The sequence below is a fragment of the Hylobates moloch genome, unplaced genomic scaffold, assembly GCF_009828535.3.
Source record: "Hylobates moloch isolate HMO894 unplaced genomic scaffold, HMol_V3 SCAFFOLD_20, whole genome shotgun sequence".
Classification (NCBI taxonomy): domain Eukaryota; kingdom Metazoa; phylum Chordata; class Mammalia; order Primates; family Hylobatidae; genus Hylobates; species Hylobates moloch.
Window position 1 is genome coordinate 43,951,083 of NW_026652295.1, and position 71,367 is coordinate 44,022,449.

General features: G+C 45.3%; 1 protein-coding gene and 1 non-coding gene across 2 annotated transcripts; both read left to right on the forward strand.

Annotated features, from left to right (window-relative positions):
* Positions 1 to 10,417: 10,417 nt before the first annotated feature.
* LOC116459802 (uncharacterized) lies at positions 10,418 to 44,529 on the forward strand. Its single transcript, XM_058432250.1, has 6 exons — positions 10,418 to 10,493; positions 11,661 to 11,722; positions 12,176 to 12,305; positions 12,546 to 12,620; positions 40,907 to 41,947; positions 44,155 to 44,529. Exons 1-5 carry the CDS (start codon positions 10,418 to 10,420, stop codon positions 41,512 to 41,514), a joined length of 951 nt encoding a protein of 316 aa, XP_058288233.1. The 3' UTR covers positions 41,515 to 41,947; positions 44,155 to 44,529.
* Positions 23,496 to 23,602, forward strand: LOC116460577 (U6 spliceosomal RNA). Its single transcript, XR_004245864.1, has one exon. It is a non-coding gene; the product is annotated as a U6 spliceosomal RNA (small nuclear RNA).
* Positions 44,530 to 71,367: the final 26,838 nt, after the last annotated feature.

Below are 71,367 nucleotides of genomic sequence, written 5' to 3' on the forward strand. Positions count from 1 at the left end.
AATTTAAAATGTCCCCAATGAGCACTCAGTACTAAATGCTATGTGGTACTAAGTGCATCAACACGTAAGGTGGTAGTAAGTGCTATTATTAGCATGTAAGGTGGTACTAAGTGCTATGTGGTACTAAGTGCATCAGGATGTAAGGTGGTACTAAAGTGCCATTATTAGCATGTAAGTGCTATTATTAGAGTTTCAGATGGTACTATGTGCTATGAAGAAAATAAAACAGGGTAAGAGGAAAAGATTGTTAGGGTTTTCTTGTGAATAGTATGGTTAGGAAGGGTTCTCAGATGAGGTGACATTTGGACAGAGACCTAAATGAAGTGAAAGGGCAAGCCATGTGGATATCTGGGGAGAACTTTCTGGAAACAGGATAAGGCAAGTTAAAGAGAGAGTGAGCTTGGCAGTGATTGAGGAGGAGCAGGGGAAGAGTGTCGGGAGATGAGGTCGCAGAAGGGGTTAGATCATATAGAACATTGAAGCCATTGTAAGGACTTCGGATTTTTAAAAATTAGTTCTTCAGAAAAGAACTCTATGGAATAATTCAAAAAACATGTTTTGTTAGATCATTTTTCTTTCACACAAACTTCTTTAAGCCCTAGTAGTTTAGTAAGTTGCCCTAGCTGAGAGCCCCCATCATTATCATTGTGATAAGAATCTCAAGTTATGGCTTAAGAAGAAAACCCACCCACTCAGCCCATCCTCCATCCTCATTAATTCCCTCTGAGCATAGCTGTATCCTCAGGCTTCAGCTGACCTTATTCTAGATGATATTTTAACTTTGATCTTTGATCTATCTGTTCTTTTTTTTTTCTTTCTTTCTTTCTTTTTTTGAGATGGAATCTTGCTCTGTTGCTCAGGCTAGAGTGCAGTGGCGCCATCTGGCTCACTGCAACCTCCACCTCCCAGGTGCAAGCGATTCTCCTGCCTCAGCCTCCCCAGTAGCTGGGATTGAAGGTGCCCAACACTTCACCTGGCTAATTTTTGTATTTTTAGTAGAGATGGGGTTTCACCATGTTGGCCAGGCTGGTCTCGAACTCCTGACCTCAAGTGATGCACCCACCTCAGCCTCCCAAAGTGCTGGGATTACCGGCGTGAGCCACCATGCCCCGCCTATCCATTCTTAACTAAAAATTACCATTGGCGATGAACCATCAAATTTTAAAATGCGTCATAGGGAACATATCACACATGTAGGTTCAGTCCCATGCTATTAGGTTGGTGCAAAAGTAATTGCGGTTTTTGACGTTACTTTTAATGGCAAAAACTGCAATTACTTTTGCACCAACAAAATATGATGTTTGATCAGGCGTTTGGCCAGGGATGCACTCTGAGCACTAATAGCTTGGTGTCTATGGATTATTTGGGTTTATAAGGAGGCCTTAGGCATTTCCTTAGTGTAGCTCATTCAGCAGAGCTAATTTTCCCATTTTACATGGTGTGACTTCAGAAGCCTTGCAACCTGCACCATCCTTGTCTTCCTGTTTGAAGAATACTTCCTCCTGTAGACACCTCCTGGAGTTCAGGTAATCTGTGTTCCTCCCTAATAATAAAAATAGCCTACATAGAGTGAGTCTTTAGTGGGGAAAAGTTCTGCGTTATTAGGAGAGAGCTTAACATGCTTTATTCCTTTTAGTCCTCCAAGTAACCCACTGAAGGTAGGTTCTAATATTAACCTCCTTTTATAGAGTAGGAAATCAAGGCCTAGAAAGGCTAGATAACTTTCCTAGAATGATAGGTAGAGTCTGGATTTAAATTCGAAACATTCTCCGTTAGCTTGATTAGCTACTGGGCCATGGGCGCTGTGTATATCTTAGCTGGGTTGTGAGAAAGGGAAGCATGTTTCACAAGGAGTCCCATTTTCTCCTCAGCGCCACTGCCTTTGCCTTCCCTTTCTGCTTTCTTTTCCTTTTCTGCCTGGCACCTTTTATGTTCTGGCTCATTTTCTCTCTCTGTCCCTCCCTCCCTTTTTCTTTTTTTCTCTCTTCTTCTGCCGACAAAATAAAACCCAATCTCAGGAGGGAATCTGATGAGTGCACACATATGAGTGATCATAGGGTCTCAACTCGCGAACAGGCTAGTCTATGGCAGGAACATATCTGATCATCGACTATTTAGAAGTACTCTCTACAGGCAGTCTTTGGGGCTGTGTAACTTGATTGATTCAGTAAATTGCCATTGCTCTGACCTTTGGGGACGCCTGGCACATTAAGGACCAGAGAGGTGAAGTGACTGCCTGAGATCACACAGCTAGCTATGATAGAACCAGTACAAGGACTGAGGCCCCTGATTCTCAGTCTCATGTTCTGTCCTCTAGATTATACTACCTCTTCGATTTGCTTTGTGACATACAACAAAAACTTTGGGCCAAATGAGTCACTCTTGATGGTAAACCTCGAAGTGGCCTTGAGTCAGAGGTGGAGAGTTTTGGGGATGTAGGAGGCTCTTTTAAATTCCCAGCATATAGAAAGTGGCCTGATCCAGTTATTTTTAAGGATTATCCTGGAAAACACATTAACAGGGAGTAATTATCATCTCCTATTATCAGTGTAGACACACAGGACAGGCAAGCTTTGATGAGTAGGGAAAATTAGAGGTAAACGCTGGAAATAGCAGCATATTTCCTTACCAGCAAAGGCACTGTGTTGAGAAGTCGTGGGTCTTTTAGACAGACAAGAGCCCAGAGAACCTACTGGAAGAGGAAGGCCCTAAAACAAGAGGTGGAGTGACAAGAACAATCCTGCTTCGCAATTGCCCTCATCACATCAACGTATACTGACCCTTCACTAATCGGGGCATGCAGAGAATCTTCCAGTAGCCAGTTAATCTTCAAGTTTGTAGGTCAGAACATTGCAGGGCTGAGTTAACTGACCCTTGGATCTGCATACTCTTCCTCCAGGCTTACAGGCTCACAGATCATTTCTGTCCCCTACCCCCAAGGACCCAAGTGCTTTTAACTCTCCAGGCCAAATCCACTTTGCTCCTGGGCTGAAGCACACTGGGCACATTCTTGAACAGAGTTCAAACTAACAGGATTTCCCTAAAACAAGCAACTCCCTGGATGCCCTGGGAAGCACTGTGACTACTTGTGGGGATTAACATAGTCAGAGCAACGTGGCTGTGGTCCAGAAAGAAAATGTATGTGCTTACAAAAAAAAAGCTGGCTCAGAGTCTTGGGAACCCCATAATCAGAAGCATACTCATTCTGACAGTTTCAAAAGACCCAACACCCACCTCAGTGTGACCTGGCGAGGGTTCAGAGAAATCCACCCCGTCTTTTGTCTTTTGGATGGAATGCAAGAGCCATGTAAGACTTCCTGCCCAGAAGGCAGAGAGTGGGCAGGCCTTTGCCACTCGCCTCAGTAATGCAGCGAGATGTGGAGGCCATCCTTTGGCTCATCTTTGGGTGCTGTGATTTCATCTTATGGCATGAGGCATTCTGTGTTAATTCTACATGGCGCCCAAGTCATTGCAAATCTGCTACCTAATCTTCAGGGTTTCTATTGGTTTATGTTTTGTTTTGTTTTTTTTTCCTAGGGAAGAGCTACTCACAGGTTGGGGTGTGGGTGGCTCCCGTCAAGACTGGACCTTGAAACAACAGCACTGGCTGGTAGAAAAGTCAGTCTGGGTCTAAGTAGGAGCTGAGTCACCTCTGGCTTCTTGGTTATTTCTAGTAGGCTGGGGAAAGGTCTGGGGCTCAGGGGAGCCTACTGTCTATCTTTAATGAGCCAGATTCTAAGGTTTGAAGTCTGGGAAGAGGGAAAGTCTTACAGCCACTAACAGACACTCTCCTGTGGTCTCTAACTGACACTGCAAAGGGCTTTGCCTGTGGGTGTTGAGTTTGCAGGCCACTCCTGCAAAGGAAAATGAAGAAGCTGTCTGCTGCAGTTTGTGATGATCCACATTTTCTGCAACTGGAAATGCCAGTGGAGGATTTTAAAATATTGGATCCATACCGAGCCAACTTCGTGGGGGGACTCTGGGAAATGGATGGCTCAAACATTTCCTTAGAAATCTTGATTTTCTAATACTGGCTGAATCTTGGGACAAAACTACTCTTGCAGGTCCAGGTATAACAGCCAGCCTTCCTCTGTACACACGGGTGCTGGTCTGTGCCTGGGGATGAGGCTTCAGTATTATTCCTTGAAAGTCTTATTTTTGGCATATGACTCCAATGATGATCACGGATGAGCACGGTACTGCACTTAAAGCAAGATTTCCAAACCAGTGCTTTGTAGACAACCCTTAGTTAACACATCATTGATTGCTTCTCATTCCAAATTCATCATCCTTGCATCTATACATTCACTCATTCAACAAACACTGAATGCCTTCTACTTGCCAGAACCTACCAAGTGCTGAGGAAAGATACAAAACTGATTAAGAAGGAAGAGGTGGAAGCATGATCTGAAGAAATCTTGAAGAGTAGCAGGGTCAGTGTCTTGCTTGGAGTAGGAAAAGGGAAGATAAAGAGATCTTCCGAACATGTAGGCCAAGACAACCCTTGAAGATTTAGTAGATTGGACTAATATGTGGTCAGAGCACTCATGGCAATGATATCAATGATCAGAATGTCCAAATCTGGAAGAGACTGGGATCTGAACTTGAAGAGGGAGAATATGGTCTCCTTTGTGGGAGTGCATGTTGCTGCCTTCTTATATGAAGGACCCTAGTGATAAGGATTGCTGTGAGGATGACTTTGAAGGGATGCGCTTTTGTTTGTGAATACCTCTACTGAAGTTTCTGGAAAGGTTCTGGTCTGTGAGGAACTTATCTGGCTGTTTTGATTGGACTGGATAATTCTACGTCAGTACTACACGTTCTAATGGCAAGGGCTGATCCTAGAAAGGACATGCACATGATCACACTTGTCCACTAGACTAGAAGTTCCTTGAGGTCAGTAGTATTTTGTCCATTTCATATCCCTAGGGCCTAGCAGATGCTCAATATATGCTGGTGAATATATGAAAGAAGCGAAGTTTGGGTAAGACAGTGTGGAAAGGATAAGCAGAAACCCATTACTATGACATGAGAAACCCCTCTAGTATATACCTACTTTTATTGAGTTAGGGGGAAAACCTGAGTCAATTTTCCTTGTCTTCTACCCCCGCCCTCCACACAAAGACTTGGTGCAGAGTTACTGTTCAATTTTCCTCTTCGGCAACACTTTGTGTATTGTTGTCTACAAGCAATGGAAAAAAATGATGCTAGCCTAGGGAACTTAAAAATCTTGGAAGGGCATCAGTTTTGGCAAATTCTAATCCCTAGAGTTGAAAGCATATGTATCAGCCAGTGTCTCTCCAGAAAAAACAAAACCCATGCAGAATAATTTAATAGAGGAAACTTAACATGGGAAATTAGTTACAAAGGTTTTTAGAAGAGTTGAAAGAGCAACCAGGGTAAGGCAAGGCAACCTCAGGATTAGCAATTGCTGAAAACTCCTATTTTCCCTAGGGTTGGAGGAACAAAGGCATTACCTGAGCCAAGAGCCTGAGCTACCTGCTGAAAGCTGGTTCTGGGGGGAATCCAACTGGTAGTGTCCTGGATAAAGAAGTCTCAGCCCCTATTAGGGGAGAGGTGTGAAAACCTGGCTTCTATTTTCTGCCCATTCTCAAATATCCTGCCCATGTTTCTCATTGTCCAAACCAAGCAGGAAGCAGTGGGGAACCTTGGTAGTTTATAGAGGTCATCCTTCTTTGAATATAGAGAAGAGCTGGGAAATGGCAGAGTCTGGATCTTAGGGCTTGTTTGCAGATGTCCAGCACAGCATCCATCCATCCATCCATCCATCCCCAACACTCCTGCTGACTCTCCTGTGTGGTGTGAACTTGAGGCAACATGGGTGCACTCTGCTTGGATAAACGGTGGCTCCTTGGGTAGGTTATACTGAACTATTCTCCTCTTTCTTCCATATTTGGCCTTTCTTGGAAAATGTTCAGATTTCTTACTGAAGTCACTAAATCCCCAAACTAGCCTCACACTTGAGACTGAAACTTACATGAATGGAACACCTTTTAGGCAGCTCCTCATTAAATAAACACTTGACCCGTAAGGGGACAGGCTGGGTGCACTTTGTTCGTCCAGTCTTTGCTTCTTCATTTGCCCTCACCAGTGGGATGGAGGTGAGCAGGAGGGATAAGAGAGGACTGGACATGTGCTGTTGGGTTAGAATTCAGATTCACAGGTCTGCTAAGTCCTAGTTCACAGGAAATGAGACCAAGCAGATCTACAGGAGAGAAATGGGGGAAACTGAGGGGCTCACTGAAACCACGGATGCCATTTTACATGCCCTGTAGGCTTCCAGGGGGTAGACTCCTGGTTGGGGACCCATTCTGTTTGGAGATCCTGTGATCACATAAGTAATCAAATGCCCTGTGTCAGTTAGAGTTTGATCAAGGAAGCTGAACCACTATGAGGGACAAGGTGAATGAGGGCTTTTCTATAGGGATTATGTTTTACACAGTTGTGGAAGCTGGTGAGGAAGTCTATGGAAGGCTGTTGCCTCATCTGGTGATGGGCCTGCGGCCATTGCAGGTCCGTAGGATCATCAATTGGAAAGAAAAGGTTGGAAATGAAGTGGGAATGGCCAAGGATAAACTGGAATGCACCAGCACGAAGCCTTGAAGACAAACTGGAACCCACGTATGTCACTCATTGCCTTAGTCCATTTAAGCTGCTCTAACAAAACGTCTTATGTTGGGTAATTTATAAACAATAGAAATGTATTTCTTTCAGTTCTGGAGGCTGGGACACTCCAGATCAAGGCACCATAGGTTTGGTGTCTGGTGAGGGCTTGTGTTCTGCTTCAAGGATAGTGCCTTCTAGTTGTGTTCTCATGTGCTCCCTTTAATCTTTTAAATAAGGTCACTAATTATATTTGTGAGGACATAAGCACTCCCCCATAGGCCTCTCCTCTTTCCACTATCACATCAAAGATTAAATTTCAACCTATGAATTTGTCAGGAGACACCAACATTCAGACCATAGCACTCACCACCTTGACAAAGCAGTTGGTTTGCAGAAGCAGGTGTCCTTCATAGAACTGAGCACATGCCTGGTTCAGGACCCAGAGGAGCTGAAGGAAGAAATCTTGTAGGATCTGAAAGAGCCACAGGCCAAGCTCTGCTGTCTTCCAACAGATGGGCAGTGGACCAGTAGCAGCAATTTAAGCTAAAAAGATGCTTGGAGCCCCATACCTCCTTCCCAGCATAATGGAGGCTACTTCACTTTCACCTCCCAGATCCCACTCTAAAGTCTCTTGTAGCCAACCCTAACTTAGAACTATACAAGGAAGAGAATTCTGAGAATTTTAGTTACAGTTAAGCTAAGTCAGCCCAGGACAAAGCCAGAATATGTTGCAAGAGAGCTCGGAAAACTAATGGTTGGAGGAGAGATGCCTGTTTGGATACAGAAATGAGCTTTCATCACCCCTGAGAGAAGGAGGTGTGTCTTTCACTTCTTAGTGATTTGCAGCAGTAAAGCTGGTGGCCTCCTCTCTGGATGGCTCCTGCACTCAGGGGAAACCAGGAGATCTACAGTCCTTGGAGACCTGGGAGGGCCCTAGCTGACCAGAGAGTGCCAAGAATTTGCATCTCCAGGATGTATCTCTCTTAGGCTTAGGGAAAGGAGAATCTCTTTGGGCCACCCCAGCCTCTCTCTCCCACACAGATATAATCACACCTCCCTGACAAGGCTGTTGTGAGAATTCATTCATTAATGCTGGGGAAAGGGCTTTGAAGGTGAACAGTGCATTGTGAATGCTGTTATAATTGTACACAGATGCCTGAATCCAGACTGGTGGCATTTTGCTGACTAATAGTAGAATTTGTTGGAGTTGTTGGTGACCTTTTCTTCCCATTACATTTCTAAATATTTTGCTTGTCAACTATAAACAAGCCCATTCCAAAACAAAAATCAGACCTTCTACTGATGCTTATAAAATTGTACTTGTTCTGTGGAGGATTTCCGGTTTCCCTCTTTCTCCCTCCTTTCTCTTCTTTTAGGCCAAATGAGGTTTACTTAGCTGTCTGCTTTCCCCTAGAGGAGAGCCTGCTGAGAAATGAACACACCATTTCTTGTTTACCTTCACATTCATTTCTGACCAGGTGGACAGGATGTCAAAGCTTTTAGCCAACTTTTCATGGTGGCAAACATGCTACAGACATGCATTGTTATGAATTACCATCAGCAGTGGACCACATATACAATGGTGGTTCCCTAAGATTATAATAGAGCTGCTCCATACAAGTGTACTATTTTTTTCTCTATTATACTATATTTTTACTGTGCCTTTTCTATGCTTAGATTTGTTTAGATGCACAAGTGCTTACCATTGTGTTGTAATTGCCTACAGTATTCAGTACGGTAACATGCTGCACAGGTCTGTAGCCTGGGAACATAGGTTATACCATATAGCTTAGGTGTATAGTAGGCTTGCCCATGTAGATTGTGTAAGTATATTCTGCGATGTTCACACAATGACAAAATTGCCTAAGGACACATTTCTCAGAACTTATCCTCTTAAGCAATGCATGACTGTAGTCAAACATTTAGATTCCTTTTTTTTTTTTTTAAATAACTAGAGAATTGGCCTTTCCTACTCCACTTCTGGCATCATGTCAGCAGTGCTGCTGTTTGTATCTCTGTCCTTTTTTTTGAGATGGAGTCTTATTCTGTTGCCCAGGAGTGCAGTGGCACCATCTTGGCTCACTGCAATCTCCACCTCCTGAGTTCAGTGATTCTCCTGCCTCAGCCTCCCAAGTAGCTGATTACAGGCATGCACCACCACACTTGGCTAATTTTTCTATTTTTTGGTAGAAATGGGGTTTCACCATGTTGGTCAGGCTGGTCTCAAGCTCCTGGCCTCAAGTGACCCCCTCCCCGCCTCAGCCTCCCAAGTGCTGGGATTACAGGTGTGAGCCACTGCACCTGGCTTTGTATCTCTGTCTTTCTGAACCTTCATCCGTTTCTTTCTTGTCCCGGTTGCTTCTGTATTATAATTTTGAAGTGTGTAATAAGGACAACAGGTTGTAATACATACTTATAGTCTCTCTCCCCACCTTCCCTTTGGAGGAAGGCCTTTAATTTTTCAGTGTCTCTTATATTGGTTAAGGTAAGATGAAAAGAAGAAAAGAGGAAGAAAAATATCTCAAATTACTAGAGAGGCCCAGTCGACACACATAATAAAGAGCTGAGCCAAAGAGGGGAGTAGGGAGAGAAAAATGAAAGCAGGCATGAAGTGGGCTTTCAGGAGAGTGTGAGAGCCATAGAGAGGGAAGGAATAAATAGATTTTTAGGGGGAGCCACTGATAGGTGCAAGAGAATAACCATGAAAAATATCTAAAGAGGGGTGGATTAGTCTGCTGGGATTGTCATAACAAAATGCTGCAAAGCAGGTAGCTTAAACAGCAGAAACTTACGTTCTCACACTTCTGGAGGCTGGAAGTCCAAGATCAAGATGTCAGGAGGATTGCTTTCTCCTGAGGCCTCTCTCCTTGGCTTGCAGATGGCTGTCTCCCAACATGGCCTTTACTCTTCATGCATGCTAACCTGATGTCACTTCTTACAAGGACTACAGTCATATTGGATTAGGACCACCTCTCTAATGACCCTAATGACCTCATTTAACCTTGATTACCTCTTTAAAGGTCCTATTTCTAAATACAGTCACATTAGGGATTAGGGCTTCAACAAATGGATTTTAGGGGGACACAATTCAGCCCATAACAAGAGTTTTAAAACTATTTTATTATATGAAACATATGTCCTCCCCTGATTTGGTGTTTTCTAAAAAGAAAAAGAAAGGATTTAGATAGCTTTCAATTATATTTACCTATCTTTTCTGTTGAATTGCTTTTAACATAGCACTTCACCAAGCCTGGGCCACAGGGCGTCTGGGTTTATATGTGTTACATGCAGATTCAGGCAACTCTCTGTTACCCAATTTCAACTAATTAGAATGTAATAAAGTAGACTTGATAAGAAAATCAGAAGGAACCTAATTTAATCTCTCATTTGTAATTCAAAAGGCCTCTTAGGAGTTTACTTATCCCCAAATATGAAAATTATATGTATGAAAAAAATCCAGCTACAGTTTTGTTGTTGAAAAAAACAAATGTCATATAACACTTATTTTTTGTAGGTATAATCAAATATTTATAACCACATGTAGCTCTATATAGTTATAATGCAGATTTTCTTTTGCTATTAAGAAAAAAAGAATTATAGCTTCAACTCTGCTAGTTTCGTTTTTGATGATCATCTAAATGAAACCTGTCATTTAGTGACTGCAATTTGGAAGTATCAATAACTGTTTGAAAATAAGCAAACCACAATCTGGATGGGAGAATAAAGCCTGTCCTCCAGGACCGTGGTCTGCTTCTCTGATTACTGCTTGGAGCTGCTGCAGATTCACATAATGGCCCCTTATCCAATGCTCGGGGCAGTGGCTATGAAATCTGGAGCACATTTTGCCAAGGCTGCAGACACATGCTGTATGTCAAACATGCAGTGCCTGTCAAGATACAGTTCTAAAGTATTGTGGCCCCACACCCTCCATGAGATGTGTCAAGAGCATAGAGGAGTGCATGTGGCACCTTCCATGGTGGGTGCAAACAGATCTGTAGCCCCTGGACACATCTGAGCTACTGCATCACGTTGAAGTGGTTATTTGCAGGGTCTAACCTCAGATCGTCTTGCTGAGGAATGGCACACAGAGCAAATATGTTAGAGTGGAAGACAGAAAGAAAGAGAGCGTGGGAGAAAGTTCTGTGCGGGACATAAATGGAAGAAGTTATGAATGTCTTATTTATTCAAGGACAATTTCTAGGCCAATCAAATCAATGCTGTAATAAGGCTAATCTGGTGCCTACTCATGCAATAAGACAATAGTGAGATGTGGGTCCAGTTTTACAAATGCCATAGTAGTGGGCCTTTTTTAAAGCCATTGTTATTTATAATTCATTTACGTATGGAAGACGATGGTTCCTTATAGTTCAAATGACCCAAATCTGGGCCTTTAAAGCCATGCATGATTTATTTGCACAAGGAAATCATGTTTTCTTTGGAGCTTTTCAATGGAGGCATAATTACAGTGTTGCAAATACAGTGCTCTATTTAAGGGTCTGTCAGCATTTCCATAATAAACCTCTATTTTCAGGAGTCCAGAACATTTCCAGAGAGAGAGAGAAAGAAATCCTTCTAAAATATAAGCTTGGTGGGTCCATCCGGGGACTTTATTTTTAATCCAAATCTGTAAATGCATTTGCAACCAGACAGTCTTCTGTATTTGTGTGGTGGTGCCAGTCATGTGCCAAGCGTCGCTGGACCCTGCCCAGTGGGGCTTCAGCTTTAAAGCAGGATCTTCCTGGGAAGCAGCAGCATGCTGGGTGGCTGGCCAGCTCCCTTTCCAGACCCCAGCTGATTGCCAACTTGCATCTCAGCTTGAAGAAAAGAAAAAAATGTTTTTGCTTTTGCTTTTTCTCTCTTCTTTTTCTGTTTAACTTAGGCATATGCTAACTTGGATCTTGAATAATAATAATATGAATAGGAACATTAAGCCTGATTTGAGTGCCTGGTATGTGCCTGGCATTTTACAAATACTTAATTTTTAAACCTTATAACAATCCTGCAAAGTAGAAATGGTTATTCTTGATTTTTAGATGATGAAAACAGACCGAGGGGAGGTAACTTGGCTGGCAAAGAACAGGACAGCAAGATTCGGGTAACTAAGGCAGTAATTGAGATATCCCCACGATGAGCTCCACAATCTTTTGGGAGGCATCTCTCAAGTTGGAGCAGCTCTTTTAGAGGGAATGAGCCTAGCAAAGGTGGATGGACTCAGAGAAGACATAGGCAGGACGCAGAAGGCTGGTGGGAACCGGCCAATCAGGAGAAAATGCCTTGGAGGACATTTAACAACCTCCCAGAGTATGGTTTCATAGGTAAGTGTGATTTGAGTTGAACCTGGATAAAAATACGTGAAGTTTTTGGAGGCTTGCTATGTGGCAAGCTTACATTTCACATGGATTATCTCATTTATTTCCCCATTTTACTAAAACAGAGAATGAGTTTTTATAGAGATTGGATAAAATGCCCAGGATTATATAACGAGGAAGTGGCAGAGTTCCCAGGTCTGGAATCTTGGTTCTTGACCGTTATGCTTTATGGCTTCCAGGGAGCCAGTCTGCCTCCTTTTGGAAGGTACTGTGTGAATGGAGACAGGAAGTTGAAACTCAGGATCCTCCTGCTTTACGTGGGAGATCCTTTCTCCGAATTGCTGATGGATCATTTCCAGGAGTTTGTGTGTTGGCATTTAGCAGAAGGAAAAAGGTAATATATACCCCTCTGGCACAGGGAGGACAACGGACAGGCAATGGAGGCGAAGAGACCACCCTCCGCACTGCGTTTGCAGCCAACCACGGGGAAAGTGTTTTGTAAACTCCTGATCCCTCGTGGGTGGTGCGATTTAATTCTTTTTCCTTCTCTTTTCTGGGACTGCTTTTGGGTTGCTAGTTCCAGCTGAGACTACAAGTGGTAACACACAGCCCAGGGAGCAGCAGTAGAGGAAAGAAGGGTTTTCACTAAGAAACTTTTCTTCCTTCTTCCTGAAGCAAAATCAGGTAACGCTATGGGGGATATTGGTTCCTGAGGTATCTTCCTGCTGTTGAAGCTGCGGTCAGGGCTTAATGTTTAGAGGGAGAGACTCAAATTGTCTTTAGAAAGCAGGATGCACTTATCTTATGGAAAACGACTCTTGGGAGCTGCAAAATCTGTTCAGCCGGGATTTACTGAGGTCCTTCTAAGGGGTCTGTGTTGGGCATTATTCTCCATAAGGGAAAGTGGCTTGACTGGCATGGAAAAGCTGATTAAAGTCAGTGTTGAGAGAAAATGGTAGAGGGAGGTCCCTCCATGCTGCCAAAACTTCCATACTAATTTGAGAGATTGCCACACTAGTCCTCCTGAGAACGGGAAGTGAACTGACCAATGTCTATTTAGAATAAGTGCTATTCATTTATTCAGTCATTCATTCATTCAGCCAGTATTTACTGAGCATCTACTATGTGCTGGACACTGAGATAAGAGCTAGGGATTCAATGGTGAACCAGACAGATGTGGTTTCTACCCTCACAGAACTTAAAATCTAGTTGAGGATAGAGACATTAAGCAGATAATCACACTAATACTTAAATAATTATGACTGTGATAAGTTCTTTAGAGGAAAATACAAGGTCCTGTGAGAACAGATAAAGGAAGGATTAAGTCCTTTACAATGCGTTCAGCTGCAAATAACAGAAAACCCAATCAACAGTGGCTTGCCTAAGTAGGGTTTGTTTTTTTCACATAACAAGAAGTCCAAAAGCAGACATTTGCTGGCATTGGTTCAGCGATCCCAAGCCTCCAGGTCATTTCTTGCCTCTTCCTTGCCATCCTCAACATAATGAATTTCCACCCATAGGCTTGTTGCCTCATGGTTACAGAATAGCTGCAGCAGCTCCACTTTCAAAGACTGGAAGCACCAGGGAAGGAGGTATACTAGAGAACTCTTTTCTCTAACATAATTGTATTTCATCATCAGCAACATTTCTTTCCCAGAAACCTTTCAGCAGACTTTCTGCTACATTTTATTAGCCAGAACTGAGTTTTTTTTTTTTTAATGCAGACTACAGAAAAGACAAACTAGTCAGCGATTATATGTGTATAATGATAAGTAATATTTGTGGAATGCCTCATAAGCCACAATTGTGTGTATTAACTCAGCTGATTCTTACAACAATCCTGGGAGAGAGACAGAGCAATTTTTCAGATAAAAGCATTGGAGTTCAGTTGGGGGACTTGCCCAGAAACACGTGGTCAGTCCCCCTCCAGCTAAAGGTCCTCATCTCACTCTTGGGTGCTTGCATCTCCAGGTTTCTGCTGTGTTTGGGAGAGTGGGATGATCCTGAGCCCTAAATGCAGTAGATTCCTAAGGGGACATGAGGGTTTGCTCGCTGAGGTATTTGCTTAGAGTCTGGAAATGTTGATAGTGTCTCTCTGATGTTTTCCTGTGGCTATCCCTGGGATTCAAAGTCACATGGTAGGAAGGAGACCAGCTGGGAAGAAAGAAGCTTTCTTCTCACGGTGAAGTCAGAGTCTCACAGTGGAGCCTTTGGGGTCCCTACTTGCCAGGATATAAAAACAGGTATAGAAAATCGTGTCTGCTGATGGAACGATGACCTCATTTCCAGAGGACTTTGGAAATGTTGATTTTAAATGTTTTTGAGTAACCCTCCCCAACCCCTGGCACCCCACCTGGGCAAAAAGCAGTGTGTTTAATATCTAGGATAAATGAATGAACATTTAAACCACAGATTCTCACGTTATTTTGAAGGCACCCAAAAGAGGCAGGCTGCCAATCATATGCGACATCCTAGTCTGCTCCCCGCAGCTCCCAGCATGCAGTGTGTGCCCGTCACAGCAGGGTCATGTCCTTGGGTCCTCAGGTTGTTTCACTCTCCTCACCTCCCTTGCTGCCTCTTGTATCTGGGCTCTGAGGTTGTTGGTTGTCTGTTGCTGGGCTGGTTGAAAGTAGAGACAGACCTGCTGGCTCGAGACCATCCTATGAAAATCAGGATGGGCAGGGAGCCCAGAGACGCACCAGCGCGGGGCTCTGCATCCCTGAGTTACGCCAGTGGAAACAAGAGTCATGTACCCTGTGCTGGAGAATGTGTAAAGCTGACACCATTTACCAGATGTTCCAGTGTTTTATGAGTTTTATGAGGCCTTCTGTTAAGTAACACTTACTTTAAAAAAAGCAAAGCTTGCCTGCTCTGAGTGGAAAGTTTTTGTCTTTTGTTTTTTTTAAAAACTCTTTTGGGTGAACTCTGAGGCACCTGTTTGCACAGCAGAGCCCTGGCCTGTGAGGGGCTGCTTGTGGTGAGTGACAGGCAGGGGAGAGGTATGTGGCAGGCAACCTGGTACAGATTTTAAAAGGCCAGAGACCAGAGGCACAGGCTCCTGGATGCAGAAATACACATGCAAACAGGGGCCCAGATGTGCCCCCTGTCACTTTAATACAATAAATATGTTCCTGAAATGTTGAGTACAAATCATGTATTTTTGTAGCCCCAAATATTAATAGGCTATTTCTTTCTTATGCTAGGAATTGTTGTAGAAACAAAAAATTACCATCTAATTAATTTTTAGTGTACTTTGGAATTTTCAAAAGATAGATTTGATTAACCTAACATCCATTTTCATTGCATGCTCTAGAGTGCAGCATATTACAAAGCGGGCATTTATCATATTTGGTGTCTTGAAGATGTCATTCAAGATGGTGAACAACTGGCATGCATGGACAGGCATGAAAAGTTCAATGCAGAGTGCGGCAAACCTACTCAGGGGAAGGTCAGGAAGATCAAGATCTAAATAATTTGATGAGAGAAAGTCAGGAAGGAAACAGTCGCTCTGTGGGAGCAGAGAAGAGTTCTGTTCAGTAGTGTTGAGGAGAGGCCATCAGGAAGGCTGAAAACAACCTGGTTTGGTACCATCCTGTCCAAATCACCGCCACACACAGACAATGGGGCAATGGGGTGTGTTAAAATCCACACAGACCCCTGTCACCTTATTATCCAACTTAGTTTGGGGAGAAGGAGCAGAAGGAGGAGGAGGAGAAGGAGGAGGAGGAGACTCTGTTTGTCCCACAAGTATATTTTGAGTGCAACTCAGTTATGGCCCAGCAACCAACCAACAATCTTTATAATTATAGCAGCACATCAGTGTCTACGGGTTAGAGGTCTTCTGACTCCTTAATTACATGTGTGGATCTCCATCCTTGTCTCTACCAGGGTCCATTGTCTAAAATCAACGCCTTCAATGGGAGCAGGGCTTTCACTGGGCTCTGCTGCATGCAGAGAGAGTAGAAAGGAGCTAAGTGTGGAAGGAAGCACCTCAGGTAACACTGGTTACCTGGAGCAGGAGCACTGAAGAGGGGAAGGCGGGATATGAGGAAAAAAGATCATGGAAGAGAAAAATGTGTGCACTGTATTAAAAGACAATATGTGTGATATCCCATTTATACAGAAAATGTATCTATGTTCCCATATATAAGGAGATAGATGAAAAGATGGTTATCAAAATGTTCGTGATGATTAGCAGGTTAGTGGGCTTTAGGTTAGCTTTCATTTAAAAAAATACTTTCTGGAGTTTGAATTTTTTACAGTATTTATTATTTTAAAATCAGAAAACAATAAAGCTACTTTCAATGCAAAAATAAAAATAGCAAAATAACACAAAGACAACTCCCTGCATTTCAGAGCTCAGGGTGTCTCTCCTCCTCTCTCCCCATGAAGCCTGGCTGCATACTGGAAATGTGGCCTCCAGGAGAAATAAAAGAGGATGCAAGACATGGATCACTGACGCCACGGCTGGGGTTGTGACGTCTTTTTGGAAAACCAGTTGTTGGTTACCAGGTGGATATCTCAGAGCATCAGCACCATCCTTGTGGAAACTAAGCTTGCAGAGGCCCCTGTGATCAGAAGGATTGCTCATATTTTTGCTTTCCAACGGATAACTACCAAGAAGGTACTTATTGTCAAATAAAGTTAGGCTTGTTAACTTCCTGCAGCAAGGGAGAACATACCCATCTCAGGAGGATGGAATGGGGAAGGGCATTTTATAAGCTTTGAACTCATGCTGAATGATGGTAAGGAGGGACTAGGGGAGATGTGGACCTGCTCTGAATTGCATGCCAACATGAAGTGGGGGCAGGTTGGGTATCTCAGCAACTTCTGAGGCAGGAGGAAAGAGACAAAGCTGGAGAAGTCATGGGCAAGGCAATCTCTAAAAAGAAGGAGAATTGTTAGTCAACTTTGCAGCATGGTGTGGCTTTGGGAGAAACACTGATTTTTGTTGGCCTTGCCTCAGGCCCTGTCAAGTCTTTCAGGGATGTTTCTGATGAACAGCGGGGCTGATTTTCGTTTTCCCTCCCTGGGGCCCAGGGCTAGCTGTCATTGCTGGAGAAGTGGTTAGTGGTGGTGAGGGTGATGGAGACTGCTGCGTCCACAGTCCTGGCTGGGAAGGGTCAGGGTGGAATGCATGGAGCTTTGGCTGCTGCCCAGGACTTCATCCTTCATGGTGTTGTCAGGCATTGGAAGCCCGTGGGAGTGAGGAGAAAATTGCTCATCAGGTTCCACAGGGCAGGTCCTGTACCCAATGACATAGAGGCTTCTGGGGACAGATGCCCATCAAATCAACTGAAGATGCCTCCAGGCCTCCCGATAGGTGTTTGAGCCCTACCCCTGCTGTGCAGAGGCTGGGAAACTCCTCAGGAATCCTGCCTGACTTCCTCTGATTCACTTTATTTTCTCCATACCTCTGTTTTCTCTTCTATGAAGATGGGAAAATCATACCAACTTCTCTAAGTAAAGCCAGGATGGCTTCGGGGGCAACCCAGATTATATTCTCCAAGAACTCCTAAGTTCAAAGAGAAAGAGGATGCAGAAATGTGTACGTCTTAATGCGGGGTGAGCTCTTATTCTGTGGTCAGAAACACACAGTGGCCCCACTGACGATGGCGCCTGCCTGCCTGACGTCCTTGTGGAGTTATGATGGTGGCTGCCGCTTACTTTTCTTCCCACCCTTTGCTTACCCTGAATGACAACGTCTTCAGGATGATACCCCTGAACCGTGGCTTCCTCCTGTCTCAGACACGCCTCTTTTTCTCCCTGTTCCTATGGCATCCACCCCTAAATTTGCCCTGGCCTCATTCTCCCAGGAGGAAGGTGGAGGGCAGGAGGCAGAAGGGCCCAGGATGGAAGGACTCCGAGTCTTGGTCTTCTGACTCAGGCCCTGAGGCTACCTTTGTGGCTGCACAAAATGACAGGCACGGCCTCCGCCTTAGTGGCTGGCCCGGACTCACTTTGTAGCAGAGGGTCAGGACTGGCCCTGTAGTCTGCTCATAGGACCTGGCTGTCACCCATTCATCCTGACCGCGTCTGCGACTGTGTATGGAAAACAACAGCAGTCGCTTTAACAGCAAAAGCAACAAACACACAGCAAACGGGACCGTCCCTGTGCTCCCAGGTGGTGGGAGGCAGATACGGGAAGGAGGACACATTTTCCTGCGATATTGAATAAGATGAGCAGTGGTTATTTTGGGCCAGTCTCCAGCAAGCACTTGGAGAGCGCCTCAGAACTGCAGATGAAGCCCCGGATTGACTTTATTGGGTGATTTCAGCACGGCCAAATATTTGTAGTGTAAAGAAATCATAAAACGTGCTGGTGGTCCGGGAGCTGGATGGGGTACAGTCTGTGCATATTTGAGATGACTGTGACTTGGTGACAGGCCTGTTTGATCCCCTCACCTAGAAATAAGTTAGGATCCGCCACAGAAATAAATTAAATGAAGATGGCCCGGAATCCATTTCCTCTGCCGGTCCGTTTTCCCCGCTTATCTGGAGAGATCAGCAGTTTTTTTGGCCTCCAGGTGCGATCTGTACTGAATGATCACAGTTGGGCTTTCTCTCCTGCGTTGGAAGCCTGAACTGGCTTCCTTGCCACCCGCCTGCTGCGGAGGACAGGGGCCCCTGTTAGTGATTATGTTCGCCGTTTGTGTAGTCTGCGGCATGGGCAGTAGAAGGCTGATCGGTTTGCTTTAATTAAGCTTCAAAAGAGAACCCAAGCCTCCATCTTATCTCCTGTTTGCTCCTTAATTCCCTCTCCTCGGTCCCTGCTGTAGGTGGGAAACGGAGCTTGTGGTCAGATGGAGGGTGGGACCCTCACGGTCTGGGTGAGCCTTGCCTTGAGAATGAGTTTCTCTGAACTTCTTCCAAGGGAACTCTTTTCGAATGTTCTCTGATTTCCACAGGGAGCTAATTGCCAATGACCTTTTTAAAAAAAATCCCCTTGGGTGTTTCTCAGTGCAGGAAGAAGGGGTGGTGGGGAGGGAGAGCTGCGGCCGGCACCGGTGACCCCACCGTCTGAGAGCTTCTAACAGGGGGCGAGTTTGCGCAGGCCCCGTGGAAAGCCCTCAGTGAGGCCTGGTGAAAATAGGCCCCCCGTACTTTTGTAGAATTTTCCTTCTAAAACTAACATGGGGGCCGCAGCAGCAGCTTTTTGTCCCAAGTAATCGCCGGATGGATTTTTTTTTTTTAACCAGCTTCTGTGCTCCTCAGAAGGAACATTTGTAACCATGCATTCTTTATGTGGTCTTCGATTAATAAACAGGAACCCACCTTTCTAGACCGATGGGGAAACAATTTTTTTTCTGTGTGCTGCTCTTGTGTGTAGGGTCCATGAATGGGGGCTTTGAGAACTTGTCCTTTCGTGGCCAGATATCAAAGTGCTGCTCACACATACAGATTGACCGCCTCAAGGTGCGGCCCGGGCCGCCGCCCGCGTGGCCGCCCACTGCGCTTCCACGCTGGCCGCCTGGTCGGGCCGCAGGGCCAGACTTGTGATGACCCAGTTTTCTTCCCTGGGATGAACGCCGACCCACCAGGAAGAAGGGGGAGACCACCAGCAGCCATTCTCCACCGAGTCCTAAAATAACCATATTTATATTGACTTGTAGGGGCTCTTTTTTGTGGCATTCCTCTCCCATTCACATCCCTCGGGGAAGAGAAAGTTCATTTTTAAAGATTTTCTGGCCTCATGTTCTTCCCTTTCTTTTCTTTTTTCCCCTCAGCTCCTCTCTCCTCCTCTCTCCTCTCGCCTCCCCTTTTCTCTCTCCTGTCTCCCCTCCTCTCTCCCCTCCCTTCCCTTCCTCTCTCCCCTCCCCTCTCCTCCCCTTCTCCTCTCTCTCCCCTCCCCTCTCCTCCCCTTCTCCTCTCTATCTCCTCCTCTCTCCTCTGCCCTCTCCTCCCCTTCTGTCTCCCCTCCTCTTCTCTCCCTTCCTTTCCCCTTCTCTCTCCCCTCCTCTCTCCCCTCTCTTCCCGTCCCCTCCCCATCTCTCTCCCCTTCTCCCTCCCTTCCCCTCCTCTCTCCCCTCCCCTCCTCTCTTCCTTCCTCTCCCCCCTTCCCTCCCTTCCCCTCCTCTCTCCCTTCCCTTTCTCTCTCCTCTCTTCTCTTCCCTCCCCTCCTCTCTTCCCTCTTCTCTCCCCTCCCCTCCTCTCTTCCCTCTTCTCTCCCCTCCCCTCCTCTTCTCTCTCCCCTCCTCTCCCCTCCCTTCCCCTTCTCTCTCCCCTCCTCTTTCCCCTCTCCTCCCCTCCCCCTTTCTCTTCCCTCTCCTCCCCTCCCCTCCATTCTCCCCTCCTCCCTCCCCTCCTCTCCTCTCTTTCCTCCCTTGTCTTCCACTCCTCTCTCCCCTTCCCTCCCCTTCCCTCTCCTTCCCTCCCCTCCCCTTCCCTCCCCTCCTCTCCTCTCCCTTCCTCTCCCCCTCTCCCCTCCTCTCCTTTTCCCTTCTTTCCCTTCCCCCCTCCCTTCCTCTCCTCTCCCCTCCCCTCCTCTCCCCTCCCCTCCTCTCCTCTCCCTTCCTCTCCCCTCCTTTCCTCTCTTCCTTCCCTTGTCCTCCTTTCCCTCCCCTTCTCTGTATCTTCCATTCTCTGTTGTCCTTGGATGCTGTGTCCTTTCTTTCCCACATCACAGACTGGGGTTCTCCCAGAGTCTTCTTCCTTGTGCTGCCTCAAGCACTGAGCTGTGGCTTCAGGGAAAGGAAGCAGGCAGCATCAGGCTGGGCAGTAGAGATCACAGTCAGGTTCCTCCAGACAGAGCGGCATCTGAAGGGCTGGGACTCTGTCTAGGATTCCTGAAGCCCGAGATTAGGCTGGTGAAGACGTGAGCAACAGCCAGGAAGACAAAGGGCAGCAACGTAGTAACCGGAAGTGTGTATCCTGAGCATTTTGGTAGTACTGGGTCCTCTGGAGGGCTCTCCTGTCTGGCAAAGGCGTCTCCTGACCTTTGGCTTCAATTTGATTTATGCTGGGGACCAGCTTCAGAGTACCTATAAGCAGCAGCATTGGCCATGACCATCGACTCGGAGAGGGGTGAAGAGGCAGGAGTGTCCCCATTCTGTTCCCTCTTCCTTCCTCTCCTTCTCCCACCAGTCCTCCTACCCTTGTTCTGCTGTCTTATTCTAGAAGACCTGTAAGGAAGGTAGAGGTATGGTCATCTGGGTTAAAATCTTGACAGGTTAAAAGTAACACTTGCTCTGCTACAGTCTTCCAAAGCTTCTCGAGAAGCTCTTTGCAGAGGTGAGTGGTGAGGAGACTCTCAGGAGTAGTCAGGGTGGGGTTTGTGGCAAGATAGGGGCTTAGGCTGTCTTTGCTGTGATTCACACTGTTCGTCGTCCAAGGTGAGGCAGCTCAGGGGGCTCTCACCATGACCTCTGCAGCTGGAATCGAATGAGATGGGACCCTTGGGTCTCCTGTACCCGCATATGTTGGCAGACAGGGAGAGTGCGGGTTTGATCTTCATAGGGAAGAGAGGCTGAGTGGCAGGAATGGGAAGTTTTAGGAAATGGTGGAGGGACTAGTACGGGAATGGGAAGTTTTAGGAAATGGTGGAGGGACTAGTACTCAGCTCTCTCACACTCCTGCCCCCAGAGTGCCCAGAGGCCCCCGGCAGACACGCTGTGGGTGGGATGGGGAGCCCTTGTGCTCATGCTGCAGATGAACACACTGAGGCTCCCAGTTGCAGCATGACTTGCACCTTCAGAGTGTCGCTGTCCCCCAAGCTGTGCTTTCCCATCTGCTCCCCCAACCCCGGGTACTCAGGCCTTTGCAGAGGAAGAAACGTGGGTGGGCCTGCAGTGCTGGTTGTGATTCTTAGCAGCCCTGATGGTTGTCCAGGGGATATCACCTGCCCAAATCTCACATAATTCCTACCCCTCTTTGTAGGGACAATGCCAATGGGAAATGGGAGGAAATGATGGGAGTATACACTCTGGCCCCAGCAGGGCAATGGCTGTAGGCTTAAACGTCCTTTGCACAGGGTGTGCCCTGTTTCTCAAAGCTTCCATGCTGATGGTGCCCTGTAGGAATACCCCACCCTGTCCTTGGCTGGCTGGGACGGTCTCCCTTCTCCCCCCCTCATGCTCTCAGGCATCGCCAACACTCTCAGGAAGCAAGAAGACTCCCCTCTCCTTTCCCTGATTTGAAGGAAACAAAATTGGTCCATGGGCACGTGCCCAGGCCACAGGGCAGTTTGGAGACTTCTTGATAAGGGCCCTGTCACATGGACCACCAAGCTGAACCCCCAGGGAGCCAGGAGGTGAGAGTCAATTACTGAGGGGCTTGGAAGAAGTGAGAGCAGGTCCAAGAAAGCAGGCAGCAGGAGGGGAAGGGCTGTAATTAAGTAGCCACAGGCCAAGGTGCTGAGTCTGTAGTTTTTAGACTTTGAAATACTTTTGTTGTGCTAATGCAGGTGCTGCTGGGGGTGAACAACTGAGGGGCCTTATTGTGAGAGGAGTAGCTTTGGGTATCTCTTTGTTAGTCCACGGCTGAAACACCCCAGAATTAAGTCTCAGAGTAAAGCAAGTCCTCCACTTGTCAAAGTGACAGTTGAAGGTTCTGGAAGATGAGGCCAATTCTGCTTTTCTGTCTTGAAGGAGGGCAGAGGTGCTGGTCTCTGTGAAGGGGTGGCCTATCCAGGATCGTATGCTGGGCACTGTCCATAATGCCAGAGTGGAGCCAGCCTTGGAGGAGCTGGCATCTCCTGCAGCATTGCTCAAAGGGATGTTTGCCTTGCCTCTCAAAATATTTCTTAGAAAAGGGGAGTTTCAAATAAATTTGGAAAACTCTACATTCTGCCTCTCTCTCTTGGATGTTTATCATGCTCTTTATCATGTTAAGGTCCTCAGAATTCCTAAGGGAAGGAAACCATTTTAACTGTGTTCAGCTCAGAAGGTTCTAGCATGTCTATCATAGGACCGAATTTACATAGACCCTAGGAAACAGCCTCTAGGAAACCCCCTTTTAAAAGTGAAATACTTCTCTGGTTTGGTTTTTGTTTCTGCAGGGGTGAGTAAAACATTTAGGGAGGGGACTGTATCACTGTATGAGACACAGTCCCTACTCTCCTCTTGTTGAAGAGGCAACACACAGCTCCCCATACCCCCAGATAACCAACCAACCTTGAGAGGAAGGTATGGGGAGAGATTTGTTAAAGAATCCAAAATTACAGCTAGTTAAGAGAAATAAGTTCTAGTGTTCTGTACCACCTTAGTTAACTGTCATATAGTTTCAAACAGCTAAGAGGAGGATATTGAATATTCCCAACACACAGAAATGGTAAATGTTTGGGAAGATGGATATATTCATTACCCTGATCTGGTCAATATACATTATACGTATCAAAACATCATCATGTATCCCATGAATATACATAATTATTATGTATCAATTAAAAATAGAATTAAATTTAAAAAAGAAGAGAGTAGGTTGCTGGGGGTAAGGAGCTAGGGCAGGCTGAGGGTGGGAGTGGAGACCAGTAGGAGAAGAGGGAAAAAGAGTGAATGTTGGGGTTGAGGAGAAGCAGGTGAGGAGGAGTAAGGAAGGAACGAGAGACAAAGAGGGCCCAGGGTGCTTGCTTCGGTAGCACATATACTAAAATTGGAAGGATACAGAGAAGATTACCATGGCCCTTATGCAAGAATGACATGCAAATTTGTGAAGCCTTCCATAAATTTTAGGGGGAGACGGGGTGGGGGGAAAGTGAGGATGGTTAATGCGTAGCAAAAGAAAAAATTGAAAGAATGAATGAGACCTAGTATTTGATAGTACAGCAGGGAGACTATAGTCAATCATAATTTAATTGTACTTTTAAAAATAACTGAAAGTACATAATTGGATTACATGTAGCACAAAGGATAAATGCTTGAGGGGAGGGATACCCCATTTTCCATGATAGGGTTATTATGCATCACATTCTCCTATCGAAGTATTTTATGTAACCCATAAATATATATACCTACTATGTGCACACAAAAATGAAAGATTACAAAAAAAAAAAAGAGCCCAGGTGCAGGAGGAAGGCTGCCTGGTTCTGTCCTGTCGCCAGGCTCAGGTTCGCTTTAGCCCTCCCTCACTGGGTTCTTCCGGTCTGTGGGGAGCAGAGAAGTGGGGCCCTGACTGAGAATTCTCGGGTGAGGGTGGTGTGGGGATGGCAGTAGCTGTTTGGTCCCTGTGCGGGCCTAGACAGCCAAGCGTCAGTGCTCCCTCCTCCTCTGGGGACACTCTGTCCCTTGCAGTGATGCCAGAGAGGTGTAGGGTCAGTGGAAGGGGGTTCCTCTAATCTGTTCATGGTCCATTAGCTGAGGGCAGAGGGCAGAGGGAATGCGACTCTGGGCCCCGTTTTGTAACTGGCTGAAGTCTGACTGCTCACCGCTCAGAGGTAGAAAACAGAAGAAGAGAGATGTGGAGAAAGGAAAGCAACTTTATGAAAATGCTGGTGGTTGGGGTATGGCCAAACTCATGCCTTTGGAAGATCATTCCAACTTTTTAGGCCAAGGGAAGGGTTTTAGGAAGGAAAGCGTGTGGGAATAGGCAGGAGTAGTGAAAAAAGGTGCAGGTCCGCGTGTCTGCTCTGTGGCCATCTCGGTAATGGATTGTGGGGAGGTCTGAATCGCATCAGACTGACTTCGGTCAGGCAGTGGGGGGCTCACCGTTCCTAACTCTTCCTGAGTGGGAGGATCCTGCAGCTGGGTCTCTCTGCCTGGTTTGTTTCAAAGTTGGTCCCTGGAATTTCTAAGCAAGCTCATAATTAGACAAGCGTGCACGGTGGGAAAGGAAGAAGCAAAGAGTTTCAAAAGTCTGCCTCAAGGCTGAAAGCAAGAAAGGAAAAAAAAAATGTTTAAATGCATCTTGAGGCTGAGATACTGGGTTACAAAGAATTCATCACCTGGGGCCTATCTTATGCTCACAATCTCCATGGCCTCAGGACGGGCATGGGGCCCAAGAGTGCCACTTGTGAGGGCCAGTGTGTATCCCTGATCTGTGATGTGTTGCCGTGTGCCCAGGGGAGGATGTGACACATGCAGGCATGTTTAGGGACACAGCTGCAGCCAGGACTAAGAGCATTCTTGGCTGCTGCCTCATGGCCACCTTAGCAGCTGCCTGGGTGTTTTCCCGCAATTCAGGTGTGACGCTGATGTTGGGAAGTCCTAGTGGGGAAGAGCCACCCAGGGCCTCCTGTGCTCCTTGGTCAGCCAGGCTCTGTTCTGTCACCATCTCCAGGCCTCGACCCGCATCAGGCTCGGCTTTAGGGAGCCTCACTCAGTAACCTGTTTTGGCAATTGGTCCAAGAGGCAGAGCAAATTTTAGAGCCAGGGCTCAAAGTCAAATTTATTTCAATTTATGAACGTGTATATGAGGATAAAAAGAAGAGGTGTAGGTGGCGAGCAAAGGCAAGGGAGAGGAAGGGAGGAGAGACGAGGAAGTACTCAGGTGGACAAGGGCCCACCCTAACCAAGCAACTTCCTTTCTCATCATACAGATTAGAGGGGAACAAGTTTTGGCTGTATTAGAAAGAAAAAAAAAGGAGAAGTAGAAGAAGAATTTTTTTTAAGAGGTAAAGAAAGCAAGCCAAGAAATTACTTAAAGGCTTTCTGAAGGCCTCATAGCTCATACTACTTGTTCCAAGTTATATAAGACACAGGGGAAGAGTTACAGGAAACATATGACAACTAAGCAGAATTCCATTCTATAATAATATTTTTTTCTCATATAACTTCTTTAATCTAAGGATCTTAAAACACTTCACAAATTTGCAACAATTAAACCTCATGGCATAGCTGTGGGAAAGAGTGTTGTTTTGCTCATTTTATGTGTAAGTGAGCTACAGCCCAGAGCGTTTGAAAGAAAATGTTTTCAGAGCCCACCAATGAAAGTGGCCTGGGTCCGGGTCTCACAGAAAGCCTGGGCTCCAACTGTGAACATCCAGGGAACTTCTGCTTCAGGGGAAGCTCTGCTTCTAGGAAGCGTCTCCCAGCGGCCGGCGCCTCAACAGGCAGACAGCAGATGGTAGAAAACGGTCAGCTGGGAGAAAGAAAGGCTCTGGTGGCTTACAACAAATAAATAAGCAAATGCACAAATAAAGAAATAATAAACATATATAATAAAATATAATGTATAATAAACATTTTTAAATAAAAATATAAAAGTTACAGTTCACTAAAATTTTATTCTTCTTTGTGTCATATTGTTCTCCTTTTGCTGTTATATGTATGTGAAAAAACAGCCATTCAGAATTTTTTTTTTCCCCATAATGAGAAGGAAACTGGGAGCTGTCTTTTTCCGGGGTGGTGAGACCATGGGCCTGTGTGCTTGCGTGTGAGAGGACAGGGGAAGTGAGGAAAGGGGAGAAAGGCCTGTGGAGAAGAGGACAGTTGCCTTCTTCACCTCGGTTGAAAGAGCCCTGGAAAATACTGATCTCACATTTCCCTCAGAATGGTAGAAAGTATGAGAACTCTGTTGTGGCCTCAGGAACCAGGTCTGGCAGGTGGTACAACGTGCCGGGCTGGCAGCTATGATGGGGAGAGTGGATAGTTTGACCCCAGCACAGCCGGGGACAGCAGAGCAGCCCACCTGCCCCACCACCTCCATCTGTTACTTGGACAGTTGATATCAGCACACAGGAAAGGCTGAGAGGAGAAACAGGGCCTCTCTCCTCAGCAAGCTTTTCCTTCAAGTTGAGATTTTCCTTCCCAAGTTATGCTTTCCACAACTAAGGATGCCTTGACCCTTCCTGAGGGTCTTGGGCTAGAAGGAGATAAAGGCCCTAAGGGGTGGGAGGTGCTGTGTCCTATTTTCCTCAATGCCTGCAACTCACTTGATGTCTTTGCCCCTCAATTTCTGCATTTGAAAAACAGGAATAAAGATATTCACCTCTAAACAAACTCTCGAGGATATTAGAAAGTCTCTTCTTTCTTCTTTCTTTCTTTCTTTCTTTCTTTCTTTCTTTCTTTCTTTCTTTCTTTCTTTCTTTTTCTTCTTTTCTTTCTTTCTTTCTTTTTCTTCTTTCTTCTTTCTTTCTTCCTTTCTTCTTTCTTTCTCTCTCTCTTTTCTTCTTTCTTTCTTTTTCTTTCTTTCTTCTTTCTTTCTTTCTTTCCTCTTTCTCTTCCTTCCTTACTTCCTTTCTTTCTTCCTTTCTTTCTTCTTTCTTTCCCTCCCTCCTTCCCTCCCTCTCTTCCTCTTTCTTTCTTTCTTTCTCTCCTTCCTTCCTTCCTTCCTTCCTTCCTTCCTTCCTTCCTTCCTTCCTTCCTTCCTTCCTACCTTCCTTCCTTTCTTTGAGACAGAGTGTTGCTCTGTTGCCCAGGCTGCAGTGCAATGCCATGATCTCGGCTCACTGCAACTTCTGCCTCCTGTGTTCAAGCAATTCTCCTGCCTCAGCCTCCCAAGTAGCTGGGATTACATCTGTCCGCCACCATGCCCAGCTAATTTTTTTGTATTTTTAGTAGAGTAGGGGTTTCACCATATTGGTCAGGCTGGTCTTGAACTCCTGACCTCAGGTAATCAGCCCACCTTGGCCTCCCAAAGTGCTGGGATTACAGGTGTGAGTCTATGCTATATTCATAAAAGACTTTCATCTTCTCTGGCCCAAAGAGCTGAAGCTAGTGAACCTCAACGATGGTGATACCAACAATTCCTTGCTGCAATCTAACAGTTTGCAAAGTGCTTCTCAGAATCTGCTCCCATTAACCCGGGTTGAGGCCAGGCTTCACAGATATTTAACAGTCTCATGGTAGCACTCCATTTGTTTTAATTCAAGGATCTATCAAAGGATGTCATTGATTTTCATTGAGCTTCTCCCCCAAACTCTTAGGGGTAATTCTAAACTATCACTAGCAGAAACTGATCATGGCTGGACTCCACTGGCCAGGATAGCCAGTTCTGGTAGTCAGAACTCGCACATGAAATTGTAATGAATCTACTTCATTTGAGTATTTCAGATGGGTTGTTAACATCAATAAAATTGCATAGATAGTTCTACTTACCTGGCAGCCCAGTTCACCTGGGCCTCTCAGAGGGTGTGTTAGGGTCTCAGATCTTGTCATTGTGAATCTGGGCAATGCTTCTCCTTTCTTCTCTATTCCTCTCCTCATCACCCTCTCCTCCCATTTTCTAAATGCCCAAAATATAAAGAGCAATGGAACCACACAAGAGAGCTTAATTTTGAAAGGAGGTGAGCTGCATAAACAGGGATCTTTGTGTAGTTCTGGAGAATATTAATATTCTGATCAAGTTTGTTGTAAATATATTTCCCTTATCTCCTCTAACTTGGGGACCGTACAGAGGGAGAGTCAGGGAGAGGGAGGGGGCCTTCTGGATTTTTGCCCAGGGTTACTCAGCAGAGACATGGTTTTCCTAAAGTTCCAGAAGGGAGGGGAGGCCACTGCAAGCTCCACTATGTGTCCCAGTATATCATGTTGACTCATGACCAGATCTTGAGAAAAACTCACAGAAGTCAGGAAATTCCTGGCAAATGCTCTCATCTCACCCTCTGCTAACCCTGCAGGGACAGCATAGGTAGGGTCAGATCGGAGGACATTTTTAAAGGAAAAATCAAAGCATGTCTGTAGCTTCTGCACGCCTGTGGTGGGACAAAGGGTCCTAACAGGCCTGGCTGAAGATATAGAAGCAGCTTCAAGCCCCAGTGACCAGGGGCAGCCAGCGCTTGCTTGTATGTTTCTTCATCCTAGATTTTTATTTCTGCAAAAGTTTTTCCCCCCTCCTTGGCGTTGTTTCCCCATGGGGAGTAACATCTTTCTTTTGAGCAAAGCCAAATGACCAAGGCACCACCCCCACCCCCTTCAATGGACAGGGCCAAATTTAGAGTTGGGGTTGCTCATTTAAGCTTTGTATATAATTGAGCCTGGCACAAAGGGTTATCATTAGGAGGAATGGCATGAAATGAAGGAATGGAAAAGCTCAGACCCAAATTAGAAAAGATGTCCTGAGGGAGAGACACAGTGGCAAGGCTAGGAGCTCTGGTCTCAGAGGAATTCTTAGGAGAAAGGACTGGGCATTAAAAGTGCCTGGATGGGACAATTAGGGAACTGAATATGGCCCTGCCATCTCTTGGGATTATTTGCTTCTAAGTGCAAGGGCGTGGTGGTAAGAGGTGGCAACAGACAGCAGAGGCATCAGTTGTTAAGAGCCAGCGTCTGCTCCCAGGGCACCATGGAACGCCGAGATAAACAGGATTATCCTCTAACCAGATGTTTACCAAGTGTGTTCAGCGCTGGGCAGTGTTACTTTATTCCCCAAGCAAATGGAAGGTGCTAGGGGACTCAGCCAGTTCATGCGGCTCCATGCAGCTGGGCACAGCTTGCCCATTCACCCTGCAGGATCAGTCCTCCTGCCTGCCTATCCTGGCCATCCCCCCGCCCTCCTGGTTGACTCACGTGGGAGCTGGCAGCAGGGGGCTGCAGTCGTTCCCTCCGCTCCTCGCCAGGCTGTCTCTGCTCCCTACATTCCTGGTGGTGTCCCAGCTCCATGTGACCCCGGCTTCTAATATTCTTGGGTTCGTTCAGACTATACAGCTGGCCCCACTCTGGGCTTCCTATCCTTGTTAAAGCCAAAATGCCGTCTTTTACTACCCCGCTCTTTCCATCAAGTTCTTCAAGCAACCCGAGTTTTATAAGCGAGATGACTCTTTTGGTGAGCTCTTCCTCTGGGGGCAGGGAGCCTGGGTTTCAGTAAGGCCTGGACTGGGCTACAGCATTGTTATTTTTTTTTTAATGGTAGTTTTAGAAAACAAGGTTCAAAGGTGAGAGACTCTCCAGGAGGAAGGATTAAGTGGGTTGACTTGGGAGACGTTCAACCCAGGAGGCATTGCTAAGGAACATAATCTATTTTGCATTTCGTTTCATGAGCCAAAGTCAGTTATGGCATAGGAATAGCTTTTTCATGCTGTCTTTCCCTTTCTCCATTCTACAAAAATATTCATGCCAAAGAATATGCAAGTTGTATAAACATCCCTTCAAAAAGCACATAAAGATATTATATATAGTCACACATGTCTCCTTCCAAATGGGTGTGTTCCCAGAGATGCATAGAGATATCTTTCACACCCTATATGTAAAAAACAGCCAATTTAAGAATTGGCAGAACAGCCTTGCCTAAGTGAGTAGAAAACTTTGGCTCGGGGCTCTCCAAACAATGCCATAAAACCCAGGCTTGCTTTTATTGAATGGTGATGCATGAAAGACCAAGGGTGGCCAACTTGAATGAGGGCAGGAGCCAGCGTTCACAGGATTGTCATAAAGGGTTGCAGGAAAGTTTCTTTTTGCTGAAATTCAATCTATTCCTAGAAAAAAATTGCTTCTAATACTGGCTGGCTGGATGTCACTCTTATATTCACTTCTGCTGTAACATCATTTGAACTCATCAATGTTCACGATGTTACTTTCACATTTGGTCTTCTTGCCTCCAGCCTCACCCCATCCATTTCAGCCTCCACTCCACTGGCTGCCAAAGTAATCTTTTTAAAAGGCAAATCAAATCTATTACTTTCCTACTTAAAACCCTTTGGTGGCTCCCCATTGCCTGCTAAAGTTCGAATTTCTTAGCTTGGTAGACAAACTACCTCAACCTTCCGTCCTCGTTACCCTTTAAGCCATTCCATGAAGTCCCCCAGCCCCATGCATGCTCCACTCCAGCCATTTCAGATGGCCTTTGAGGCCACAGTCTTCCAAGCCTCATGTATTTGCACATGCAATTTCCTTCACTGGCATATTCCCTGGGGATATGAGTGGAACAGTGATAGCATCTGTGGTCAGATCAAGGGGGACAGGAAGATGATGTGGTAGAGTGGGGGGTGGCACTTTTAACTAGGGTGGCCAGAAAAGCATACTTGAGAAGATGACTTTGAGTGAAGGCTGAAGGAGATGAGGGAGACAGCCTGCAGATATCTGAGGGAGAAGCATTTCAGGCAGCAGGAACAGCTAGTGTAAAGGCATTAGGTGGGAATGTGCTTGGTGCCTTCAAGGAATAGTTGGAGCAGGGTGAGCAATAAAGGGATGAGGTGTCTGGAAGTCTGGGTGAGGAGCATGGGGCTCTTGACCCAAACACTTGCCAGTGTTGCCAGTGGGAATGAGTGACCTGAGCCAGCAGCTTGGCTGTGAAATGCTTGGAGGTTGCAACACTTTGCTTATAATGCAGATGAGTGTTAAGAGTGGTTCTGAAAGTGTCAGGCTCTAGACTTTACTTTCTCCCAACCTGCATCCACACAGTCTCAACAAAGCCATTTTAGTAGAATTTGACACCCTGATGACTAAAAAACCAGACATCTTTGAGGAGGCATTAATGTTTAGTTAGAGACCAGTACTGGGTAAGTAATCCTCATCCTCAGGAGCCTCCTGGGGTGCTTGACCCATACCTGATCTATCATGTTCTCAATAGCAGTCTATCATATCAGCTCTTCCCATTCCCATTTTATAAACATTTATGGTAATGCCATATATAGATTGTTCAAGTGCTTGGACAAAATTGTGAATTAAGGTGTCAAACTTCTCCTCCACATTTTTATTATGGTAAAGTATACACAACATGAAATTTACTATTTTAACCATTTTTAAGTATATAGTTCTGTGGCATTAAGTACATTCACACAGTTGTGCAACCATCACCAGAACTTCATCCTTTCCAACAGAAGCTCTGTATCCTTTAAGCACTAACTCCCCCTCATTTTACTTCCTGCCTCTATGAATTTGACCACTCCAGGAACTTCATACAAAAGAAATCATACAATGTTTTGTGTACTGGCCTTTGTGACTGGCTTATTTCACTTGGCAGAGGTCTCCAAGTTTATCCATGTTGTAGCATATATCAAAATTTCCTTCCTTTTTAAAGCTGAACAATATTCCATTGTATGTTTGTGCCACATTTTGTTTATTCTTTCATTCATGGATGGACACTTGGGTTGCTTCCACCTTTTGACTCTTGTGAATAATACTATTATGAACATGGGTGTACAGGTATCTGCTCTCACTTCTTTCTCTTCCCTCCTTTAAAGGTAGTCTTTGAGCAGAAGCACCTCTTGGCTGCTTGAATCCATCTGGATAGCTGCCCTTCTCCCTTGTCTTGACTTGGCTTTATTAACTCAGTTGATGATGAAGTCTGTTTCTGATGAGCTCAACCCTCAGCCACCAGAAAATTAGGCTCTGAATGATATATACAGAAATAAATGTGTGATGACTTTTCTAATGTCACTCCTTGGGAAATCACTAGCACTGCTGGAAACAGAGACTAGGGATTTCCCCAGGGCTGGGCCTTCTCGTTCTCAGATGGTGGCCCCTCAGGGGTCGAAGCCACAGAAGATGGCCAGTATTCTGCCTGGGAGAGTCAGTGGGCACCTCTCAGCCAGAGCTCCTGGACATCTCTTCGGAGGTCCTGGTCCATTGGCTGCAGCAGAAGTGAGCCTAGATGAAGCCAAGGCCATGGTTTCAGCCGCCCCTGGGCCAACCCATCCCACTCAGTGGCTATAGACTGCATTGCTACTCTCAGGCAGCTGACCTAAACAGCATTTGGACTTGAACAAACAAAATGAAAATTGCAAAAGAAATTTATATTAAAAATATTGCATGCTTTCAAAATAGAGGATGCCCAAATATGAGACAGGATGGAATGAACTGAACAAACATGGGTGCTGGAATCAGCCAGATACAGATCAAGACATGGGTCTTATCAGCCATGGGGTTTGTGCAAGCCATCCAAATTCTGTGAGCCTCAGCTTCCCCATTTACAAATGGATATAGGGTCATTAAATGAAAAAAAATAAAAAATATGAAACTTGCTTTTATTGAGCAGCCCTTATTGCATATTAGAATCACCTGGAGAGCTTTTAAATCTAGGATGCCTGGGTATGACTCCTAGAGATACTGATTTAATTGGTTGGGGGCACCGATAGTGTTTATAAAACTCCCCAGGTGATTTTAATGTGCAGTCAAGGTGGCATATAACTGGCCTAGAGGGCAGCAGACCCTCCTCAAATGCTAGCTCTCCTCAGTCCTCCTCCTATGCCTGCAAAAACCCTAGAAAGCACATGCCCTCCCTCACATGGAATAGCCTTGGCATCAGCTGCCTTGGTTCATATCACAGCTCTGTGCCAGTGACCAGGGTTCCTAACATAGCTGAGCCTCAATTTCCTCAATGGTAAGATGGGATTGATGACAGAAACCACTTCTAGTTTTCTGTGAAGATTAGAAGAGATAACACATGGCTTGGAGTTAGAGAGTACTCAATAAATGTCAGCCCTTACTGTGAGCATGGTCAGCGTCAAGTCAAGAATCCCATCATTTCCACTGCAGCCAGCCCTTCTCACCCCCTCCCTCCCCAAACCCCAAAGCAGAGAAACCAACCCTCCTGTTCCCTGCAGAGGGCTGGTCAGTTCCAGCTCTCCTGCTGAGCCACGTTCCTAGGAGATGCCTGGTGAGAACTTGGGATCAGATTGAGTCAGAGGTATTCGTAGACTTGACTCACCAGGTCTTAAAACCAGAAGATTGCCCTGTGGGTCTCATGACGTTCCTGGAAAATAAAAGAAGTGAATATTATTGGGCTGAGTTCATCAGACACTCAGCCCTCCCTTTTGTATGCCGGTGGTTCTGAAGAGAGCAGGCAGCAACTTAGCCAAGTCTGAACCATCAAAGGCAATGGCCTGGTTGCAGTGCAGGGAGATGTTGCTTCTCCTGCAGACAGGTCTGTTCCTCTTTCCATTCCTCTTCTCCTCCAGTCCCCCAAGGCTATAGACTTTCTCCTCCCTCCAGGTTCCTGGGAAAATGTTTCTGAGGGCTGCCTCTGGTGAGGTGTGTCAGAGCTGAGCTATTTTCGAGGGCTGGGTGTGGGCTGGGAAGGGGCCACCCAGATTCCAAAGAATAAGAAAGGGAAAGTTCCCCTTCTGCAGCCAGCATTTCTGGAACCTTGCACTGAAGCGGCAGCCAGGTAGGGGACCCATTTCTCTGAGGCCTTCTTTTCCCCACACCCCGTCATATCCCTAACAATAGTAAGTCCTGTTGTTTCCACATCCCAGCTATCTCTAGAATCTACTTCTCTACATCTCCAGAGCCATAACCCTAGCAAAAGCCACTGTCATTTTATAATTTCTCACCTGCAACTGCAACCTCCCGTTTCTTTTTCTTTTTCTTTTTTTTTTTTTTTTTGAGACGGAGTCTCGCTCTGTCACCCAGGCTGGAGTGCAGTGGCGCGATCTCGGCTCACTGCAAGCTCCACCTCCCAGGTTCACGCCATTCTCCTGCCTCAGCCTCTCCGAGTAGCTGGGACTACAGGCGCCTGCCACCATGCCCGGCTAATTTTTTGTATTTTTAGTAGAGACGGGGTTTCACCGTGGTCTCGATCTCCTGACCTCATGATCCGCCCGCCTCGGCCTCCCAAAGTGCTGGGATTACAAGCGTGAGCCACCGCGCCCGGCCGCAACCTCCTGTTTCTACTGTTTCTATTCTGTCTACCCTTGTCAGCAGACAGGTAAATTTTTCAAAATATAAAACTGATCATGACACATACACGCATATGCACATTTAAGCTTAATACTTTTTCAAAGCTTCACATTACTCTTGGGATAAAGGCAAAACCTCTAACAAGTCTGACAAGGTCATGTATATCAAGATTTGGTTTGGCTACGAGTGACAGAAAACCCAAGTTAATAGGGGTTTGGATAGATAAGGTTTTCTTTTCTATGTGAAGAGTCTGCAGTTCAACCAGCGAGGATTGGCACAGCAACTCCTTAAAGTGATGGGGGACTCAGACTACTTGAGTTATCTGCTCTGTCATCCTTAGTATGCAGTTTTCACTTCACAGTCCAAGAGGGCTGCTTGAGTTCCAGCCATTGCAACCAAATCTCAGCTCACAGGAAGGAGGAATTGCACACAGCACTTCTACTTGCATCCTTCTGTGCAGAATTTAGTCACATGGCTACAGGTAGCTGAAAGAGAGGCTGGAAAATGTAATATTTTTTTCCAAGTTGCCATAGCCCACCAAAAATGGAGGAAGAAGGGGAGAATAGATATTGAGTGATAACCGGCAGTGTAAATCATATAGTACTCCTCTCCTGAGCATCATTATACCTCATGCCTACTTCCCTTGGCTCTCTCCACTCCTGACACAGTGGCTCTCTCCAGATGTTCCACACATTTGCAATACTCTCTCCTGCCATAGGCCCTTGCTCATGCTTCAGTGTTCTCTCCTCCCTCCTACTTAATTACTAATCCTTCAGAACTCCACTCAAGCAGAGTTCCCTTGAAGAACCTTCCCAGAGGTCAGACCCTCCTATTTAGAAGGGATTTTTTTTATCTTCCTCTTGTATGTTTAGCTTATAACATGTAGATTCTATCACTGTTGCAATCACACATTTGTTTTGTATGATTATTGTCTGCCTCCCATGATGAGGACAGAGTTTAGGCTTGGTTTGTGCACTATGGAGCATCCTGCCTGGCACACAGTAGGTGCTCAATAAGTATTTCTTGAATGAATCAATGAATAAATTTAGATGTTACCTAAAATGTATTAAAGGGGGACCAAGAATTAGGCAAAGGATTTTCCTGGGGCAAGTCATAGGGAGTGGCTGAGAGGGGTTGGGAGATGCATTCTAAATAGTCCATCCAAATCTAGTAGGCTTTAGGTGTGGCAGAGAAAGTGTTGACCTGGAACTCAGACCTGTTTTCTGATCTCAGCTCAGCCATCAACAGCTGGGCCACTGCCTAGAGACAGAAATGGTCAGATGTTGGGTATATTTTGAAGGTAGAGCTGACAACAATTGCTGGCAGATTGGATGTGGGAGTTGAGGGAAAGAGAAGGGTCAAGGATTAGTCCTGGGTGCTTGGCTGAATACACGGAAGGCCATTTATGGAGAAGGGGAAGACAGTGAAAGGAATAGCTTTTAAGGAGAGGGTCTGAAGGTCTTATTTGCAAATGAGCCACATGTTCCCATAGCCAGGTGCACACTTCAACTCTTCCACAGAGGAAGCCTAAGCCCCAGGCTGGGGGGTGTCAGTGGTGGAGAATACCAAATGGATGTAAAAAAAGTTAACTGAACCCCACCCCATCCCCCCAAAAAATGCCCAAACAACTGGACTTTCAAGGTGCATAGTTACCAGCCAAGTTATTCAGCTCAACTCAGCAACAAGATTGAAGAGAAAGTGGTCAGAAGACCTTGATACCAGGCTGGGTAGGAAGCAGTCACTTTGGGCTCAGAAGGTCAGTGATGAGGGAAGGCATATCCATGCATAGTCACTGCAGAAATCTTTGAAAATTCAGAAAATTACAATCCCAGTACATGCCTAACATCACCATGTATTTTCTCCCAATCTTTATTATACACATTTTCCTGTAAGCAGTGGCACTCATCTGAATAATGTGATTTGGCAATTTCCCTGTCTAACTAAACAGTGTCGTACATGTTTCTAAGTTGCTTTCTAGAGAGGCTGTACTGATCTACTCAACTAGAACCAGTATATTAGAATGCTTCTCTCTTGGCAATCTTGTTCACAAGGAGCATTAGCAAAAGAATACTTTGACAATTTTATAAGTGAGAAATAGTAATTCATTATTATTTTAATTTGCAGGTTTAAAAAAATTTCTAGAGAGACTGACCACTTCTCAAATGCTTGTTAGTTACATTTTTTTTTTCAAGTGACCTTTGCAAAGATATTTCTAGACTTGGAAGGAACCAGAATAACCGATATTTAGTTAAATTCCACTTCCTTCACCTCAAGAAGTAGCATTTCTCCCCTCAAAAACCAACCATATGTATGAGGGGGATGGGGGTGGCAAAGCAGAGAGAAAGAAGTGCTATGGTGGAAAGTTTGCACTCAACTGCTGGGTGACAACGGCTCACCACCAGCCTCTAGTCCACCTTCTTGTGAATGAGGGTGGAAGCTTTATAAGCAAATCAGTGCTAACTATAGCTGGTGGATGTCTGCTGTGCAGCTCTTTTGGATTTCCACCCTAATCTGATCTGCCATCTGGGTTTTGATACGCACAGAGAGGCAGACTGATTTGGTGAGATCTGCACCCCGTGTCCTCTCCCACTGACTCTGTGGGAGGACAGAGAGCCCACGGCCCGATCTGCTCCTTCAGGTAGGGACTCTGCCTGGTTTGGCTGTGTCTTAGAATATAGTTTAGCACCTGGCACACAGTAGGCTCTTAGTACATATTTGTTCCGTGACTGAATGATCAGGATCCTGAAGGGATAGCTAGGAGAGAGGAGACGCTGTTCTCTCTGTTCTCACTTCTGTTCTCAGCTGTGTCACTAAACAGTAAGTCACTTTCTTTCACTGGCCTGTACTTCCTCGTCTTAAGCAATTAATCCAAAATGGCAGCAAAGATTCGTTCTAACTCTGAAATTGTGTGAAAACATTTAACCCACCTTTGCTTTAGTTTCTTCATCTATAAAATAGGCAGAACGAAAATGTCAACCTCCTATGAGGGTACCAGATAAAATACAGGATGCACAGTTAAATTTGAATATCAGATAAACCAGAAACACATTTTTGAAAAGTATAAATATGTATCCAATATTGCATAGGCTCGATAAATAACTGGAGTGCTGAATGACCAAACAACATGCAGCTGGATCTGTTTATTGCATTTAGAGTCATGTTTCTAGACTATGATGATTACATGGTGTTCAGTCGACAAGTATTTATTAAGCATCTACTATATGCCAGGCACTGTTGAGGCCCTGGTGATACAGCAGAGAATGAAATAAGCAATGTCCCTGTTTTCACTGGGCTTAAATTCTAGCTAACAAAAAAGTACGCAAAATGTCATGTAGTCATCATGCTCAGAAGGCTAGCAAAGCAGGCTAAGGGCCAGAGACCACGTGGAGGGCTGAGAAAGGGAGTTAAGGAGGCTGAAGAACTCAACTCTGTGCACCTGAAAGCCCCCAACCTCCACATAGACCTGTGTTTGTACAGCAAGACTGTGATAGTATTTTGTAGCAATCCCAAAGATGCATAAAAATGTCATTGATTCAAAAAGCTCATGCACCAAATTTGGGATAAAATGAGCAGTTGCTTGGATGGAAGAGACCTATAAATCATTCAGCCGATTTGAGCTGAGCTAGGGCTGCAACCAACTTTCCTGACAGCCAGGAGAAAGTTCTGGGAGGTGATGTGGCTTGTGAAAAAGGTGATTCTGATTTTCAGTTCTGTTTACCAGTGTGGTTGGGTTAAGTCGTGACAACTTTTGTACATGTTTTAAAGTTTTAGCTGAAACAACAGTGAAGCATTTTTCTTTGAGACGACTTTACCCTCACTGAGCCAGTGCTCTTTGGTTCAAGGTTTTGCTGGGGCCTATTAAGTGAATGGCTGTAGAGGTCTTCTTTTCTTTTCTTTTTTTCTTTTCTTTTCTTTTCTTTTCTTTTCTTTTCTTTTCTTTTCTTTTTTCTTTTCTTTTCTTTTCTTTTCTTTTCTTTTCTTTTCTTTTCTTTCTTTTCTTTTCTTTTCTTTTCTTTTCTTTTCTTTTCTTTTCTCCTTTCCTCTCCTTTCTTTCCTTTCCTCCTTTCCTCTCCTTTCCTTTCCTTTCTTTTCTTTTCTTTCCTTTTCAGATGGAATCTCACCGTGTTACCCAGGCTGGAGTGCAGTGGCACGATCTCAGCTCACTGCAACCTCTGCCTGCCGGGTTCAAGCGATTCTCCTGCCTCAGCCTCCGAATAGCTGGCATCACAGGTGCATGCCACCATGCCCAGCTAATTTTTGTATTTTTAGTAGAGACAGGGTTTCACCATGTTGGCCAGGCTGGTCTCGAACTCCTGACCTCATAATCTGCCTGCCTTGGCCTCCCAAAGTGCTGGGATTACAGGCATGAGCCACCGCGACCAGCAAAGGTCACCTTTCTTATACCTCTGGTAGCCCAGAGAAATCTCAGCATCATTGCTATCACTACCTTTATGATGGCATTAGGTCTCTAGGTTTCTTCTACCCTAGAATATTCTGTGCGCTTGCCTCTATTTCATTTTACACATTAGACTTCTATTTGGTTTAATATAGAGGTTTTATTGTCTGCTACGAGAATTGGATATGTGAAGCTCATTAACATTTCTCAAGTAAAACTAGAGAAAACAGTTTGTGGAGTTTCTTTTTTATCATTTTCAATTCATAGTGGTTGGGTTCTTAGAAATAGCCATGATTCTTGGTTTATAAAAGAAAATAATCACAGACACCTGGGGAAATGTAGTTTTGGTGGGGGAGAGGCAGTTCTGTGAAAGTCAACAGCAGAAAGTACCCATAAGCTTTTTTTTTTTTTTTTTTTTGAGACAGGGTCTTACCCTATTGCCCAGGCTGGAGTGTAGTCATGTGATCACGGCTCACTGCAGCCTCAACCTCCCAGGCTCAAGTAATGCTCGCACCTCACTTCCTGAGTAGCTGGGACTACGGGCACATGCCACCATGATTTTTTGTAGAGATGGGGTTTCACCATGTTGCCCAGGCTGGGCTCAAACTCCTGGACTCAAGCAATCTATCTGTCTTGGCTTCCCAAAGTGCTGGGATTACAGGCGAGCACCACCATGCCTGGCCCCATGAACTTTTTCCATCAGAAAAGCTCTTAGGCACATTGCTGGCCTCTCCTCAAATGCTGTCACCTGAGGGATAATTGCCTCTCGGATCCCCTCAGACACAGTTCCCACACAAACTGGACATCTGAACATCTGGGGCCTGTGAGCTCTGTGAGAACATTATTGGACACTGGAGTCGGGAGGGATGAGGGACCAACCTCTCCCCAGATGACTAGGGCTTCTCTGAGACTGAGCCAGACACCAGATGAAGGAACAGCTCACCCATGACGAGGGTGGGAGCACACATGTTCACAGGCAGCAGGGGATATGTTTACTCACTGACTCTTTCATCAGGTCACCCTCCCCAAGATAATGAGCTGAGGTACTCCAGCAAGTTCTGCCTTTGAAAAGCTTGGAATCCCCAAAGGGCGGGGCACCACAGGGTGGGCACCCAAACAGACAATGCAGAAAGCCAAGCACAGATGGTTCTAGCTGGAACCGGGACAGAAGCCTCCAAACCTGGCTCCAGAAAAACTCAGAACTGTTTCCAGGGTGAGCATGGACCATCTCCCCAAAGGCGGCCACCAGGGTGGCTGAGATAGCTCAGTTAAGGTAGCTCGCATTCATGTGGCTCCTTTGATCTGAGGTTGGTAAACCTTGTTACCATATCCAGTCACAAAGAGCTGCCACCTGCTTTCTACCTGGAAGCTCAAGGGATTAGGGGAGAACTAACAAAAGTCGGTCTGTAAAGTGCTTCCAGATTTTTAAGTGAGTCCACTGTGAACTTAGATCAATGCTTCAAGCTGCAGACTTTTGAAGGCAGAATGATCTGTCCTGAAGGGTCCCAGAGGCTATTGGGCCCAACTTTCTTATATAAATGGGAGGATGTAACCAAGTCTCCAAGGAGGGATGGGGCTTGCCCAAGGTCCCATGGCATTTTCTGCCAGAGCAAGAATCAGCACCAAGTTCTCCTGGCTCCCGGCCCTGAACTTTCTCCTCCACCCTGAGAGCCTCGCTCTGCTGGGGCAGTGGAGGGTCATCTGTTTAACACAGTTCTGTTTTTGGCAATCTTGGGGAAGGCCCTTCTTGTCATAGTCTTCACGGGCTGTCCTTGGCAAGATTGCCTCCAAATAAGCTGCAGCATGGTCCCCTGCCTGGACCTCCCTCTCTGTCTTCACACCCGTGCCACCTTTCGAGACCCAGTGGAGAGCTAGGTCAGGATGCCTTCTTGGACTGTCTGATCTTCTCTGCCCCTGAGTACCTAGGCTCTGTACCACACCCTCTTCACTTTGTTCTCCCGTCATTAACTGCTCATATAACCCACTTTTCCTTACTGAATTGCAAGCTCTGAGGGGTAGGAAATACATTTCCACCTTCTCATTCATTTAAGTACCTAGCATGGAGCTGGGCATAGAGTTGGCGCACAATAAATGCTGATGAGCATGCATGCCTGAGTGACTCTTTCTCGTTGCTTCCTTGACAGATTCAGAGCCCAGTACCTTGGACTCCCAGTCTTCGACCACCTTGTTCCTCTCCTCGGAGGAGCCAGGCCCCTCCACTGCCGCCCTGCCATCTCCCTCCTCCTCTTCCTGTGAGCCCCAGGCCTTTTCCCCAGGTCCGCCAGTGCTGCCCCCGCTGTTGCCTCCGCTCCCCGCAGCCTCGGCGCCCCCAGGCCCCGGCGCCTCCCGGCGCACAGGCCGCTACTCGGTCGTCGCCTCCTCTCCGGAGGCCGCCCCGCGTCTGGTCGACTGGCTCCCCGGTTGCCCTTCGACCACCTCTTCCAGCACACGCGGGGATGACAAGGAGCGGCCGCCGCCAGTCCTGGCACCGGCCGAGGGCCCGGAAAGGAGCCGCGCCCCGCGCCCCAGCACCGCTGGCAGAGAGGAGGGCACCGTGGACGCGGGTACATCCCCGCCGCCCCGAGCCCGGCCCGCCGCTGCGGCGAGCTTGGAGGCCCACGTCGGGGACATCCTGGTGGAGCTGCGGACCATGAACGGCCACCTGGACATCATAGCGCGGGCCCTCACCAAACTGGCTTCGTCCCTGGGGCCCCAGCCTGAGCCGCTGCCAGATGCTCCGGATGCCAACTAATGGAGCTCGGCGAGGCTGGGCTGCCCCGGGGCCAAGGGATCGCTTGCACCAGGCATCCCTGCCTGTCCTTCCCCAGCAGCGAAGAGCGCCCGGCGGAGGAGCGGTTGCTCTGCGCAGCTGCCTAGCGGAACGCACGGCCCTAGCGTTTCAACGTGAAACAGACCCGTTTGCGCCTCGCACCCTCTTCCTCGGCTCTCTCACGGCGGCCCCTGCCCCGGCTTCCTGGCCCTTCACATGCCCTTCTCTTGTCTTGAGCTCCTAGCAGAAAAAGTGCCTGGAGACGGCGGTGGCACCCTGCGAAGGATGCTTGGAGAAACACTCTTTCACATCCCATTCCTGCGACTTCCGCGTGGTGTGGAGGGAGAGGAGCTCAAAGCATGTCACCAAAGCAGCAGCGAGGCCAGCTTCAGCGTTGGTGGGGCATCCATCTCTGGTGACGTTCACAAGTTTGTTTGTTTTTAAAATCGTTTTTGGAAAAATATTTTTTTTTCTCATAAACACATTTCAAGAAGTTTGGAAAATAGAGAAATGAAACAAAATCTGGTGTATTTGGGGAAAAGGGGGGTATTTAAGTCTTTCTTATGAGTAAGAAAGTATTTTGTGTAATAAAAAAAATTTTATATTCACTTTCTGGGCGTTGGGCTCTCCCTACCACATTTCTTCCTTTGCACGGCCCCTTTCTCTCTGTGCTTAGTTGCTTGGCCCAGCCCTCCTATAGTCCTTGAGTTGTTGAACTTTTCTCATACTTGTGAAGTATAAGCTTCTTTTAAAATTTAATATACTTTATTTTTTTGTTAAGAGACAGTCTTACTCTGTCACCCAGGCTGGAGTGCAGAGGCGCGATCTCAGGTCACTGCAGCCTCTACCTCCCAGGCTCAAGTGATCCTCCCACCACAGCCTCTTGAGTAGCTGGGACTACAAGCATGAGCCACTGCACCTGACAAGAATAAGCTTTTAATGGTTCTTCTGATTCTTTCCATAACTCCCAGATCTCCATAAATTTGATGGACCCACTCCTCTCATTTGGACGGAGTGGAAACCAAGTTCCAGAGTGACTGGGCAATAAATATGGAGGAAACAGCATCCCCAGCCTCTACTCACTGCCAGAATGACCAGCTTCCCCAGTTGAGACAACCAAAAAATGTTTCCAGACATCGCCACTGTGCCCTGGTTGAGATCCACTAACCTATGTAGAATTTCAAAAATTTGGGATGACCCGCAATCTCCAGAATCTGGCTTCCCGTGGTGAGGCAGGGCTCTTCTCTTCCTATTAGAATTTTAATAAAGTGTGCTTCTTTGCTAGAAGCAAACATGCTATGCTGCTCTTTCTTCAGAAACAAATGAAAAGATTCGTGCACGGTGGCTCACGCCTGTAATCCCAGCACTTTGGGAGGCTGAGGCAGGTGGATCACTTGAGGTCAGGAGTTCGAGGCCAGCCTGACCAACATGGTGAAACTCTGTCTCTACTAAAAATACAAAATTAGCTGGGCATGGTGGCACATGCCTCTAATCCCAGCTACTCAGGAGGCTGCAGCAGGAGACTGGCTTGAACCCAGGAGTCGGAGGTCACAGTGAGCCGAGATTGTGCCATTGCACTCCAGCCTGGGCAACAAGAGCAAAACTCTGTCTCAAAAAAAAACAAAACAAAAAAAAAAAAAAAAAAAAACGAAACAAACAAACGAAGGGTCTGAGACCACATTGCACAAAATAAAACCCTGTCTGGGAGCACTTGTAGGGCTCACAGCTGGCGTTCTGCGGCTGGTAGAGTTTGTGCACCTCTAGTGCCTCACAGACTTTGATAAGCAGGAACTACGTGGAGAGCTAGTGAAAATGCAGATTCTGATTCAGAAGCTCTGGAGTGGGGCCTGAGACTCAGCATTTCTAGACAGCTCCGGGGAGATGCAGATGCTACTGATCCAAGACATACTGTGAGTAGCAAGAAAGTAATGAGGGGTTTTCTGCTCTGGAATTCCTGCTTATTTGAGTTGCCACTGTTCCCCAGGAACTTCTGCTTGTCTTTGTACCCCACAGTGCCTAGATTCCTCGACTCTAACCAAAGCTTTGGTTTTTTATTTTTATTTATTTATTTATTTTTGGCAGAGTGTGTTAGCTCTGGCCTCCTACTTCTAAAAATGTTCCAGTGAAGTTCAATCTAATTCAACAAACATTTACTGAGTGCTACAATGCTGGTGCCTCGGGGGACACAAGATGAATAGGATAAGGTCCCTGCCCTCCAGGGGATCCCAGCCTGGTGTCTCACACAGGGAGGGATTATCAACAGTTCCAGTGTGTAAGCAGTTTGAAGGTGGTGGAGACAGGCAGCAGGGCGTGGTGAAATTAGTATTCGCAGGGAGGCCAGGCTTCCTGTGGTTTGACTTTGGGAGTGTTCTTTAATCCCCCTGAGCCTCAGTCTCCTAATCTGAATCAAATGGAGATAACATCTCTGTACCGCAGTCGATCAAAATCAGAAATGGATGTGATGGGCTTGGTATTCCAGAAAGTGCTGTCCAAATATCCTTTTATGGTTATCGAGTTTCGTTACATCCTCTCTCTTGAGTCCTGTATCATTAGAAGGCAACTCTGGTAGAGTGAGGGTCATAGACTCAGTTCTGAGCTGAGCTTTCCCCTTCTTTTCTTCAGGAGGAGAATTGATGGCCCCAAGTGACTGTCCTGCCCTGTGATCTGCCCTTTAGCTGAAGAAACAGCAAAACCAGCATCAACTGCAGCAACTGGGAGCATCAAGTTTTTATTCATTTGTTGATTTGAACAGTATTTCATTCTGATTTTAACTGACTTTTTTGCATTAGATTAAAAACAACAACAAAAGACTGAAATCTTTCAAGAACAAAGAGGAGCTGGCCTATAAATCCTAAATACAGATGTAGTGATTGAACCCATCTAGGTAGCTTATGAATATAAAACTCACCCAAAGTTTCCTCCACACTTGAGAGATAACCACCGTTAATATTTTGGCAACTACTCTTTGAAGCATTTGTGCCTAAATACAAATACCTATGTGTGTGCAATTTTACTTAACTATGATCATAGTAGGCCTGCTGTTCTGTAACCTGTTTTTTTTTTAATCTTGATAATAGGTGATAGAAATCTTTCATTTAAACAGCAATGTTATATATGAAGCAAAATTTGCTTAACCAGTTTTTTATTTATGCTTCCGATTTTTCACCATTACATGCAATGCTGTAATGAATCTATCTGAGCATACATGTTTTTACTCTTCTGTAATTATGTTGTGTAAGTAAATTCCTAGAGGTGTGATGCTGGGTCTGAGGTCATACACTCCTAACTTCTTTTTTTAGTGCTGTTATGGCTTCACCAAAGTTCAAAAAGGGGAAGTGAATGAATGGTAGGAGGAACATTGGGGTCTCGGGGTGGCTCCGTTTAAAAACTTTGAAAAAGGGAAATAAAAACAAAGCTATCTTCTGAAGATTAAACTTTAAAATCAGCACACAGCAGGCCAGAACAGAGATGTGCAAAACCATGCTGAAGAGATGAATCATGGTCACTCAAGTGGTGTATGAGTCCGGTCAGGAAACAGAAGCCCTCCTGGTTTTTCACACTGAGGGGATCTAATTGAGGAATCAGAAACCAGGTGATGGAAGGACTGGAGGAGCAGTGGCAGTCAGGTAAGGTTATCCGAAGACTAGCAGCTGCAGGAAAGTGCCACCAGCTGTGGGCTGGAGGAGCCAAGGGGAAACGTCTCCTTGGAAACCAGAATCGGTGTGATTCCAAGCCACGGCTGTAGAACCGAGCTGCTTCAGCAGGAAGCCAAGAGCAGCACTGCTAGGCCAAAGCCCCTGACACTGCAGCCACTGCCACTGCCACACTTGGGTGTCAATAGCACTGTCACAACTGCCTGAGACCCCACCAGAGGCCAGCAGGGAGGAACTATCCAGGCTTTTGGCAGTGCCTCCTCTTCACAGAACCTCACTGAAAGCCTGTTGGAGGGCGTCTGGGAAATGCAGCATGTGGAGGCTCACCCCGCTATGCTAGAGCAGAGCAAAGAAGGCTGGGAACGCAGCTGACAGCAAGTAGGCAAATGATCAGCGCAAGTAGTACCGTGGGTGAAAGCAGTGGGATAGCTAAAGAGAGCAACTGTCAGTCAGAGGAGGGGCATCGCAGCCACGGAGGCCCTGAAGATGGGGCACCACAGAGTGAGAGTGACATGGGCAGTGCTCACGCCTGCAGAGGTGGGCTTGGCTCTCTGGAGCTAGCCACAGGAAGAACCCTGTGGTGACCGCCGCCCCTTGGCTCTCAGTCTATGCCACGAGAACATGCTGTGGGAGACTGGCCCAGAGAAGTGGCCCTGCTGCAGAGCACAGACAGATGGGGTTTCTAAACCTTCTTGGTGGACTGCTAGGCCCCGGGCAAGGGCAGGCTAACCAGTGTGCATTGCCATTCTGGGAGACAGGAAGCCAGCCTGCCCATAAGGCAGATAAGTCTTAGTATTTTTGTGCTGCTATAACAAAATACCCGAGACTGGGCAATTTATAAACAACAGAAATTTATTTCCTTACAGTTCTGGGGGCTGGGAAGATCGAGGAACCTGCACATTCAGTGTCTAGTAAGGACTTAGTCTCTGCTTCCAAGATGACACCCCTTGTTGCATCCTCACATGGCAGAAGGTGAAAGGGCACAAGGAAAAACATCTTGCCAATTCCCTCTAGCCCTTCATAAGGGCAGAGCCCTCATGGCTTAATCACTTCCCTGAAGGCCCCACCTCTTAATACTATCACTTGGAGTCTTAGCTTCCAATATATGGATTTTGGAGACACAGACATTCAAACCATAGCCACATACCTCCCAGGGACTGGCCCTTGGCCGTCTTCCTTTACCAAAAGGACATCTGCACAAGTGTTTGTTGGGTTCCTATCAGGTCCCTGCCCTGTGCTATGTGCTCTACATATAGGATCTCATTTATTCCTTGCAGTAACCCTGTGTGCAAGGGGTTAGGAGGTAGGGCCTATCACTCCCATTTCACTGATCAGGAAACTGAGGCACAAAAAGGTCAAGTGACTTGCCCATGGTCACATAGCTGGTACCGAACAGAGACAGGATCTGTTTGTCTCCAGGGCTCTGGCTATACCACCACCTGGGGCTGCCTCTCCTGTTAGACTTCCTCTTGGTAGTAGGTCAAAGCCGTGGAACTGTTCAGCTGCCTTTGGCTAGTGGGTCTCCCACCGGGGGGCGGCAAAGTTGCTCTCTGGAAGCACTAGGTCTCTGAAAAATGAGAAAATGCCAGGAAACTAGAGCAGAAAGCTGGAAAACAAGGAGCCTTACCAATACCCTCATCCCCCGTCAGCCACAGCATCAGTGTCCTGTGGGGAGGGAGAAAGGAGGTGCTGAAGGACAGGACAAGGTGAAGGAAAGAGGAGGAGAGAAGCCCGTGGGCTGTCCAACTTGACGGCTCTGAAGCACCAATGGCTCCTAGGCCCTTTAAAGTCAATGTTATTAATCACGTTCCATGTACAAGGTGACTTGGCTGTTACTGTATGTTATCACCCTCCTCTCTTGTCCCCTTAGATCATCTGACTTCAGCAACCAACTCTGCATGAGAACTAGAAAATGCAAGGATTTCTATAGGTCTCTATGGTGACCGTATTAGTATCCCAAGGTCCAAGGGCATTTGCTACCGAATTATTACTAAGCCTCCTACAAAGCAAGGTCCCTACTCCTCCTTTGCTCAAGCACGCTGACTCTAACCTTTGCATTCATGGATGCGGCTGGCAGGATGCTCCGTGGGCTCAAACCATTTCCATAAAGTACATGTGCAAAGCCCCTGCTGAGAGACACCAGGAACATCTTTCAAGGCCCTCAGCTCTAGCTTCTTCTTTCAGAACGCACAAGGTACTGTTTCTGCTGCCCATGTGGTCACTGGAGGGTGCTAATTCTCCAACCCAGCCATTCCTTCCAGAGCAGGCACTGTATCCTGTCCACCCTGTCCCTATAATGCCCAACGCCATCTAGGCGTGTAGCTGGTACCCAATACATGCTGATGGAGGGAGCAGTCCCTGGGCCCATGCTGGCAGCGGTGAGCTCCGTCTCTTACTTCCTGAGGGATGCCTGGGCTGCCTGGATGGAGACGAAGACCTGTCCGCTGGCCAGTCTGGCAGTGGCCCGGGAGGGAAGGTCATGATGACCTGTCTCCGCTGCAGCTTCCAGGCCTCGCCTTTGCTTGTTTTCTGGGAGCCTCGGTGTCTGCCCACAATGGCATGGCTCCTTCGAGCTGCCCAGATTCTTGGCCTGGTGTGCGGGCCGCATGGCTTGTTTCCATGGTGAGCATGGCAGGGGTGGCTGGCACCCCCAGGCTGACAAGCATTCCTCCCAGGTCTCCCTGAGCAGAGCTTGTGCCAGCCGCTCTGCTCCCAAAGGGGGTTCTCTGATGTGGGGGGTGGTCACCTCAAAATTGGCTGTGCTTTGAGCTAGAGTGAACGAATAGAAGACATTTGTATCCATTCCTTTCTCTTACATCCTCATTTGGTCCTAAATGGGTTTGGGATGCCTACAGGAAATATCACATTTGGGAGGGAGCTTGGACATCATCTGGCCTGACCCCCTTCACCCTGCAAATGGATCTCGGAAGGTCACAAAGGGCAAGCGACTGGCTCAGGGCACAGAACAGATGCAGCACTGAGCTGGGAGGAAACCTCATGTCTCCTGAAGCCTGTGTTCTTTCTGCTATAGTGCGTCTTGGCTCTCTGGAGTGAGTTTCCCAGTGTTACTTCTACCCTAGGAAGGTGAGGTGTGGCACGTTGGGACTGCCTGGAGCTGTCAGGCCACACGCTCATGCACATGAATGTATGCACAGCGCGAGTGGATACAAAATTTAAAATAAAAAACAATTTTAGTTTGTCTAAACCATGGGTGGGGGTGAGGGGCGGTCAGCAAACTACGACCAGTGACTTGCTCTTGTACAGCTTGTGAACTGAAAATGACTTTTACTTTTTTTTTTTTTTTTTGAGATGGAGTCTCGTTCTGTCACCCAGGCTGGAGTACAGTGGTGCAATCTTGGCTCACTGCAAGCTCTGCCTCCCAGGTCCACGCCATTCTCCTGCCTCAGCCTCCCAAGTAGCTGGGATTACAGGTGCCCGCCACCAAGCCCAGCTAATTTTTTTTTTTTTGTATTTTTAGTGGAGACGGGATTTCACTGTGTTAGCCAGTATGGTCTCGATCTCCTGACCTCGTGATCTGCCCGCCTCAGCCTCCCAAAGTGCTGGGATTACAGGCCTGAGCCACCGTGCCCGGCCTACATTTTTAAGTTGTAGTGAAAAAATAAGATGTGACAGTGACTGTATGTGACCCTCAAAGCTGGAAATACTTACCACGTGACCCTTTCCAGAAAAAGTTTGCCAATCCTTGACTTGATGACCTGTCTGATCGTTCACCCAGTAATGGTTCGCAGTCTTCCTAGGGCATTCAAGACTCTCTCTTTCTAGGTAGATCTGGTCAGCTTCATAGGCTCAGACTCTGAAATGCAGAATTGGCAGTTTTCTTCCTTCATCTGTCAGATGCCTATGGCTTTTCTAAGTTTCTTGCTGTTGCTGAATTTTTCTTTCCTCAGGATAAATCAAGCAGTGGAATCCTTTGTCAGGTGAATTAGGGAGTCGAGGCTGGTGATGGACATTTACCGCTGGTACCCACGGTAGGGCAGGGAGTTAGGGACACTGCTGCCTGAGGAGTCCTGCAGATAAATGACTCGGCTGGGGCTAACCAGAGTTGGAGGCTGAGAACAGACAGCTGCCAAGAGTGTGACAAGGAAAATGTCTTTCCCCTCAAAGAAAAACATAAAGATGCTTGCAGTCTGAGTATTTCTGTTTCCTCCCCTCCACGGCAGGCTTCTCAACTAGTTCCTGTCTAGCCAGGCTGCTCATTTCTTTATAGTCACTGAACCAGAATAACCACAAATCAAGCCGGAAGCACATGATAACCCGCTGAACTCCGCACAGCCCTGGCTGGGCTTCTCTGAGTGAACAAACGCTGCCCTGGTCTCCGCAGCTGTGAAATATCCAGTGAGCATCTAGCTGCGGGTTAGTTACTTCCACAGTCAGAGAGGGAAAGAAGAAAATAAGAGTGACAGATGCACAGAACCACGGACATTCGAGACTGTCATAGCTGTTCACAGTAGTTAAAGATTTACGGGCAAGCCGTTTGGAGTTTAAATGTGAGATGACACCAGGGGCCTCTAATGTACAGTGGAGCTTTAAGCATGATATGGGGGCAGAAAATGGTCTGGGAACCCCCTTCTCTGAGATCTTAGAAGTTCTGTTCTATTGACTCCAGGCAGGGCTGCAGCCACGGTGCACTTCATGGACTCATAAATATAACATTATTGGACAAAAAAACCCCAATCCTTCTCTGACTGATTAGGCCCAGATTGGTCAGCCCATAAATCAATGCTGAATAAGAACTATAAAGTTGTGAATCAATGTGTCCCAGATCTCCAAACTGGAATGAAAAAGCAGGAATAAAATAGCTGGAGCTCTTCCAAGATCCTTCTTTTCATCCGCCTCCTCCCACCGCCCCATAAGCTAGTATGCTAATTTTAAAAGGCTTCTCTTTTCCGCTCCTTGGCCTGGCTGTGGACAGCATTTCAGGGCAGGAAATTCGGTCTAGAAGTGTGGCTGAGGAAACAAGAGGCTGTTCTGTTGCATTTCTGTTCAGGACTGATCTGTAGCTCTGTCGTGTATCCTTGGTCATGTATCCTTGGCCAGGGTTTCCACCTGTGGCCGAGAAGTGATGGCATTTGTTGTCTGTGTCACAGAGACAGGAAGGGAACAAGAGTGGTCAGGTCATGTGTGGTCCATGAATGGTTTTTTTAGGTCCAATCAGTTTAAGGGCTCTGAGTCCCTGCATTGAAATACTAAATATAATAATGGATTCTCACCTATAATCCCAGCACTTTGGGAGGCTGAGGCAGGTGGATCATGAGGTCAGGAGTTCAAGACCAGCCAGGTCAGGATGGGGAAACCCCATCTCTACTAAAAATACAAAAATTAGCCTGGTGTGGTGGCAGACACCTGTAATCCCAGCTACTCGGGAGGTTGAAGCAGGAGAATTGCTTGAACCCAGGTGGCAGAGGTTTCAGTGAGCCGAGATCATGCCACTGCACTCCAGCCTGAGCGATAGAGTGAGACTTCATCTCAAAAAAAAGAAAAAAGGATTTTTCTCTTAGAACTGCACATCAGGTTCAGAAATGCTACCTGGTCATCCCTGTTGGACGTGGTTACCCTCTTTGGATCTGGGAGCTGAGGTATCTGCTGTGAATGTTGTCCATGTATACTTGGAGGGCATTCCCTGTCCTTATTCCTCTGGAGTTCCAAAGCAAAGTTTGTTTTCTGAATCCCCCTTCACTACCAGTCTCCTGTCCAAAACACACCCTCAGGGTACTCTTTCCCCTCTTTTTGACAGCTCATTTCAGGAACACACTGTGTACATGTACCTGCCCCTTATAAGGGCTCGTTGTTAGGGGCCTGCTCTCCTGGGCTGAGGGCTCTCACTATTTCCCGGTCACCCCGAAGCTGAGCTTGCCTGCTATCTTCTCCCTTTGGGGAGGACACACACATGGCCCCACACAAATATTCTGTGCTGGTGGCCTCCTGGTTTTCCACAAACACAGACTACAAAGACTGGAAGGAACCGCAGGCTCACCCAGTTCCACCTGCTCTTTGGGGAAACTGAGGGGTACCAACTTACCTAAGGTAGAACTCACACATCTTTCCACCCATTTCACTTTATCCTGGTATAAACCTGAGCTGACTGCATTCTTGTTCTTTCCCCCTGTAGAGAAATAAAGTCCCATTTAGGGTTTCCCAAAGCACTGTCTCTGTACAGTTGGCTGTTTCCTGTGGACATTTTCATTTTCTCCTGTGTTTTTCTCTCTCTTTGCTGTGACTTATAAGATCATGAACACACAAGCACAGGACCCCAGAGGAAAAGTTCTCTCTTTCAGTGTGTGCCTCCAGGAGGAATGAGACTACCGGCAGTGATGTTTGACTAATGAGCACCATTGTGGTGCTTTACCACTAGTGGTCACAGAAACCTTGCAGGATGTGTCTAGGGAAGTGGATTTTGTAGGGTTGGCTAAATCTGTACCACCCACCACACAATAGCAGCACTGTACAGAAAAAAGGTGGCTTTGAAACAGGTTCAGTTTTGCATTACTGTGAGGTACAAAATCAGGTGAAGGGCCATTTCTATAGCTTAAGAATTTATATTTTTCCTCTTAGACCTGAAACTTTATTCATCCTGTGTCTTCTACCTTTAAAAAATTGAGGCATTATTTCTCTCCATTTTCTGGGAAGACAATCCACCCCCAAAATTATCTGTAAGAAATAATGTGATCATCAACAGAGTAAAAAGGTAACCCTCAGAATAAGAGCAGATATGTATAAATCGTGTATCTGATAAGGGATTAATATCAAGCATATATAAAGAACTAAAATTCAAAAACAAAGAGCCTAATTTAAAAATGGGCATTTCTGGGCTAGGTGCGGTGGCTCACACCTGTAATCCCAGCACTTTGGGAGGCTGAGGTGGGCGGATCATGAGGTCAGGAGATCGAGACAATCCTGGCTAACATGGTGAAACCCCGTCTCTATCAAAAATACAAAAACAAAATTAGCTGGGCGTGGTGGTGGACACCTGTAGTCCCAGCTACACAGGAGGCTGAGGCAGGAGGATGGCATGAACCTAGGAGGTGGAGCTTGTAGTGAGCTGAGATCGTGCGACTGCACTCCAGCCTGGGCGACAGAGTGAGACTCAGTCTCAAAAAAAACAAAAACGAAAAAAAGGCATTTCTCCTAAGAAAATATACAAATAACCAATAAACACATGAAAAGAGGCTTAACATCACCAAACATTAGGGAAATGCAAATCAAAACCATAATGAGGTAACACTCACACCAAATAGGATGGCTACTATCAAAACACCATAGCAAAAAGCAAGTATTAATGAGGATACACAGGAATTGGAACTCTTGTGCCCTGTTGGTGGGAATGCAAAATGGTACAGCTAATGTGGAAAACAGTATGATGATTCCTCAAAAAATTACGAATAGAATTATTACCATAGGATTCAGCAATTTTGCATCTATAGGTTGGTGCAAAAGTAATTGTGATTGTTGCCATTAAAAGGAATAGCAAAATCCATGATTACTTTTGCACCAACCTAGTAGGTCTATACCAAAAAGAATTGAAAGAAAAATCTCAAAGAGATATTTGTACACTTATGTTCATAGCAGCATTGTTCATGATAGCTAAAATGCAGATGCAACCCAAGTGTTCCTCTACAGAAGAATGAATAAATAAAATGGTATATACATTCAATGGAAAATTATTCAGCCTTAAAAACGAAGGAAATTCTTACACAGGATACAACATGGGTGAACCTTGAGGACATTATGCTAAGTTAAATAAGACAGCCACAAAAAGACAAATACTGTATGATTCCACTTATATGAGGTAATTATTTGAGTATAAAATTACTAGATCTAATCTAAATCTGCTAATTACTAGAGCATTCAGAATAATAGAGATGGTGGTTGCCAGGGGATGGGGGCAATTGAGAGTTATTATTTAATGGGTAAATAATTCCAATTTTACAAGATGGAAAAAGTTCTGAAGATGGATGATGGTGATATTTATACAACATTATGAATGAATGTATTAAAACCACTGGAACTATATACTCTGAAAAATCATTAAGAGGTTAAATTTTAAGTTATGTGTATTTTATAAAGATAAAAAATTGGAAACAATATTGTAAAGTTTTAATAATCTAAAGAAAATTCTTCCTTTAGGGTGTTATTCCCAAAAATGTGGTGTTGGTGTTCTAAATATCTAGGATATTATTTTTATAATTTTAAAACATGCAATCATGCTGCTGGGACACGACTCTTTTAACAGCAGATCTTTAAGTGAATGTGAATGTGATACACTCTGCTTTCTAGATAATCCTTTTTAACCACTTAATGCCTCTTTTAGCTACTAGGTCTAAGAACCTATAGAGAGGGGATATGGCAGAGTGTTGAAATGACCCTAATTCTTCATCCCTCCTGTATCTATGTCCTTCACCATACACATCTGTATTGCTGTCCAATGCTGTTTCTGAGCCTAATCATGGACCTGTTTTGGCCAACAAGGTAAAGTGGAAGTATCAGTTCCACATATAGAACTCCAGAGACTATGTATTTCCTTTTGCTGTCTTGTGCATCTGCCATTGCCATGACAACACGCTCAAGCTGGCGGGCTGGAGGAAGAGAAACTGAGCAGCAGAGCTGAGCCATCTCTGTTGCTCCAGTCAAGGCCGGTCTAGATCAGCCAACTGCCAGCCGACTCTCACACATATGAGTAAGCCCAGCCAAAATTAGCAGAGCCACTTAGCTGACCTCCAGCTGACCCTAGATGTTTACTGTTGCGTGTCCCTGAGGTTTTGTTACTGCGAGGGAGCATTATTGTGGAAGTAGATGACTGATTTAGGGAACTGCCTCATGTGCTTTCCTTTTTTTTTTTTTAAAATCACTCCTTTCCCCCTTATTTCAATCAACTTGTCACAAATACATCTGAACATTGTTAGGTGTCTACCCAATATCCACTCTCCTGCTTTTTCTTACTGCCAGAACGGCATGCCCAGCTAAAAACCTACATTCTCTGGCTTCCTTTGTAGAAAGGAGTTGTCATGTGACCTTCCTTTGGCCAATGAGAAGCAAGTGAAATATTGAGTAGTTCCTTGAAGGAGGATGGGGAGTCCTTTTGCCCTTCTCCTTCTTCCTTCCTGGAATAAAAATCTGATGCTGGAAAATATTATGGCCCCAAGGAGCCAGCACAAGCTGAGAATGATTGAGAGGAAAGCAGAAAGAGCCTGGGTCTCTGATGGTATGACTACAGTACCAGCCATGGGCTGCCTCCTTTTTCACTTCTAGCTACATGTGAAAAAAATAAGACTTCTTAACTAATTATGTCACTGTTTTTTTTTTTTTTTTACTTCTTTTATTTGTAGTTCATTGCAATTCATTTTTTTCTTTTTCTTATTTGAGACAGAGTCTCACTGTGATGCCCAGGCTGGATTGCAATGGTGCGATCTCAGCTCACTGCAACCTCCGTCTCCTGGTTTCAAGGGATTCTCCTGTCTCAGCCTCCCGGGTATCTGGGATTACAGACAGGCATTTGCCACCACACCCGGTTAATTTTGTTTTTTTAGTAGAGATGAAGTTCCTCCATGTTGGTGAGGCTGGTCTCGAACTCCCAACCTCAGGTGATCCACCTGCCTTGGCCTCCCAAAGTGCTGGGATTACAGGTGTGAGCCACCACGCCTGGCCCACTGTAATTCTTAATACCACACTCTAGTGCCTATTTTATCCTTATCTGAAGAAGCTGCTTAGAACAAATAAAGATATTTCACAGAAAATATCATTGTAAATTATTATACAAGTACATTAATCATATACATAAAAGAACAATGACTTCCATGAATTTATGTTGGTTTATGTTTTTGAAAGTTTACAATATTCTTAATAGATTCCCCTCAATACACATTTGATTAATACCCCATGTCCATTCTGTATTGGGGGAAACTGAGGCAAGGAAAGTTTAACTGAGTTGTCCAAAGTAAAACAAACTGTTAGTCAAAGAGATTGGTGGGGGGGACTTGAAAATGGGTTATTCAGGATTCCTGAGGAAGGATTGGATGTGGTCTCAATTAGACCTAACTATAATGATTGAAATTCTGTACCTTAGACTGTGACCAGCCTTTACTCAGTGAGACCAAAGACACTGAGTGTTTTTAACTCTGAATGGACTAACCAAGACAGAAAGTCACCACAGTCCAGGACAGTCTTGTTTATAGGAAGGGAGAAAAGGAATAAAGGGTAACTTGTTGCCTTTTCTGCCCACAAAATTGTCTGCTCTGTCCTTTCTGCTCTAAAGTGGAGTGAAGTCAATTGGTTATAAGTCTGTCTCCCCAGAGCTTTCTGGTGACCTCCTCAGGAGCATGACTAGATGTTTTTGTTTATATATCCCAGGCAGATCAGTGGGTACAGTTGTGCAGGTTGGTCACTGCCCAAGGGTACCAGGCTAAGGAGTGAGTGAAATCCACACTTATCAAGCAGTAGGGCCAATGGGATTATTCTATGTCAAGAGGAAGGGCTTTTTTTTCTAATTTGCACACAGGTCTTCTATGGTACAGCGGGAACCCTGGTCCTTGATGCCCAGAGCAGAGTACGAGAGGCTTATTTGACGATGAATAACCTCTCAGATGACTGCTTCTTTTTTGAAGCTCAGTTTACTAGGTTTTACTAGCAATGAAGTGTTTCTCAGGTGGGAGCTGGTGAGTGTGACAGACACTTAAATTTTTTCTCTCAGGTTGCCACAGAATATTCACAGAAGTGAATCAGCAGTTTCAAAGCTCAGAGAATAGAAAAAAATAAACAGTTACCATTTATTAAGCAATTATTATATGTCAGATAAAAAGCATTTTATACTTATTATCTCATGTAATCCTTACAGCAAAACTGTAAGGTAGGTTCCATAATACCCCCATTTGAAATATAAGGAAAGAGGTTCCAAACTGCTCAAAGTCATACAGGTAGCAAGCAACAAAGTTTGGATTTGAGCCCAGGCTTGTTTGATTTTAAGCTCTTTGTTCTTTGTCATGCATTTTCCTAAACATGTAAATTATTTGTCATTAGTGCAGGTGTAGTAAAGACACTGGTATTCACCAATTGTTCCATTGACTGCCCTATATTTTTCACTTTTGCTTGTAATGATGTTGGGGCTGTATGATTGGGTGCTTCCAACAGAATATAGGTGGGAATGATGTCCAACCACTCTCAGGCATGACATTTAATAAAATTCTTGGCAAACCATCACCCCTCTCTTCCTCTGCTACAATGACTCTGGAAACCAGATGTTCAGATGTTGGCATCTCCAGATGGGTGAAGCCTGGATCCCTGAATCACTGCATGGAGGAGAATGGCCCTGAGGAGCCACTCCATTTACACCTGACTTTACATGAATAAAAAAATGACTTGTATTTATTGAAGAATAATGTAGCCTAGCCTAACTGATATAGCAGAAGTAGTAAGAATACTTTTGTATATTTATTTTATACAATTGTTTATACTGCACAAAATGTTTTATTGATTCTCATAACAATTATGAGAGATAAGCTGGGATTATAAGCCCCATTTTATAGGAGAGGAAATCGAGGCTTAGAGGAATGAAATGATTTGCTCAAGACCACACAGTTGGTAGGTGGTCAAACCAAGGTTAGGAACTTGGTATTTTTCCCACACTCTGCAATTTTATAACTTCCTAGCTTAATGTTATAAAAGCAAGCAATAACCTCAGAGGGAATGAGGGTCCCACTGTATAGAGTTCTGCAGATTAAATTAAACACCTTGAAGGACTAAAAGACTAGGTAGCCAGGACAGACAGGTGTAATACATTCCAATGGTTCATATTCTTAAGTCAACAAGATGCTGGCGTCCTGTGGCTGCTCAGACTCCTGGGTGGTCCTGCAGGGGAGTCCTAAGCCTAGCTTTCCAGCAGTCCAGTGAGCAGATCTCCAACCTGAGTCATAGGCTTTGAATTAAAGACAAAAATGCACATGCTCTGGGTGAGAACCCTCAGTCTCTCCAGGAGAATGAGGGGACTGTTTTTCCCTCCTCATACCCACACAACAATAATCATTTTATTTTTTACAGAATTCTTTACAGTGCACAAAACGTATCCCTCTCCATTATCTAATTTAATTCTCAGGAAACCTGATCATGTGTTTTTGTGGTGAAACTCAGAAAGGTTGACTTGTTGTAAGATAATAACAGTGATGCCTCTGATAATAAAATTTGCCATTTTTTAGACTGTGTCTATTATCTCATTCAATCCCATAACAGTCCTCCAAGGTTGGTATTACCACACCTTCTATGCAATGAGGAACCTGAGGAATGAGAAGTTTAAAAACATGTTCAAGGATATTCAGCGAGGAGGGCTCTGAGTGGGCTTCATAAAACCCATGAGGTAATTCTTGACAAAAACCAAAAGGGACAGGCTGGAGTGTGGAAGCCCTCAGTTATCCCATCCTATACTGGGAACTTGCTACAAAATCCTGAGGGTCCTCTTTATGCTCTGGAAACTTTGTTAGCCACAATCAATTTAAAACTTCTTTAAATCTATCATAGTTTTTTATCTTACCTTTTTTTCAGGGAAGGGGATCCACAGTTCTGCAAGATCCCTTCTGCAGGAAATGGCTTCCATTTCATTTACCTCCAACAACCACTTCCTACTAAGAAGATGGTGAGAATCTCCTTGTTTAAAGGTCTTTGTAACTTAGTAAGTGTTGACCTTGCCCACCTTCAGTGTCTGTTGCCGACTAAAATCTCCAAATCTTTTCTCTCTCTGGGTCAAGCTCCTATGTTTCTTCTTCCACAGCCTTGAGCTGTCAGTGGTCTGAATGGAGCAAGGATCCAAGTCATGTCTGTTTGTGTTATTTGCTATCCTCCATTCCTTGATATAGCTGGGTCCTCTGCTGGCATCCTCCTCTGTGAAGCTCATGTTATTGGGACAGGAGACCATCTTTACATTGAGGGTTTCTCTGCAGGGTCTGCAGCTACCCAAATCCAGGACATCTTTCACTCTGTGCTCTGTGCAGGTGCCCCCTTGGAGTAGGTAAGGCAGGACTGTTCTTAGACTAATTCATTCATTCAGAAACGTTTATGAAGCACTGGCTATATCTTAGAAACTGTACTGGTCTCTGGGATGGAGTGGTGAATAAGCCATGTCTGTCCTAATTGATGGGAAGGTGCTATCCACATGTGTGCCACTTGGGAAACTCAAGAGTCACTATCGACTTATTTTTCACCCTTAGTCCCCACATTGGAATCGAACATCAAGTATTACAAATTTTACCTTCTTAACATCCATCATACTCTACTCTGCATCCCAGCCAACACTCCCCTAGTTTAGTTCTTTAATGCCTCTTCTGTTGATTATTTTACTTCCCCCATAACTAATGTGTCTGATCCGGTGTCACCCTCCTAAATCCCTCTCCCATACTGTAGCACACAATCTGCCTCACATACACTTCTAACTAAGTTGCTCATTCAGATTTTCAAGTGGCTCCCTTTTGCCCATTTAACATGGAGTATAAAGTTCTTGGTGCCCTGGTTCCTACCTACCTCTCTTGCCTTGCTCCTAAGTAGTTGCTACTCTACCACCAGCCAGATTCTTCAGCCTTTTTGGACTGGCCAGCCTTCCGTTCTCCTGGTGGGTGAGGGATTTGATTCTTCCCTCTGTGCATCTCTCCCCTGACCTCACTGCCTCTCTGCCTTTGCTCTCTGATCCATGCAGTCTGGACCCTGCCTCTTTCCTAACTTCTGCATCTAGATAACCCCTTTTTGTTCTTTAGGGTTTGTTTTAGGGCCTAATCCCTCCAGGAGGTTTTTCTTGATTCCCTGTCCATTCCATGAGAGGCGTCTTTCCTCAGTGGGCCCATGGTGTCCTCTGTACAGCGCCATCTTTGCTCCTGACCCCTGGCATGGGAGTCATCTCCACTGAGCCTTGGTGCTTCACTGGACTCTGGACTCCACGAGCGGAAGGGCCCAGTACTCAGCACGCAGTGGGCCCCCAGTAAGCTTGCTGAATGGTTAAGCAAGTAATCCCAGTGCAATGGAAAACAGGCAGCTTGAGGGCATGACTGACTCCACCTGGGGAGTTTGGATGTGGTTCTAAAGAAAAGACATGCAGCTGCATGTTGAAGGAAGCAGAGAAGTTTATGGGACTGGTGTGGGGGTAGGGCAGGCCCCAGCCCCTGCTGTCTTCCTTGTGGTCACCTGATTTCTGCCTCGGTGGTGCTGGGCAGGAGCTGAGCTATTTCAAAGAAAATGTAGTCAATAGCCTTCGAGAAAAGCGGATTGAAAACTCACCAGAGCAAGAAGCCATGAAGCAAGATGAGTCAGCCACAGATCCGACTCTCAGTGGTTTCATGGTCTAGCAGGGAAGCAAATGCAGTCTTTTTTTCCTCCCTGTTTTATAGTTCTATTTGTATCAATACAACGTTCATGCAGGGTTACAGGTTACAGGGAGCGCAAATAGACCTCACACGCACTTGTCTGTGTGGTCTGAGAACCTGTCTTGTCCCTGTGCCCTGCTCATCACCCCCATGACTGTCCACGGTGTGATGGCTCAGGCCACTGCTTCAGGGCCGGCTTCTTTGGGAGCAGAGCAGCATCTAGGAAGTAGGTCCCTTCTGGGATTGGAGCATTGAGGCACGAGGTACACTGCTGCTGCCCTCGCCGGCCCCTCTTCTCTTGGGTCTTTTCTTTGTTCTTGGAGTTTTTCCTTTTTCCTGGTAATGGATGTTGGAACTAGGGAGGGTCAGAGGCCATGCAGTTCTGGGGACAGAATGGTACACTTGGAACAAATGGAATTTCAATCCTAGCTTTTCAGCGGAGGGGGCAGTCAGCTCCAAACGTCCATGCTTTTGTGATAAAGAGCCTCACGAAGCCCCCACAGTTCGTTTTGTAGTAGGCATCAAAAGTGTTAAAAATGGGTGCACTTTCCTGACTGTACAGTGGAGTAAGACTCCGCACTAAAGAGGAATAAACTAGTGATACAATAATATGAATGAATCGCCAAATAATTACGCTGAAGAAAAGAAACCAGAGGAAAAGAGTATGTATTGGGTAACTCCATTTATAAAAAACCCTGGAAAATTCTACCTAGTCTGTAGTGATAGAAAGCAGAGCAGTCATTGCTATGGGGAAAGGAAGGGGAGAGAGAGAGGGATTAGAAAGGGCCACAAAGAAACATATGGGAGTGACGGATGTGTTCATCACCTTGATTGTGGCAATAGTTTCATGGGTATATACATGTGTCAGAAGTTATGAAATTGTGCACTTTAAATATGTGCAATTTATTGTATGTTAATTATACCTTAATAAGGCTTCTTAAATTTTTTTTAAATGTAGGCACACTTTGACCCAATAATTCCATTTCTAGTAACCCTTCTAATTAAGTAATTGAAGAAGGGCACAGTTTATGTTCAAGATAATCAGCATGTTGCTTAGAAAAGAAAAAAGGAAAACAACTTGGAAGTTCAATAATAGGGGATAGTTAAAAAAATTAATGCTTAAATGAATTCCAGATGATGGTGGAATATTCTGTATGCTTTAAAAATCACAAAATATTATTTATTATGGTGGAGAAAATGCTTATCATGCAGTGTTTGGTGGAAAGTCTGTTTACAACAGGAACATTATGACATCAATATGTTATAATAAAGACACATGCAGAAGAAAGACAGGAGGATTTGTACAAAATGTCCACAGTAGTCATTTCTAGATGACAAGTAGCTAACAAGTAACTTAAATTTTCTTCTTAGTGCTTCTTCTTTTTATTTTAGAGATGGAGTCTCACTCTGTCACTCTGAGTGGCGTGATCACAGCTTACTGCGGCCTCGACCTCCTGAGCTCAAGGGATCCTCCCACCTCATCCCCACCAGTAGCCAGGACTACAGGTGTGCCACCACACCTGGGCATTTTTTTTTTCTTTTACTTTTAGTAGAGATGAGGTCTTGCTATGTTGACCAGGCTGGTATTGAACTCTCAGCCTCAAGTAATCCTCTTGCCTTGACCCCAGCAAAGTGCTGGGATTACAGGCATGAGCCACTGCACCCAGTTTCTTAATGCTTCTATGTATTATTTGAATTTTCTACTATTGAAATATATCACTTTTTAAAATAGAAAACAACCCAAAGCAATACAAGATTTATTTCTTTCTCCTTTCCTTTCTCTTTCCATCTCCTTCTCTTTCAATCTTTCTTTCTTTCTTTCTCTTTCTTTCTTTCTTTCTTCTTTCTTTCTTTCTCTTTCTTTCTTTCTTTCTCTTTCTTATCTTTCTCTCTTTCTTTCTTTTTTCTTTCTTCTTTTCTTTCTTTTCTTTCTTCTTTCTTTCTTTCTTTCTCCTTCCTTCCTTCCTTCCTTCCTTCCTTCCTTCCTTCCTTCCTTCCTCCCTTCCTTCCTTCCTCTTCTTTTTTTGAAGGCCCCGCAGCCTCCTGTGTGCAGAGGCTTCAGAGGAAGGGCCCACCTCTCCCTTGTTTTTACTCCTGTGGCCAAGTAAGTGCTGTCCCTTGACCAGGCTAGTGCTTCACAGGGCTTAAGAATGCTCCTGTCCAGGCCTTCACATTCTGTCTGGGGCCCTGGCTCTCCTCAGCTGGCTGCACTGTTAGATTGCACAAGAGGCCATTTGCTCCTGTGCTGTCAGGGAGTAACTGGGCAAAGGATGCTTGTGGCCAGGCCATGGGGGGCCTGGGTATTGGGGAAGGTGGCAAACCTTGGCATTCCGTGATCCTTCCCAGCTTCATTTTCCCCCGGTAACTGCAGCTCTTAGGAGCACTTAGGAAGCAAAGCATTGGCTAGTGTAGCCTTGCCCAAGTCACATGTCTATTACCTTCCAGGGAAAGCTGCAGCCACAGACTGGGAGCCTGGGTGCAATATGAGCATGTAGGTTGGCCTGAATTTCCCAGCCTCCTTTATCTTTCTTCCTCCAGCAACAGAAACTGAGGAGGACTAAAAGAAGTGCTATTAGCTGCAGGCTTGTTGAGAGCAGAATGGCCTTCTTTGGACGGGGCGTCCTGCTCTCTGGGTTGCTAGTCTGGACCAACCAGCTGAAATCAAGAGGTTTAACTGGTACTTTGAAAATACACCTGCCTGGTCTGCTAAGGATGACGGGAGTTGGAAGGGCTGAGGTGACTTGTCCCAGGTGGCTGACACTGAGAGATTTTTGCTGAATGAACAGTGGGATCCACCAAGACCAAGAATGTCTGTGACTTGAAAACCAGTTTGCCTGAGTGGACAGAGGCTTGTGGGGGCAAGCCACTGGGTGTAGACCGTTGGTGGCCCTAAATATATGCAGGGGTTGGCAACATGATGGATGAGCTGCATAACCTCTATGAGGCTGTTTGCTCATATGTACAATGGGATGTGAACACCCATATTGTAGGATTCATTCATTCAGCCATTTATTCACTAAATATTGACTGAGCATGCACTGTGGGCGTGTAGATATAACAAATTGATTAGGCTTTGTCCTTATCTCATGTTCTCTGTGGTTCTTCCCTATCAGGTTGCTGAGATGCCTGGGGATTATACATATTTATGACCAAGCTCATGACACATTGTGGATGCTCAAGAAATGCTACTGTCATGGAGGCCAGGACTCTTGCAAGGGAACAATGCCTAAGCCTGGTTACTGGACCTGTGGCTATGAGGCAGAAGCCTGGATACTGGGGCACTGATCATTGAGGGATGTCCTACAAAGAGGCATTGACAGCGAGTCACCTGCACTGTTGCACTGGTGTGCCTGAGGGCAGGGTTGGCTAGAGAACTTTTGGGAGCAAGGGAAAGGCTTAGCTATAGGGAAATAAAAGTATGGGAACTATGCTGTCATTGGAGAAAGGTTTTCATTGGCTGCTGGAAACAAATAAGTATTCTCAATGTGTGTATATATGTGCATATTCAGGTGAAAGAGTGTTCATTTTGTATATTATTCACTTATATAAGAAACATTTATTGAATACCTGTTCAGTGCTAGGCACTGTGATTACAGCTGAAAATAGGCAAACCGTGAAACACAGCACTCCAGGATCTTACAGTCTGAGGGGAAGAAAAGGAACTGCATATAAACAAGGCAAAGTGGTGGCCTTAAGGGCCAGGATGAATGATTGAGGACATAGTGTGCACTCAGTGTTAGAAGGCCAGTGCATGGGGAGTTCAGAATGGGTGAGATCGGTTTGATTTGGAATGGGCAGGAAGTTGGAAAATATCTTACAACAGATAAATGGATGTGGGGGTCTTAGCTCAACCTCACACTCTGTGCCCTGGGGAGGTTCATAGGAGAGTCAGCACACAGGCCTCAGGAAGTGGAGGTTGCTGTTGAGTGGCATTCATTCATTCACTCAACAAATCTTTACTGAGCACCTACAATTGCCCGGCACTATTCTAAACTCTGGGGACTCAGTGATGAGCAAGACAGGAAACAACTCCTGCCTTACGATGGCATGCATTGTAGTGGAGGAAGATGAAAATTAGTTACAGCAATAAGCGAGTTATATGCAGCAGCAGTTCTTAAAATTTTGGGTCCCAGAACCCCTTTATATTCTTAAAAATTATTGAGGACCTCAAAGAACTTTCATGTATAAAAGTTATCGCTATTGATATTTACAACACTAGAAATTAGAATTGAGAAATTAAAAATGCATCTATATGAATGCTTAAAAGTAATAATAAGATACCCATTATATTTTAGCACAAATGACATATATTTAGTAAAAAATTATAGTTTTTTCCCAAACAAACAAAAATTTAGAAAAGAGTGATATTTAAAAAAGTCTTTTTTGCAGATTTCTTTAATTTACAAGTAGAAGACAGCTGGATTCTCATATCTGCATCTGCATTCAATCTGTGCTGATGTACTGTTTTGGCTGAAGTATATGAAGAAAATCTGGCCTCACACAGACATATAGTTGCACAAGAGAGGAGTATGTCAGGAGCCTTTTCATTTAATTGTGAGTCCTTTTCTTTGCTACTACACCAGAACTCAACAAGTAGTTGTTTCTTAAAGGTCATTTGCAACGTTGAATCTGAAACTGTAACAACATTCTGCTTTATTTAAATCCACTGGTCTGTGTTGCACTTTGAATGAGTGTCTTACCAATGCGTTGTGAATGGATCTTTTGAAAAATATAAGTTCACCCAATTATGTAAATTGCTACATTTTATTATCCAATCCCCCAAATCACATTTATTAATATCATCACCAATTTCATTAGAAAAGTCTTTAAGTATTGAATAGTGACAGATATAAAATTCACAAAATTTTAAATTTTTGCAAGAAAGCCTATATTTTATCCTTGGCAACAAATGCATTTGTTATTTTTCAGAAAATGTCTGTCAAATACTCAAGTCTGAGTAACCATACCTTGTCTGTCAGTAGTCATTCTTGCAAGTAAAAATGTGATGAATACAGAAAACAGCTAGTTCAAAGGCATAAGAATGATACAATGGACTTTGGGGACTTGGGAGAAAGAGTGGGAAGGGGGTGAGGGATAAAAGACCACAACTATGGGCCGGGCGCGCAGGCTCACGCCTGTAATCCCAGCACTTTGGGAGGCCGAGGCAGGCGGATCACGAGGTCAGGAGATCGAGACCGTCCTGGCTAACACGGTGAAACCCTGTCTCTACTAAAAATACAAAAAAATTAGCCAGGCGTGGTGGCGGGCGCCTGTAGTCCCAGCTACTCAGGAGGCTGAGGCAGGAGAATGGCGTGAACCGGGGAGGCGGAGCTTGCAGTGAGCCGAGATCGCGCCACTGCACTCCAGCCTGGCGACAGAGCGAGACTCCGTCTCAACAAAAATAAAAGAAAAGACTACAGCTATGGTTCAGTGTATACTGCTCGGGTGATGTGGGCACCAAAATCTCACAAATCTCCACTAAAGAACTTACTCGTAACCAAACGCCACCTGTACCCCAATAACTTATGGAAAAAATAAGTTAATTAATAAAAAAATGTAAGAAACAAGATGAATAATGATGAAAATATAATAAGATGAAAAGGAATAGGCAGACTTAAAAATATAGAACTTATAAAAAGTATGGTTAATGCATTAAAAGCATGTCAGTGGATGCACTGAACAGATAATTAGACAAAACTGAAGAAAGAATTAGCAAAATGAAGATAAACCTGAGGGTATTAAGCAGAATCCAGCAAAAAAAGAGAGATTAAAATACATGGAGGATAAAATGGAAATATCCAGCAAACATCTAACTGGAACTCCAGAAGGAATAAAGCGAGGCTGGTATTAAAAGAGACATTGTCTAGAAATGAGGCATATAAGGTGCCCAATATGTTTGTTTCTATTTCTTATATTTATGTAACTCTGAAGTTCAAACACCATTAACCACAAGAGGTCTGTGATCACCGTAGACCTTCTACAATGTGGTATAGTCATGGCGTGTTATACATGGAAAGAATTTTATTTATTTATTTATTTACTTATTTGCTTATTTACTTATTTATTTATTTTTGAGACAGAGTCTCGCTCTATCGCCCAGGCTGCAGTGCAGTGGCACCATCTCTGCTCACTGCAAGCTCTGCCTCCTGGGTTCAAGCAATTCTCTGTACCTCAGCCTTTGAGTAGCTGGGATTACAGGTGCCCATCACCACACCCAGCTAATTTTTTTTTTTTTTTTTTTTTTGTATTTTTTAGTAGAGATAGGGTTTCGCCATGTTGGCCAGGCTGGTCTCGAACTTCTGACCTCGGGTGATCCACCCACCTAGGCTTCCCAAAGAGTTGGGATTATAGACGTGAGCCACTACACCCAGCCAGAATTTTAAAGGTAACTTAATGATGTAACCTAATGAATAAACCTGTATTTTCATCCTAGCTCTGGCGCTTATTAGCCAAGCATTTTGCTTAAACTCTCTAAGCTCTAGTTTCTTCAACCATAAAATGGGAATAAAAACAATTAATCTCTAAAAACGGTTTCTGTGAAGATCAAAAGAAAAATCCATAAAAAAAAAAAAAACAGGCAGTTCAGCTTGCAACTCAAACAATAATACAAGTACTTTTCCTTGAGACAACTATCATAGTTTGGTAGGTGGCAAAAGACCTTTATGTATATTTTTCGGAGTATTAAAAGACATGCTGCAAGTGCAAGAGAGAAAGGACATACACTGCAAGGGAAAAAGGACAAGTAATGGCTTCATGTTATTATGAAAATTGTTTTGATGTGTCTCAGAAACCTTCAGGGCTTGTATAGCATACTCTGAGAACTGCTGATACACACCATTTTGATGGTGATGCGTGCAGTGGAGAGAGATGTGGTGGGGAGAGGTATAGGGAGGGCATGGGGAGAGTTACAATTCAAATTGGGTGGTCAAGGAATGCTTCAATGAGAAGGTGACATTTGATAGGTGACATTAAAGCAGGTGAGGAAGTGAGCCCAGTCATATTGTGGGGAACAGCGGCCAAAGAAGAAAGAACAGCAGGTGCAACGGCCCTAAGGTAGGAGCATGCTCAGTGTATTCAAGGAACAGCAAGTAGGCCAGGGCAGCTGGAAAAGTGGACATAGGAAGTAGTAGAAAATGAGGTCATGGGGGAGATGAGACCCAGACTGTGTGTAGGGCCCTGCAGGCCATTATAGAGGACTTAAGCTTTAATTTGAGTTAGCTGGAGAATGCTTGAAGTGTTCTAAGTAGAGCAGTAACACGATTTGTTTCCATTGAAGAAGGGGCTAAAGCTGAGTTGGAAGTTGTGGTCAAATTCTGTGTTTGTAAGGTTTGAACATTTATTCTTGAATAATCCCTGACACACAGTAGGTCTTTAAAATAAGTATGTTTGGTGAAAGAATGTCCTTTACTCCTGTACCTGTCAAAACAGGGTCATGTTGGCCAGTTTTTGCTACAATGACAAACAGCCTCAATAACTCAATGGTTTAAAAGAATAAACATTTATCTCTTGCTTATATTGCTTGAAAGCTGTGTTGGCAGAAGCTCTGGTGGAGTGGAGAGAGGAGAATTAATATTCGGGAACAATAATACAATCTAAAAAGGACACTCTGAGGGTGAGATGAAGCCATAGTCAGTTAATTATAGCCCTACCTGAATTAACACACTTGACTAAATCTTTTGCTTATGGAGCCCGGCGGAGGCCGTCTTACAAGAAGACTGCTGTCAGAATTGAGTCATCAGCTTGCGTGCATGAAGAACAAATGCTTAGTCCTCCTTCTGCAATGCATTCCAAAAGAACGACCACAAAACCATGGCCTTTTCACCCCAGGAGCACAGAGCTTATCTCCGGGTTGCCCAACCCTGACTACATGTGTCCTGTTTGGGGCCCATGAGTGGAGCCAGACATGGGGTTCTGGGAGAGGGTTTTGGTCAAGGTAGGTCATTGAACCACCAATATCAGAATCCCTTGGTATGGATGGGGTCTTGCTAACCTCACAGATTCCTGGGCTCCACCTTAGGAATCTTTGGAGGTTAGGCCTGGGATTCTCCAGGTTTTTTACATTCTAAAGAGAAGGGATGTCTTAATAATATGAAGTTAGAAAATGAGCTATATCATGATAGCCTGCTCCTGGCTTCTCTTCCCTTGCCTCTGTTATCATCTGGGAGCAATTATGAATTGGATGCTGGAGCTGGTGTACTGTACCAGGCCAGCCTGAGGATGATTGGAGAGGTGGGTAGGGCAATTTTAAAACGTGGGTGACTTTCTTAATTTGAAGTTACATCCATGACCTGACCAGGTCACCAGCAGCCCTGGCCATCTTCTCATTTTTATACCAGACTCATCTGGATTTGACTGACTGCTAGGCCAATATTAAAAGGAAGCTAGGCTGGGCGCGGTGGCTCATGCCTGTAATCCCAGCTCTTTGGGAGGCCGAGGTGGGTGGATCACTTGAGGCCAGGCATTTGAGACCAGCCTGGCTGTGGTGAAACCCTGTCTTTAGTAAAAATACAAAAATTAGCCCGGCTTGGTGGCATGCACCTGTACTCTCAGCTACTCTGGAGATTGAGGCTGGAGAATCACTTGAACCTGGGAAGCAGAGCTTGCAGTGAGCTGAGATGGCGCCACTGCACTCCAGCCTGGGAGACAGAGTGAGACCCTGTCAAAAAACAAGCAAAAAACAAACACAAAAAAAGGAAACTAGATAGTTAAATGTCATTCTTTCCCGGCCTGGACCCTTTAACCTTGAACCTCAGCCTCTGGGTCTCAATGCATCCTGCTTTTGAGAAACTCTTCCTTAAAAATCTCCAGCAGTCAAAGAAATAAACCTTGCAATCACTATTTGCTGCATGCGTGAAGGACTGCATTAATGAACTAATGAGTGTATGGTGCCCTGATACTTCCTTTAATCTGAGTGGGTAAGCAAGTCCATACCCTGTCCATTCAGAAGCAGGTGCTGACCCTGACAGTCTGGTCTATAAATGTAGAGGACAAGCAGTCCTCATCCCTTGCTTTTGTGATCCCCTCTGGTGAAAGTGTGCCTTACTCAGGTTAGCTGAAACTGACATTTAATTTCAGTTCTACTATCACTCCTTCCCCTTCAGACTCTCAGGGCAGGGTGTCGAGGTGGAGGGGCCCTCCTTGTGAGGCAGCAGCAGCAGATTTTGCTGATGGTTGAAGAGGGATTTAAAGAGAGGAAGATACTTGAGAACAGAATGGTTTGATGAAACAAGAAACGGGTTGCCCAGAATACAAGGGACAACTTTGAAAACAACCGAGATGTGAAGCTAGTGGAAGGGATGGAGAGGTAGATGCAGGACAGGAAGTGGGTGCAAGGGCGAAAAGCATGTTTTGGGTGTTTATTGGGCAAAATGCTTGGAAGAATTAATAGCAACGCTGAGCAGTCAAGGCTGGGGAAAGAATCCAGAGAAATGGCATCTGAAATGAAAATGATGAAGTTCACCACTATCCCAGGGCTCAGAACCTGTCCTACGTGCAGAAACACAACCCTTGCCTGCTTTGGAAAAATGCTGAATTTTTCTATGTGAGAACAAGCTGCACCCCTTTCGTCCCTGGAGGTAGGGACAGGGAGGTGTGAAAGAATCTCTCTCAGTTCTAGCCATGAGCACTATTTTAAAATACTGCTTTTCTTAAATGCCTCATATTTTGAAAGGTAACAAAATCTATGTTTGAAATTAGAAAAATAAATGAGCAGGAAAATGGTGCAGCAGAAAGAATCTGAAGAGGCCATTGAGAGATGGAGGCAGCTTTTCAGTTCTGAGCTCCCCAAGGGTGGGGCCTACCTCACTCACCTGGGGCCTCCGTCTCCGGCAAATGTCGGGAAAACAATGTACAAGTGAATGACTGATGCATAAGGAAACTCACTTCTGGCTAGACTAGAGAAGTGGGAAATTGAAACAGGGCACCTGTTTCAGACAGGCTTAGTAGGGGTGAGGGTGTGAACCCAGAATGTCTCGAGGTCGGAGTTTCCTGATTCTCTTTTCTGCCACCCGACCAGTGAGCAAAGTACAGGAGCAGTAGTAGACTTGGCAGAAAAGGTGGCAAGGAAGGTGTTTGGGTGATGTGTGTATCTCTCAGGATTAATGTAAGGATGAAATGAGAACATCTGTTGTGGGAAGTCAGGGACCCCGAATGGAGGGACAGGCTGAAGCCATGGCAGAAGAACATGGATTGTGAAGATTTCATGGACATTTATTAGTTCCCCAAATTAATACTTTTATAATTTCTTATGCCTGTCTTTACTGCAATCTCTGAACATAAATTGTGAAGATTTCATGGACACTTATCACTTCCCCAGTCAATACCCTTGTGATTTCCTATGCCTGTCTTTACTTTAATCTCTTAATCCCATCATCTTCGTAAGCTGAGGAGGATGTATGTCGCCTCAGGACCCTGTGATGATTGTGTTAACTGCACAAATTGTTTGTAGAGCATGTGTGTTTAAACAATATAAAATCTGGGGACGTTGAAAAAAGAACAGGATAACGGCAATGTTCAGGGAACAAGAGAGATAACGTTAAACTCTGGCTGCTGGTGAGCTGGGCAGAACAGAGCCATATTTCTCTTCTTTCAAAAGCAAATGGGAGAAATATCGCTGAATTCTTTTTCTCAGTGAGGAACATCCCTGAGAAAGAGAATGAGTCCCTGAGGGTAGGCCTCTGAAATGGCTGCTTCGGGGGGCGGCTGTCTTTTATGGTCGAAGCTGTAGGGATGAAATAAGCCCCAGTCTCCCGTAGTGCTCCCAGGCTTATTAGGACGAGGAAATTCCTGCCTAATAAATTTTGGTCAGACTGGTTGTCTGCTCTCAAACCCTGTCTCCTGATAAGATGTTATCAATGACAATGCGTGCCCGAAACTTCATTAGCAATTTTAATTTTGCCCCAGTCCTGTGGTCCTGTGATCTCGCCCTGCCTCCATTTGCCTTGTGATATCTTATTACCTTGTGAAGCATGTGATCTCTGTGACCCATACCCTATTCGTACACTCCCTCCCCTTTTGAAAATCACTAATAAGGCCGGGCGCGGTGGCTCACGCTTGTAATCCCAGCACTTTGGGAGGCCGAGGTGGGTGGATCACGAGGTCAGGAGATTGAGACCACGGTGAAACCCCATCTCTACTAAAAATACAAAAAATTAGCCGGGCGTAGTGGCGGGCGCCTGTAGTCCCAGCTACTCGGAGAGGCTGAGGCAGGAGAATGGCGTGAACCCAGGAGGCGGAGCTTGCAGTGAGCCGAGATTTGCGCCACTGCACTCCAGCCTGGGCGACAGAGCGAGACTCTGTCTCAAAAAAAAAAAAAAAAAAAAAAAAAAGAAAATCACTAATAAAAACTTGCTGGTTTTATGGCTCAGGGAACCTGCTGACATGTGATGTCTCCCCCGGACACCCAGCTTTAAAATTTCTCTCTTTTGTACTGTGTCCCTTTATTTCTCAGACTGGCTGACACTTAGGGAAAATAGAAAAGAACCTATGTGAAATATTGGGGGTGAATTTTGCCCGATATCTGGCTGAATTTCCCCTGATATCTTTTTTTTTTTTTGCAATCATTCATGGAACGTCCATTTGTTGAGTTCCTTGTATGCACCAGGCAGTAGGGACACAGCAGTGAACTAAATAGGCAACAATCCTTGCCTTTGTGGCACTGACATTGCAGCGAGGGCAGCCAGACAATGAATGAGCAGACAGGTAATAGCAATGGCATATTAGATGGTGGTATGCGATGGAGAAAAAGAAAAACGTAGCAAGAAAGGAGCTGAGGGAGTACAGGATGGCTGTCAGAGAAGGCCCGTGGAGAAGATGACATTTAAAGCATGTGA

Excerpts from the sequence above, each read along its gene's own strand:
- LOC116459802 (XM_058432250.1), top strand. The coding sequence starts at position 10,418 with ATGGCCCCTTATCCAATGCTCGGGGCAGTGGCTATGAAATCTGGAGCA. Across the intron at positions 11,723-12,175 it reads AACAGGACAGCAAGATTCGG|GGAGCCAGTCTGCCTCCTTT; the intron begins GTAACTAAGGCA and ends TATGGCTTCCAG. Across the intron at positions 12,306-12,545 it reads TCATTTCCAGGAGTTTGTGT|CCCAGGGAGCAGCAGTAGAG; the intron begins GTTGGCATTTAG and ends GGTAACACACAG.